Source organism: Urocitellus parryii, chromosome 9 (genome assembly GCF_045843805.1).
Source record: "Urocitellus parryii isolate mUroPar1 chromosome 9, mUroPar1.hap1, whole genome shotgun sequence".
NCBI classification, from domain to species: domain Eukaryota; kingdom Metazoa; phylum Chordata; class Mammalia; order Rodentia; family Sciuridae; genus Urocitellus; species Urocitellus parryii.
Window position 1 is genome coordinate 8,331,932 of NC_135539.1, and position 69,817 is coordinate 8,401,748.

General features: G+C 57.6%; 1 protein-coding gene across 1 annotated transcript; it reads left to right on the plus strand.

Annotated features, from left to right (window-relative positions):
* Positions 1–20,353: 20,353 nt before the first annotated feature.
* Lmf1 (lipase maturation factor 1) lies at positions 20,354–53,165 on the plus strand. The gene is made up of 8 exons (XM_026385635.2): positions 20,354–20,458; positions 39,215–39,280; positions 44,760–44,927; positions 49,289–49,475; positions 49,743–49,896; positions 50,045–50,228; positions 50,572–50,684; positions 52,977–53,165. The coding sequence occupies exons 1-8, from the start codon at positions 20,447–20,449 to the stop codon at positions 53,128–53,130; spliced, it is 1,038 nt and encodes a 345-aa protein (XP_026241420.2). The 5' UTR covers positions 20,354–20,446; the 3' UTR covers positions 53,131–53,165.
* The last annotated feature ends 16,652 nt before the right edge of the window (positions 53,166–69,817 follow it).

Consider the following 69,817-nt stretch of genomic DNA (forward strand, 5'->3'; position numbering starts at 1 on the left):
TGAGGGGAGCTTGCCTTGCCCATCTGCTTTCCCCAGGCAGGATCCCAGGCTGCTGCCCACTAGGTGACTGACCTTTCCTGTCTTCTGGTGGTGACAGTTGACAAGCATATGGTGATTCTGGCTGCATTTTTCTGTGACATCCTGGAGGCTGCTGTGACTGACACATCATGATTTTAATCCAAATCAGAGGAGGGAGAACTTCAGGTAGCTGTGCCTGATTGCAGCAATTGGAGTTAAAAAAACAAAACAGCCAGGAGGCCCTGTGATGTACACATGTTGGCGACTCTCTCGTCCTGTGAGTGCCTAGGGCCTTGGGGAATCCTCAGCCAGGAGAGGATGCTGTTTTGCTTTGAAAGGTGCTTTTTACTGATCTGTGATGTGTTGGTCAGGAAAGATCCACTCGATGTTTAAATGTTTGGAAACCACCTTGAGGACTTATGGCCAAGAGCAGTTTTGTGTTTTTTTTTTATTTGGAAAGAGGTTCTGTCCCCTCCTGTGGATATGTTGAAATGAGAGATGCCCTCCCTGCAGCCTGGACCCTGGCTTCCCCAACAGTGGCAGTTTGGGGTAGCTGTGCTGGGGGAAAGCAGCCCAGGGCTGTGTGAGGGAGGCTGGACCTGCCAGGCAGAGAGGCTGTCCTGAGGGCCAGGACAGTAGTCGGACAGTCAGTTCCTTCATGCCTCACTGATTTTGTTGAAGAAAAGAGCATTCATTTGGGTCTGGGCCACTCAGACAATGTGCACGCTGGTAGCTGTGGCCCTGGCAGGTACACATCATGCTCCCCCAAGAGTGGCTGCTGCCTGGGACCAAGCACGGGTAGTGGAAAGATGTGTCCATTCATCTAGCGTGCTACTGTTAGGAACAACGCCTGACACGGCTGCCTTGACCTGTCTCCCTGCTGTGCTGTGAGCTGCCAGTGCTCCCCTTGGAGTCCTGTCCTGTCCCCTCTCATGGTGATCTGTCAATCCCTGGTTAGACCAGGGCCCGTGACCAAGCCCCGCCTCAGGAGGGAGCATTGGCTGTCAGCCTCTGGAACCTGCTGCAGCTGCTGAGTGCCATCATGGGACGCGTCTCCCTAGTGGCTCCCTGGTGGCTCCCTGGGCGCAGCTTTGCGTTTCCTACAGGGAACAAGAGGCTGTTCGACCCCCTGATGTTGCCAGAGCAGTTTTGGATCCAGAGTTTTGTTAAAGCAGCCCCCTTCCCCCTTACTCGTGTCTTGTATCAGTGTGGACATACTTCTTGGAATTGATGTCCACTTGATTCACATCTCCCTGGTTTTCCTAGCCTGGGACCCCATCCAGGACCCCAGGGAACACATAGGCTCTGGGGTTCCTCTCAGACTTCCCTCGTTTCTGATGCTGGGATGGTTTGGGGAGCCCCTCCACTGGGACTGGCCTGTAGTTCCCCATGGCTGGACAGGAGCTGGGCTTGGGAGGGAGACTCGGGAGGTGCCTGCATGTACCCAGCAGGTGACTTTCCCCTGTCCTCCTGTGCCCAGGGCAGGACCCCACAGCAGGACTCTGCACGGGGTGCTGCCTCTGGTCCCCCTGGATCTGCTCAGCCATTGATTTTATCAGCATGGACTGACACATACTTGCTTTGTACCCTGGGTGTCCAGGTTAGGAAGGTAAACATTTAGGATTGGTGGCATAAGACAGAGAAAAGTTTAATAACTTTGACTACATAAACTTTTAAGTGATTTTAAAGAACAATCCAACCCCGTCAAAACTGGCCTTTCTTGCCAGGTGCCTCGGTACACGCCTGCCATCCCAGAGGTCGCAGAGCCTGAAGCAGGGGCATCACAAGTTCCAGGCCAGCCTGGGAAGCTCAATGAGACCCTGTCTCAAAATATAAAAAGGGCCACGATGTGACGTGACTCCAGGTAGAGCATCTCAGTGCCACCAGGGAAAAAGATTGTGGCTTTCCTAAAGCCATGTGCCCCAGCTCTGGTTGCCTAATTGTAACTGGTTTCTTTGTTGACTCGACTTTTCTTAAATGTGGGGTTTCTGGTTCTTTTATCTGTACTTTGCTTTGGCACTGACCCCAAAGTGTTTCTTTGTTGCTATTCAGGATGACACACAGCTCTTCTGTCCTCCACTTCCCAGCCCCTCGTGAGGAAGGAAAGATCCTCTCAGGAAATGTGGGACAAGCCAAGTGTCTCAGGGGTTCTCTTCCTCTTTGGCACTTTCTTCCCTGCAAAGGGATGGAGAAGCCTCTTCAAAGGGTGTACGGGGTAGGGGCTCCTGGTCATTTCCTGCTTCTGAGCCACCTGGAGGAGTGGGGGGAGTCTCAGTCGGATACGTGGACTCCTGCGTCTGGCTTTGCTTTTGGAAGTCATGGAGAGCCATGGGGGCTGCCTCTAGGGCAGCTCTTCACATCTCTAACTCGAGGACCACCAGGGGACCAAGCTGCCCCACGTCCTGCAGCTTGGCACAGCCAGCTCTAAGCTGCTGGGACCCAGGTTTCTTTGTGACAAGTAGGCTCAAGGATGCTGCCCATGTCCTTTTGTTCTCTCTGCATTTATTTCACTTTGTGTGTGTGTGTATGTATGTGTGTGTGTGTGTGTGTGTGTGTGTGTTTTGTATGTGCTGAGGATTGACTCTAGGGCCTCCTGAATGCTAGGCAAGTGCTCTGTATGGAGCTGCATCACTAGTCATTTTTATTTTGACACAGACCTCGCTGAGATGCTGAGGCTGGCCTTGAACTGGATCCTCCTGCCTCAGCCTCTCCAGTAGCTAGGATCACAGGCATGATTGCCACACCCATCTTAAAACTTCTGTCACCTCAGAAGCAGCCTGTATCTGGCTGCTGTCCCCCCATGCCCTCCCCAGCCTGTGACTACTGGCTGCTGTCTGTGGATCTGGCTGTCTGGACCCTCACACAGACAAGGGCCTAAGCGTGTGGCCTTGTGTCTGCTTTATCTCCACACCTGTCTCAGTTGCAGCATGTGGTGCGTCTTTCCTTCTGCTGGCTGGAGGTACTTGTGTGTTAAAGATGGCAAGGGGATTTCACTCCTGATCCGAGGCAGGTTTTCTGGGTGGGGGCTAGGTGGAGTCTTCTAAGGCAAGCGTGAGGTGTCTGGTCAAGCCCAGGCCCAGTCTGCCTCCAGCATACCGTGGGGACGTCACTATGTGGTTTGGGGTCCTCACATGTGTTGGCTATGCCACCTTGGAACACTAGCCACTGCCTGCCACAGCTCTGCAGGAAAGTGGGCCTTTCTCAGGTCCTGGCAATGGATCAGAGCCCGCCGAGTGCCTGAAGCCCCAGGCTCCGGTGTCCTATGTTTGAGGTGGGTGCCCTCTGAGCTCGCAGGCTCCAGGGTGTGGCATTTTCTGTAGTGCTGTGCTTGTGAAGATCCCAGCCTTCCTCCTGCTCCTGCCCACAGCAGCTTCTGGCCACACTGGCCTGGGGCCCGCCCTGCATGGGCTCTGTGGACAGTGTCTATTTGACCACCCAGTCCTGGACCAGGTCCTCCTGACAGCACCGACCCTCCTGGCCTGGGCTTGTGGGTGGGCTTCCCTAGTGGGAAACACAGAGGTTAATCTTATAAATTTGGGGTCAAAGTGAGCCAATTAAACTGAATACAGTTTTTTTCTTTTGTTTTTCAGGTATTCTTTTGGTAAGTGAGATGATTTAGGGAAGGACTGCGGGGGCTTGTTGGGGTATGTATCTTTACACACTCTCCCTGGCTTTTCTCTTTGCTTGAGCATCTTCCACCAGCTCTTCCGGTGTGCTGGGTGGCTTGGGTGCAGCCTCTGTTGTCCAACATGGAGTCCTAACCAGGCAGCCCTTGCCCCAGACCATGGCTGGTGAGGTATGGGAGCTCGTGGGCTTCCAGGTGCTCCGACCTGGCCAGCACCCCCTTCTCTGGGCCCTTGAGCCTAGCGTCCACCTCTGCGTGTGGCACTGATGCTGGTTTGTGCATTGCGTGGGAAGGGGATCCTGGGTCCCCAGGCCATGCTGGGTGGAGCCCCTGGAGTGGGGCAGAGGGCAGCCCAGGTGGACAGGCAGGCCATGGACAGCAGGTATTTTCTCAGTGGGCTCACAGTGGGTTTCTAAGTCGACCTGCACCCCAGCCTTCAGGGAAAGTGAGAGGCAGGTTTTCATTCCACACCTTGTCATCTGTGAGCCTGCCTGGGCCTCACCCATTTCTTAGCACAAGTAGCACCTGTCCCCCAGGGAATGGGCCAGCCAGAACATGGAGGCTCCAGGATATCAACGTTTGCTCTTGGTTACTGGCATTAGAATCCCCCTCAGAATCCTTCACACGCCCACACTTAGGTTGACAAACCCTTAGTACATTTACTTGCTTAAAATTGTGAGAGTACTGTTTTCCAGCTGTCACGAGGACCGGACTTTAGGGCCTAGAGATCTTTATTAGGGTGGGGATGCCTGCTCCTTGGTGCAGTGAGTTCCAAGTTTGTGAGGCAGAGCAGGCGCACACTGTGGAGACTGATGGCTTGAGTAGACTGGTGCTCCCTGCGTTCTCAGGCCCGTGAGGTGGCCACGCTGCCCCTGCCTTGGATCCCAAGGCGTAGGCCAGCAGTAGTGGGGATTGGCCTCACACCCAGGTTTTCCAGTATAGAACCACCTCACTGAGTCCACGCTTCTGATAAAAGGGGCCTTGTGGGTGGCAGGACCTGAGGCTCTGTGGGCCGGATCCTGGCAGAGCTCGCCAGGGCACTGGGCACTGTGCTCCTTGGTGCTCCACACCAGAACAGCTGCCTGTTCCTGCTGCTGTTGGCATTGTCTGCGTTGGTTACACGTTATCCCCACTTGTCTTCAGCATCTAACGACCTTGGGCTCAGAAGCAATTGACTGTTGTCATGCTGCCTCCGATGGTCCCTGAGGGAGAGGACCTTCATCTCTCTGTGGTCACATTCCAATGACGGCAAACAGACACAGGCATGAGGCTCACTGCAGCCCTTGCACCTCAGCACAGCCCCCCACTTGCCGTTGAGAGCACAGCAGAGGGGTGGGTGGGTCCGAGGCCGGGCACACTGTTCCAGTCTTTCCTCTGGCCTTGCTGGGGTCCCCTGCAAGACTTGTTTTCACAGTGAGCCCCTGGTCACATCAGGCTTATGTGTCATCTTAGTTATTCTGAGCGTGTCTGCCTTGTGTGTCTGTGGTGAGCCTGGAGCTGCCTGCACAGACTGCGCCAGGGCCACACCCCCCCTCAGGAGCTGGTGGCTCGGCAGGAGCCCCACTTCCAGAGCCTCAGGACTGTGGCACCCCTTGGCCACGTGCGTTTCTGAGGTCAGCTTCCCTGACTTCAACGGGGATGCTGGTTCTCAGGTGCACAGTTGCCCTCGGCACGCCAGCAGCTGCACAGGGCCAGTTAGGCCTCCTCAGGCTGCAGAAGGGTCTACCCAGTGCCACTGAGAGCACCCATTCCTCTAGCCAACCTCCAAGGGTTGCAGGTGCCACCTGGGCTCGGGCTCACAGGATGCCAGTGCGCCCAGCCACCCTGCCGTGCCTCCCTGGACAGTGAGGCCTACTGGTGTCCTCCTGTCTCAGATGACCACGTTCCCCAGAACTGTGGCCTCCCTGGACGATGTGGCTGCTGGTGCCCTCCTGTCTCAAATGACCCTGTTCCCCAGAACTTGTGCTCCTGCTGGCATCTTCAGCTGTCCTAGGTGGTCCCTGTCCATCGTGGTAGCCAGGGGTCCTCCTGGTCGGCAGCCGCACTGCCCAGCAGGTCCCTAGGTCTCATTCTCCTATGTGTAGGCAGATGTGGTCACCCAGTGAGTGCAGCTGTGTGAGTGGGGACGTTCCCAAGACACAGGAAAGCCACACTGATTGCCACCGGCTCTACATCCACATCTCTATTGAAAGCTGGCCTTGATGAACTCTGAAGGCCTCTGTGTTGGTAATGTGCCCTTCCAAGGCCGAGTCTGAGGGGTCACTTGGTGCCCCATGGGTGCTGGGTGCATCTTGCCCCTGCAGCAGTGGGCTTCTTGAGGCTCCTGTGTGGGCCAGTTGCACTTTAGGGACTCTTTCTGCCCTGGTGGCCACCAGCTGACTTCTAGGCTTGGCAGGCACCCTCCCCAAGTGCACCAGCCCCTACGGTCCATTCCTCCTGGGCCTCCTGGCCCTGCCTGGCCCTGAGCGGCTCACACATGCAGAGGACTGCAGCTGCTTCCAAGCGAGTCTTTGGTGCCCCCAAGGCTTCTGCAGAGTTACACCCAGGCCTGGGTTGTGGAGGGCAAGGGACAGTAGGCTGGTCCCTCTGGGGATGTGATAGGCAGGGCACACTTGTGACGAGGGCCTGCTACCAACATGCCTCCTGATGGGCCCAGGAGGTCCTGAGGGCAGTGGTGAGGTCAGTGTGCATGCTGACTGGGCAGCCCAGGCCTCGCCAGGTCCTGGGCCTTGACAGACAGTTCCAGGGGGAGAGCAGTGCTTTTCCCGAGGATTTGGAGTGCTTTAGGCTCCAAAACATTTTGTGAGTTCTTTTTGTTTTGGTGGACTTGGGTATGTGTAGGCATAGACCTCCAGGTGTCCTCTCAGGGGTCGTGAGATATGGACTGGCCTTGCAGAGAGCAGACTGTGGCTGGTCACGGGCCGGGGGGGGGGGCGCGAAGGGGTGTCTGGCAGGGCAGTTTTGGAGAGCCAGGCTGGAGATGCCCCTGGGATTGGGGCTGGGTGCCCCTCGCCAGCACCAAGGGCCAGGCATGCTCCAGGATGGAGGCTGTGGCAGCAGAGGTCTGACGGCCAAGTCCTGGGTGGCCTGTGCGCTGTGAGCACTGTTCAGGAGGTGCCTTCTCTTCTCTCCTGCAGACCCGTGATGGGAACTAGACACTGAAGAGTCTGGAGGAACTTGGATAGCAAGCCCTACCATAACCCTGGCTGCCACACACAGCCTCAGAGCAGAAACAGGCAGGCAGTGTCCGTGGCATCTGTCCTGATGGCACTGCAGTGAGCTGTGGACACGTGGGGCCGGGTGGGGCGGCACCGTCCACATAACAGGCACAAGGACTGCATCTTAGCCTAAAATAAGCAACCAGCGTGGCCATAGGCTGGGGGTGGGGACCAGGTGGCACTCCAGGCTGGCATTTCTCTGTGGCTGGCTCATGGTGGGCCCACACTCCCCTGCAGGGCACAGGGCTGGGCTTCCCTCTGCCGTTTGCTGCTTCATTTGGAGCATTTCCGTGTGCACGTGGCCCTTAGTGGTGTGGGGGCGCCTTTCTTGGCTGAGTGAGCAACTCCCCCGCATTGTTAGTCTGCTTTCTGGGCTTTGCTTGGCGGCCCAGGCTGCATGGGATGCTCATGTGACTGGGACCCTGGAACTCGGGTGTTCCCATCACAGCAGCACCTCCCGCCAGCTGTTGTGAGTTAGGAGTTACATGCTCCACATGAACCACCACCCTGGCCACTCCTGGATCCATGCTTTAAAACAGCTTAATGAGGGGTTTACTGCCCACCTCCAGGTTCTCATTAAGACTGTCAGTGCTGCAGCAGAGCTTGTCTGCAGGAAGCCACAGGCCTGATCCAGTGGGTTCCAGGCCTGCCCCAACACTGTGCTCCACGGGGTTCTCGTATACTCTGCTGTGGTCCACGGTTCATCCGATTACCCCAGCCCCATGATCGAGAGACAGTCCCTTTAGTTAAAGAATTCTCGCATCAGAGGAGCCAGAGCTGCCAGTCATGAGCCTGCACAGCTGCCAGACTGCCACGTCCTACTGACCCCACGCTGCCTTCTTGGGCCTTTTGCTGCATCCCTGTGGGTTTAACCATTTGGCATGTTGCGGAGCATAGTGGGAGAGGTTCCCTCACAGAGCCAGCTCCTAGAAGCATCATTATAGATTGACTGGGAACAGATGGCCATCAGCAATGGCTGCATTCTCCCTGGGATCACGGAGGAGCCTTCCTGTCCTCCCTGGGATTGCAGCAGAGCCAGGTGCAGTCCACGGGTTGTGGACTGGCAGCAGCATGGTATGAGGCCAGCATTCACTGCTGCCTAGTGGGGACAATTGCATTTCCCTCGTGTTCTCTCTTTGCTTGGTCATGTCTGGTAAAAGTGGCTCAGTCTAACCTAGAAGAAAAGGGATGGTAGAGCCTTTCCCTTGTCCACAGGGTCATTACCATTTTGCTTGCTCTGGCCGCTACCACGGTGTCAGTTTTCCATATCTGGTTCTAAAGTGTGGTGCTTCCTGTTTTTTTGGTACCAGGGATTAACCCAGGGCCACTTGATCCCCGGGCCATATCCCCAGCCCTTTTTATGTTTTATTTTGAGACAGGGCCTCACTAAGTTGCTTAGGACTTTGCTGAGTTGCTGAGTTGCACACTGTCTGTCTGTGCTTCCGTCTTAAGGATCCTAGAGCACCAAGTGCGTCCTTGTCGTGCTTCCTGCTCTCGGTCGTGGATGCACTTCTGGAGCTCTTCCAGCTTGCTCTTGGTTTCACTTTCTGCCTCTCCTGATCTGCTGGCAAAAGCACACATGGCCACTGCCCTCAGCCATGTCCCTGTTCTACCTGCCAGCTCAGTGCCGGTGCCTCTCTGGACCAGGTGCTATCTCTAGAAGTGCTTGGCAGTGCTGCATGCTGGGGGTCCATTGGTCACCTCTGCCTGTCAATCTGGGTTTCTTTCCACCATCCAGGCAGTGGCCTAAAAACTGTTCTTGTGGTGATTAAAAAACTTAGATGCTTGGGTTAGCCAAATCGTATTGCACGGCTTCTAAAACTCTGCATTACCCTGTTTCACCTCTGCACTCCTAGTCCTGTGCTCCTGACAAACCCCTTTATCCCTGCTAGCACTTACTCTAATGTTCGCATCATTCCTCCACACAGTGTGTTCACAGGGCCACTCTTGGCGTGACCCATTTGATGTTGTCTGTGCACTCCCTGTAAGGGGTGATGGGCGCCATTCTCACACATCCCTCATGGTGTTCTCACCATCTTGAACAGCTCTGTCACAGAAATAGTACTTTAGTAATGCAATGATCGGGCATCATTTGGAACAGGTGCCTTTCAGGCCTCTGCAGTTGGAGACTGTGGGACAGGTGGCCACCAGTGAATGTGTCCTTCTCTGCATCCTAGGGATCCTTGTGATGCACAGGGTGGGTGGGCTGGTTGTGCTGGCGATGTTCTGCGCCACCAGCTGCTTGTCCACTGTCGTCTCCTTCCCTCCTGTGATCTGATGCAGTTTCTTTCTTTTTTTTTTAAAAAAAAAAAGAGAGAGAAGAGAGAGAGAGAGAGAGAGAGAGAGAGAGAGAGAGAATTTTTTTTAATATTTATTATTTTTTAGTTCTCGGCGGACACAACATCTTTGTTGGTATGTGGTGCTGAGGATCGAACCTGGGCCACACACATGCCAGGCGAGCGCGCTACCGCTTGAGCCACATCCCCAGCCCTGGTGCAGTTTCTTAAGCAGGATGACTTCAGTTCACATGTACGGAGAGACCCCTGGAAGTGCAGATGAGCCGGACCTCGTCACTGCTTGTTCACTGTGAGCTGTCACTGTCTGAACAAGAGAAGCCACTGCTCTATTCACATTGCCTGCTTCCTGCCAGGCAAATGCCAAATGCTGGTTGTGATAGCAGCCAGGAGTCCCGAGAAGGGCTTGTGGCCCCTTCAGAGAGTGCCTGGCTGCCAGCTGACTCTGCACCTCCAGACCTGGTGCATGTCACTAGAGCTTCCTGGCTCAAGGGCCTCTTGCTGGATGTGGTCAGATGCAGTGCCAACAAGACCAAGCTTTGCCGTGTGAGTGGCAGGAAGAGGCCCTGTTGACACAGTGTCCATGTGCCAGTTTCTTTCATAAATGCTTTGATATTTGAAGACACAATGTAAAGGGGGAAGCTGCGATCCCTTGTTGCTAGGGCAGTAGCTCTGTTGTACAGGTTTGTTGGAGGGTCAGGCGGGGTGCAGTGTATCCTAAGTCTGTTGCAGCCCCTTCTTGAGAGTGGCCTTTTCCTGTCCAGAACGTGTGCCTCTTCTGAGCAGCCTTCCCCGCCTTCGCTGGAAGCACACTGGCGGCTCTCAGATGGCGTGCTGCTCGGTTTCTGTCTGGTCCCAGCCCTGATGGGTGTCTCTGAGCAGGAGCACACTCCTGTCCCCAGCTGTGTACCTGGAGAAGTGGGTCCAAAGCACCAGAGGAAATCATCTTGTAGGTCCATACTCACAGAGGACTTGGAGAGAGAGTCCAGAGAGCCCCATTGGCCTACCCCGCCCTTTGTCATCATCTGCATCACTGAAACTCCACAACCAACACAGAGACCTGTCTCTGTTCCAGAGAAGCTTCAGACTTGTTGGGGTTCTGCAATTTCCCACCAAAGTCCAGGGGCCTGTGGCCCGTGGAGTGACCCACACAGCTCCACCAGGTGCTCTGGATACATCTGCAATCCCCAGGCCTGGATCAGCTCTGCCCGGGAGCTTGGTCCCTGTGTGGAGGGGCCTGGCCATACTCGCCACTCCTGGGCCTCCAGGTGGACGCAGGTAGAGATCACAAGACTGTTGTACCCGCATAGTGAGCATCGGCTGAGTGGCATCATGCCCTGTGACCTGCCCATTTCTGTCTCCTTCTGGGGAGAAGCTGTAGAGGGGAATCACAGGCTGGGCAGGCTGGCTGTGTCTCTGTCCTGATGGGGTGTGATCTATGCATGCATCAGTGCTCACAGGACTGGCCGAGAGTGCAGTAGCTGTGCACCTCCCAGCGTGCCCTGAGCCTAGCTACCCTGCAGAGTCCGGTCTCTCCCAGACTCCTGGAGCTACACATCCCAGTGCTGGGCTCGAGCATCTGTAGAGTTCTTATACACGTGAAGAGCCCAAGCATAAAGTGTTACAGAGGAACCCCTTTGCAAATCAGTAAGCACACAAAACAGGTAACGTCGCTGCGCTAGATTTGATGACTTTAACACGAAACCCCATGGATGTCGAGGTGGTTATCCTCTGCAGAGACGTCAGAAAGCACAAACTGCAAAGCCGCTGTGGAAACGGAGCAGTTGTGGAGGTGTCAGTGGCCAATGAGTATGTGAAATAATTCAGCAGCCATGAGGCCGCTATATCTTAAACCAGCCACAAGCTGTCTCCTGGGCTACTGTTAGAAGGGCTGTTCTTGGGCATTCTGCAGTGGCAGACTTGGTGGGAGCTCTGAGTAGGGCTTCCTTGGAGGATGCATGGTCAGTGGTCAGGAGCCTTGAACGCACAGGTCTGTGGGTGTGCAGCCCATATCCAGGCTTCCTGATGCAGGATGGAGGACGTGCAGACAGACCCAGGTGAGGATGCCCCTCTCTAAGCCATGACAGGAGAACATGGAGATCTTGGAGCTGAGGGGGATGCAGTAGCCATCCACAGCTCTGCTCAGGAACAGGACGTGATAGAGCCTCTCAGTTACGTGGAGTTGGAGTAGAAGCTTTGCTCCTTCAGGAATGAGGCCAGGATGCACCAGGAGATAGATCTGTGGGAAGCCTGAGCTGTGGTCCAGGTCTGCAGAGCCAACCTTGCTTCTGCTTCTACAGACAGTGGAACTGGGCTGATCACCATCAGTACAGGGTCAATCCCCCCCATGCCTGTCTCCATGGGAAAGGCCTCCTCAGGAAACTGGTGGCTGAAACCTCTCCCATTTCAGTTCAGAAAGACCTACTCCCTGAGCTGTCCTCAGAGTCACCTAACAAAATACAGTCTGTAAGAACTTGCAGGGCTTGTTGTCCATCTGCACCAGACACTCTCCCGGCAGGGAGCTCTCTTAACGCTTGAGCTGAGCAGCAAGCCACTTCCCAGAGGCCATGCAGTTGACACCTCCACAGGGTTTTGCCTCAATGGTCCCAGGAACAGTCACCACGTGTTGTGACACTGGAGAGGCACATCACCTGAAGAGTGAGAGCCGAGCATGCCTTCTCATGCACAACCACAGCTCTGTTCCCATGTGGTGCTGACCCACGGCACTGGTCACAACTTCACCTCCATTCTTGGCTGAAAGAGGGTGGCCTGCAGCCCTGTTCCCATGTGATGCTGACCTATGGCACTGGTCACAGCCTCACCTCCATCTTGGCTAAAAGAGGGTGGCCTGGCATTCAGCAAGTGCCTGCAGCCTGCGGCTGAGAGCAGGAGTTTCCTGAGTGGGAAAGCCACCCGTCTCCCATGTGGCTGTCCACTTTTGCCTCCTGCAGATAACCCTCAGGGTGGCTGTGGGTGATGGCAGCTCCCTCAGAATGTCACTGGCAGGTAAGTGTCACCCTGTGCAGTGGAAGTCCTGTTTCCTGGTAGTCGACTAGGGCTCGCTAGGTTCTTGGATCTTGACTCATACCCTGGCCACATGGGAGCTTTTGCAGCACTCTTCATGGCCTGGCTCTGGCTGTGCCCTCTGGCGCCAGACACAGGAGGCTCGGCCTGTTTTCCCACATCTCTGTCCCTTGCCTCTCTTCCTGTCCACTGCCCTTCTGTTCTGCTGGAGAGCTCACCTGGTAAGATGCTCAGTCCTGTGACCCGGCTCTTTCTCTGCCCAGTTACTGTCTGTATGCCTCTGCATCCTCACACATACTCGCAGGTGCTCGACCCCGCTGGCTGTGGAGTGCAGAGCCAGTTGAGAGAGGAAGCAGGCAAGATGCCAGCAGGTGGCACGCTACCAGGTGCCACGGGGGGGGGGCTGCGGCGGCGGGCAGCACACCATAGGCTGAGGCCTGCTGGCAGGAGCTGTGTCCAGGGATGGTTCCTGGGCAGAGCCACCAGGGTAGGAGGAGACAGGGTGGCTGGCCACAGTCTAGCTGCAGTTTCTGCCTGGGGCCAGCACATGCCTCTCCTTGGATGACCCATCACCCAATAGCTGAAGTGTGATCTTGACCATCCTCTGAAGGACAGCATCCTGGAAGTTTCTCTTGCTGGCACCAGTGTGAGATGCCACCCTTTTGTCCAGTCCCTGCTTGCTACACTCCATGGGGCACACACTCTGGCCTACTTGGCCATGCGGTATCCACAACATGTTGGGGGCAGGCTGCCCCTCAGCAGCCTTCTGAGCCCATTGCTGCAGACCTTGAGACGGCCGAAAGTGGCCACATCCATAGGTTTCGAGGCACTTGGGAAGGGGAGGAGAAGCCGGGCATCTCCCACAGGCTTCCTGCAGAGCTGTGGGGCTGCCCTGATGGTTGCCAGACTGGGGTGCGAGCTCACCTATGCTGACATGCTGGACTCTGTGTGGCAGCCTGGCCCATCAGCTTCAGCAGGGACACCCTGCTTCTGTGGTACAGGGGGACATTGTGCTAAGGACACATGGGACATCGATGTCACCCGGCTGTTCAGGTCCAGGAGCCCCAAGAAGGCAAGGAAGCTGCCTCCTGTACATAGGAAGCACTCGCCTGTGTGGAGTGCAGGCACACGTGCGCTGGCCCAGCTGTGGGGTCCAGACCTGTGTCGTCCACCACAGAGATGCCTGCCCTATGCAGCCACTGAGATTTACATTCAGCTGAACTGAAGTTTAAAATTTAGAATTTCCTCCCCTGGTCACCCAGCTGCATTTAGAGTTCTCAGAGGCCAGGTGGCCAACTGCTTCTTGACTGCCTGGCACCCACAGGGAGCACCTCCGTCCTCACAGACCAAGCAGCCAGCATGGTGAGCTGCACTTGCTCTGGGCTCTGGCATCCCTCCTGATGGGCACACACGTTCGTGTCCCTGCATGGGAGGCAAAGGGCAGAGCATCCAGCCGGTGTGTGCTGACTGTGGAATGCGTTGATAGGAAAAGCTCTGGCCTAAATCTGACTCCGCCCACGGGAAGCGTTTTTTGCATTTGTCCGGAAGCGATAATGCCGGCTAGGTCGTGACCACAGGTCTTGCTCTAGGCTAGCCAGTAACACCTGCACTGGTCCAAGCAGCAGGGGGCACCAAGCTCAAAGTCTGGTCGTCATGGCCACTGGGCACTAACAGGCACCCTTGACAGGCCCAGGTATCCTGTGTTGCTGCCAGGGTCACCGTGAGGGTACGGGAGTTACAGGTCACTCCCTGTTCTCTGCAGTGCCCAAGGACATCCTTAAAATTCCTCCTGATTCTGTTCCAAGCAGGAGGCCCCAACTGGCCCTCAGAAGGGTCTGCCCCCTAGAAGACACGAGGCCTAGCTGAGTCCTTTGTTTCCCCAGTGGCCGGCTCCTCCTCTGAGCAGGTCAGACTGTATCATGCTTTTCGTAGGCCACCCAGTAGCAAGAACAGCAAAGCCCCGTGACATGACCCATGGCCCAGAGGCCAGCAAGGTGGGTGGGGAGATGGCTGGGCAGGGCCTGGCCCAGAGTGTCATGGCCCAGGGCACTGCAGCTAGCTCTGGACCTGGGAAGGAGGGCTGGGCCATAGCAGTGCTCCCTCCTGGGACATTTGTGGGGTCAGTCCTCCTGGCACTGCTGAGGGCAGCCTTGGTGTAACAAAGTGAGACATTGCTAAGGAGGGAACTGCTCTGTGGCCATCCGGCAGGGAGGAGGTCAGCAGCCTGGGTGTGGCCCCTCAGCAGCACACCTGCTCTCAGGGATGACTGGTAGCATTGAGTGGGTACAGTTGCCAGAGCCACTATCAAGTGTGGGGGGTTGGTGGTAACAGCCCACTCCCAGGTGACAGACTGCAGTTGACCAGGTCAGACCACTGTGCACAGCTACTAAGGGCCGTGGCACTGGGATGGCTCTCAGGGTCCAGACCCTGAGGCGAGTCCTCACAGGAGACATGAGACACCAGGCTCAGACACCAGACACACATGGCTCTGCAGAACGCCATGTGACCCAGGCACAGATCCACAGTGAGAGCATTTGAAGGAGCAGCCGTGAGTCCTCCACACTACCTGTGGCTGCCGGGAGCTGGCCTCAGGCGGAGCCTCCACCCGCCCGGTGGAACCTTGTGCTGTGCAGACATGGATGGCCAAGGGCACCTACCCTAAAGTCAGAGGCACGGAGAAATGGGGTCTGGCTCCTCCCCGATGTCATGCGGGGGCTGGCCGCATCCTTCATGGCTGTGCACTGCCTGGAGCAGGAGTCTCTGTGGCTGACGGTAGTGCAGAGCAAGATGTTGGCATGCTATTTCTTAACTTTCCATCCTAAAATACAACCTACAGAAACTCAGGAAACTTTTAAAAGCTGCTGGCTCCCTCCTGGGCCGTCATTAGCAGCCCCTGGGGTGGCAGAGGGCGGGCGGCTCAGAGCTGGAGTGACAGCCAGTCAGGAGGGAGCGCTTTGCCCCTTTCTCCCTGTTTTTAACGGCGAAGCTAATGGATTTCCTGTTCTCACGTGGATGGTGGCTGTCACTTTTGAAGGATCCATCTGTACTATACTTAATTACCTTAAGTAACTGAAATAGTTTTGACAGAGCTCATGAGGCCTGGTTTTTCTTTCTACAGTGGCCATTGTGGGGACTTGTGCCTCTGACTGTTGTTTTAACCACATTTCTTTTGGGTTGGAGGTGGCTCTGTCTTAGGCACGGTCACTAGTCCAAGTGATGCTGTTCGTGTCTCACCTGTGCATGATGTCTGCTGGCCCATCCAGCCCCGACCTGGCAGCTCACCCCGAAGCCTTCACTCCTCACCGTGGCCAAATACATCTGCATCCCAGCTGTCCCCACCCATGGCAGGAGTGACCCAGGACCACACTGTGAATTGGCTGCATCCTGCCCCTGTGGACCTGGAGCATGTCCAAGCACAGGACCTTCTGAAGACCCCCCTTCTCCCACTCTGCAGCCCCTTCCCAGGCTGCTGGACCTCCCTTGTCTCTGCCTTCATAGTCCCCAGGCCCTCCGTCTGGTCTTGGGGTGGCCAGCACCTCACCCACTGAGTGTGCTCCCATCCACTTGTCATCCTGAAGTTCTCGTGTCATTTCCTCCCTGTTCTTTTGCCCAGAGCTCAGCTTGGCCTCTAACCCAGTGCTTGCTTGGCAGGGATGCCCCCCTACCCCTTGCCAGCACTGCTCCCCAGGTCTTGGGGTGTGCCTGTCTGCCCTTTCCATGGGAGCAGCTGTCCAGCATGGGCCCACCTGGCTCCTCCCTTCGCCTCCCCTCCCAGTGTCTGCAGGTTGGCTGTGGTGAGTACTCTGGCCCTCCATTAGTAACACATCTTCCCCGGCTCCTGGGTGTCACAGCAGAAGCAGCACAGACACCCACTTCTGCATTGTCATTGTGTGGGAGCAGGCAGCTTAGAGCTCAGCCAGGGAGTGCCAGCCACCCCCCGAGGGTGAGGGGACTCAGGCTCAGGTGGGTGCCAGTTCCCCCTCCAGAGGCTACCAGCTCCTGTCCCACACTGATCGCTTGGCCTGAAGCACCTCTTGCTGGCCCCCGCTTAGGTTCTGTGCAGTGCACTGAGTCTTGGATCCACTGGCAATGCTTTTCCTTGGTTATTAAAGAGTAAGGATGTTAAGCTGGGCATAACGGCAGATGCCTGTGATCCCAGTGACTCAGAAGGCTGAGGCAGGAGGATTGCAAGTTCTAGGCCAGCCTCTGCAATGTCGCAAGACCCTGTCTCAAAATAAAATAAAAAGGACTGGAGATATAACTCAATGGTAGAGCACCCTGGTTTCTAGCCCAAGTACTGCAAAAAGAAAAGAAAAGCAGACATTAAATGACTTAGGACCTCACCATCCACAAGGTGGGCACTGTGAGCCCTCACAGAGTTGAAAGGAGACCCTTCCTGAGACAGTGCATGAGTCGCCAAGATGCAGTCCCTGGGTCTGGTGGTTTTATGTTAACAGCTGTGGAGGAGCTGCGTGATACGAGTGGCTATGACGTGAGTGATTGCACTTGGAGGCTTAGTGCAGAGAAGCCACATTCTCCACCAGAGTCCATGGCAGCCAGCACCTCCCCACTGGTGTGGAGAAAAGGAACAGGGAGGGGTGCAGTAGTTCTGGGCCTAGACCTGGGTGGGAACAGGAAGTGTGGATTCTTAAGTGAGGGCATGTGGTTGAAGTGAGTTCCATTGGGCCTCCCTTCTCCTGCAGAGGCACTGGCTCTCTGCTGCCCAGGGAAGCCTGTGCTGGTCAAGAGCTAGCAGCAGAACACTCCAGCACTTGGGAGCAGGGCCGGGCAGCGGCCCTGAGCAGCACGCTGGTGGGTTATTTTCCCTGGGGATGCGTCTTCTGCCACACTGAAGGGGAGAACAGTGACTGCCTGGGCACTTAGCACAGCTGCTGAGATTTGACAAGATACAAGCAAAGAAAACAAGCAAATGGGGCTGCAGTGACCTCCCTTTCCTGGTGTGTCCAAAAGCTACAGCCACCAGGCAGCTTCTGCATCCCTTGGGAAGAGTGGGCCCACCTTGCCAAGACCGTTCTGACCTGGGGAGGGCAAGAGCAGAGGGTCCTGACCGTGGGCCATGCTCAGCAGGGCCTGCTGTGTCCATGGAGAAGGCTGCACAAAGCTCCTTGCCAGTGGAGACAGCTGTCTCCCGTCTCTCTGCCTCCTGGCACTCAGGTGTGTCTGTTCTGGCATTGTGTATCAATCACTTTGATCGGTGTCAGTCACACTGCATGTTAGAATTCTGCCACTGACATCTGCAGAATGAGGTGGCAGGCTCCAGGCACTAGGGAGCAAGTCCCCCAGAAGATGTGGCCTACACAGTGATTGTCACCAAACCAGCTGTGCCCTGGCCCAGGGTTGCTGGGAGGTCTCAGCAAGGCCCTGGGTCCAGAGGGTGGCTGTGTGGGGCTCAGGTGTGCTCTGCTGCCCTGGGGCTTGGGGGTTTCTCTCACCTACCAGGGGGAGATAGGGTTAGCACCTGTGGACTTAATGATGCTTCCTCAGAATGTGGCATCTCTGCAGCAGCTCACGGCCTGTTTGTCAGGGGCCTCCCACACACCCCTTGGGCCTAAGATTCACAGGACATGTGTCACAGCCATGTGAAGCACAAGTGGATTCAGCATACTGTTATCGTGGGTACACGGAGCAAGATCTGGCGGGCGGGACTTGAAGTGGGTCCTTAGGCTGAGGCCTCTGGCTGTGTTTTCTGGTGGAGTGTGTAGCTCCAATGAGGGACTCAGGGCTCCCCCATTTCCCTCTAGATAGGGTGGGGGACCAGGGCTCACTGCCGACAAGCAGCTGCCTGCCATGGTTTCTCTCACCTGCATCAGACCTGCTCATTCTAGGACCTTCCTAGGTGGCGCTGCAGCCATGTCACCCTGCAGGAAGCATGGTGGGCCCAGCAGGCCTTGAGTCTGTCAGGAGGACTCAAGTGCTGTGTGATGCCCTGGTGCCGACTCCCTGCACAGAGCCCCAGAGCGCACCGGGCACCCCGAGCCCAGGTAGGGCAGTGCTCAGGAAGTGGAGCTGCCACTGGACCCTTTGGTGACAGCCCCCAGATGCACAGAGCTGGGTGAGGGCCAAGAGTGTTGAGGTGACAGCCCCCAGATGCACAGAGTTGGGTGAGGGCCAAGAGTGTTGAGGCTCGTGGTCCAGGAGGCCTGAGCCCTGACTGCTGCCTTCAGCACCACGTGCCTGTTCTGACACTGCCCTGGAGGGGTGTCCATGCCTCAGTGACTATTGCCCCTGGACAGCTGGGCCCTTCCACCTGCGGGCAGGGCCTGTCAGAGCCATCCAGTGTGGCCCATCCCTGTGTTGCCGGCCCCTTCTGTATCAGGTCCAGGTCTTCTGAGGAGCTAGCCATCAAAACACAGACCAGTGGACACCTGGGTGCTGCGGCCTACTAGGTTGCTACACTCTCCTGGCTGGTGGAAGCGGGTGACCCGCACGAGGGCCTGGCAGCGGGAGTGCCCTTGGAGGGTGTGCTGCAGCTCTTTTTTCCCCTATTCCAATTGGTTACACGTGATAGCAAGCGCATTTCTACTCGTTCACAATGGAGCACAGCCTTTCATTTCTTTGGTTGTACATGATGTGGAGTCACTGTTTATGGATCATGCCCAAACCTAGGGTGATGACGTCCTTCTCCTTTCACATCTTTCCCATTCCTACACCCCCCTTCCTCTTCCTCCTTCCCCTCTGCCAATCCAGAGTTCCTGTAGTGCAGGCTCTTGCTGTCTCACCTTTAGAGCAGTTTTGGATCCAGAGTTTTGTGAAAGCAGCAGCCCCACACACTATTTCCATCACTTGCGTCTCATGTCAGCATGGTATACACTCATGGGAACTGATGTCCACTTGATTCACATCTCCCTGGGTTTCCTGGCCTGGGACCCCAGGGAGTACGTAGTCTCTGGGGCTCCTCTCAGACTTCCCTGTTTCTTTTTTTTTAATATTTATTTTTTAGTTTTTGGTGGACACAATATCTTTATTTTTTTTTATGTGGTGCTGAGGATCGAACCCAGCGCCCCGCGCATGCCAGGCGAGTGCACTACCACTTGAGCCATACCCCCAGCCCCAGACTTCCCTGTTTCTGATGCCAGGGTGGTTTGGGAAGCCCCTCCATTGGGACTGGCCTATGGTTCCCATGGCTGGACAGGAGCTGGACTTGGGAGGGAGAGTCAGGGAGGCACCTGCGTGTACCCAGCAGGACTTTCTCCTGTCCTGTGCCTGGGGCAGGAAGGCCACGCAGCCCATAGCAAGACTCTACTCGGGGCTCTGTTTTTGGTCCCCCTTGATTTGCTCAGCAACTTGTGTCAGTGCAGACTTGTGAATGTCTGTTTATAGCTATGACTTAATATTAATTAGGTCCCATCCTATCAGCTTTTAATCATAAAGTAATCTCTACACACAGCAGCACTCCAGGGTGGATGAGGGGTGCTTCCACACCTGCCAGTACCTGTGCGGCCTTCCCTGTCCCTCCTGGTCCTCTGCAGCCACACATGCATATGTGTGTAAACATGGCGACTCTTGCTGTGAACCACCTGGTTGCGGGTCCTCAAAGCAAATGGCCCTGTCCCCAGCTCCCTGCGGATGGCGTCTCAGGGGGAGTCCCCAGTAGCATTGACTTGGCAGGCCACTTCAGCAAATCCAGGAGCACTTGGGCTACTTGGGCTGTCATCGTCCTGCCCCTGGGGGCTCACAGGTGGCAGTGTGGTAGTGGCCCACCCGTCCCCAGCGTGGGTCCTGCTGGTGCCTTGCTCCACCTGAGGGCAGACTCCTCCTGTGAAGTCTTCTGGCGAGCCTCCATTAGGGAAGGGTGCCCCCAGCCGCGACCTCCCACATCCACTTGAGCAAGAAGCCTTCCACGGACCCCCTTGGCAGCACAGCCTGTGATGGGCTCAGACTCGTGCTCTTAAGGCGTCCTCATGGGGTGCGGGGAGAAGGGCGGTTGAGGGTGCATGCCCACCCAGCCCCAGGCCCTGGTCCTGCTCTCAAGAGCTCCAGGTCTCCTTTCCACAGAGGCATGTCTGTCTTCTGGGTGGTGTCTTGAGTTCTCTTTTGACCTGGGCGCGAGGCATAGTTGGTGTTGGCCCTACTGAGCGCACCCTTTGTGTGTTTTGCTTCCCCAACCAGGCTGGGAGTCGCAGCTGCTGGAAACGGGGTTCCTGGGAATCTTCCTGTGCCCCTGGTGGACTCTGTCCCGACTGCCCCGGCACACCCCCACGCCCTGGACAGTGCTGTGGGCCTTCCGTTGGCTCATCTTCAGGATCATGCTTGGAGCTGTGAGTAGGACTTTTGTTGGAATATTTCAGGAATGATGTGCCCAAGACATGTCTGGTAGCTCTGCTGGACCTCCTGCAGACCCTCCAGCTGCCCTCTGGCCCTAAACAGGACACTTTCTGTGGGAAGCAGTAAGGGCCTGGGGCCTGTTCTCCAGCAGGTGCAGGAGGAGCCAGTGATTGGTTTTTGGTGTCCTCCCACAGGAGTGTCAGGCTTTCCAAGGACAGGAGTGACCTGCCACCGTAATGAGGTGGAGGTGGACCTACGCAGTCCAGCACCTGGGAGCTGCTGGCTCCACCCTACATGTCTGTCTGGTCTCCTTGGGACCCAGTGTAGCTGACCTCGGGGCATCTCAAGACTCCATGGGTGTGTGCAGACTTCCTTCCTGCAGGGCAGTGCACATGTAGCAGGAGTGTGACATCTTGTGTGTCCTTTGCCTGGAGCTGCTGCCTGTGCCCTGCTGTGCCTTTCATAGCTCACTGGAGGCTGGAGGCCAGAGGCTGAGGATAGAGGCCCTGCCACTCTTAATTCCATAGTCACCCTGAGAGTTCCAGAAGTGGGAGGGAGGAGGTTCCCGTGGCTCCTGCCTGTGCCACACAGGGCAGCCGAAGTTTGCTCGCCTTCTCTGCTGATCCTGGTTAGTGAGCTCTTCATGTTCCTACTAGAATAATCACAGAAAATTGCTTTTCCACCTTGGAAACTCGGCTCTGCTTCTGTTTGCCCTAAGTCCTGTGGGGATCTCCCCCTGGCGCAGGAGGCGTGGCACAAAGGACAAGTCTTTTGTGCCACCTGCTGGCAAGCTGCTCCCATGGGGGGGCGTGGCTCTCCACCAGAGCCTCCTTCAGTCTAGAATGTTCCACACTGTTCCCTGCCTGGCCTGACTTTGACTCTTGGGCTGGTCTGGTAGCCTCATGGCTCTCCCTGCAGTGCATCATGGGAGGTGGCCCTGCCCACCCTGTTCTGGGCAGCTGCCGCACATCCCCTCTGAGCAGGCATTGGTGCTGGCTCAGGAGGATACCCTGTTGCGATATAGCATTTGTGAGGAGCCCTCTGGGCCCTGGGGACGTGAACTTGCAGGACCTCCTCCCAGCTCCTTGAGGTGGTAACCAGCTCCTGGCCTGACCAGCTTTGCAAACAGCTCCTCTGTGAGGGAGCAGCAGGCCAGTTCTCAGGTGAGACAGGCTCCCAGGACACAAACGGCCACTCCTTTACCACCAGCTGCAGGTCGCTTATGATGGAGCTCGCTGTATGGCCTCAGTCAGGAGACCCCCATGGAGAGGTCTCCTGGGCCTTCTGGGCAGGGATGCTGGGGTTTGTTGTTTTTAAAATTTTTTCAGTTGTAAATGGACTTAACTTTATTTTTTCCTAGGAGGTGCTGAGGATCGAGCCCAGTGCCTCACACGCGCTGGGCAAGTACTGTACCACCGAGCCCCCACCTCAGCTCAAGGGTGCTATTTCAATCAACTTTTTCATCACTATGACCAAAAGACCCAACAAGAACAATTAGAGGAGGAAAAGTTTATTTGGCTCACAGTTTCAGAGGTCTCAGGCCGTAGACAGCCAACTCCGTAGCTCTGGGCCCAAGGCGAGGCAGAACCTCTTGGCAGAAGACTATGGCGGAAAAAATCAGCTCAGAACATGGTAGTCAGGAAGCAGGGACAGAATATAAACCCAAAGTCATGCCCCCAGTGACCCACCTCCTCCTGCCACACCCCACCTGCCTGCACTCCCGCCCAGGTAATCCCTCAGTGGATTAATGCACTGTCAGGTCACGGCTCTCTTAAGCGAGTCATCTCACCTCCAAGCCTTCTCACACAGCCTCCCACGTGAGCCTGTGGGGACACCTCGCATTTAAACCAGAACAGATGTGCAGGTGGACGTCCCCAGGCTGGCTGCCGTGCCTTTCCCTTCCCCCGACTAGTGCTCCTGTGCAGGGTGTCACTGCAGGTCCAGCAGCACCCGGGTGATGGACATGCTGACCTGTGCCTTGTATGAATGGCAGTCACCAGGGGCACCTGAGAGGCTGTCTCTGGGCAGTGGGGACCCCAGAAGCCCCCCAGATCCTACTGTTTTCATATGTGGATGTGGAAGCCACCTGATTCCCAGTGCCCACTGCACTTCCTTGCCCGATATGAAATCCAGTGTGGGGCTGGGGATGTGGCTCAAGTGGTAGCGCGCTCGCCTGGCATGCGTGCGGCCCGGGTTTGATCCTCAGCACCACATACAGACAAAGATGCTGTGTCCGCCAAATACTGAAAAATAAATATTAAAGTTCTCTCTCTCTCTCCCTCTTTCTCACTCTCTCTCACTCTTTAAAAAAAAAAAAAAAAAAGAAATCCAGTGTGTCAACCCTCTGCAGTAGGGTACCTCTGCATCTCTGTCCTCCTGGACAGGGGCTTCCAGGAGAGCACTGGAGGCAGCAGGGCATAGCCCGCCACATCCACTGCCGTGGACAGCCAGCAGCCCCCTAGATGCCCACACTGTGCTTTGGTTTCTCAGGCTTTGTGTCCTGCCCAAGTCAGGTGTATGTGGGACCATGGCAGCCAGGCGAGAGGGCAGGCAGTGTATGGGGCCCTCGGAGAGCAGGGGACCTGCAGGTACGGGAGGTTGGGGTGCACGTGACGGGCAGCTCAGCAGTGGCCCTGCCTCCAGCCCCACAGGCTGCCCCTCTCTCCCAGCCGCTCTCCAGTGGAGGAGGAGGATGGGGTACTTCCTGAGGCACTCAGCCGTCCCTGGAGACCATACCATTGTCTGGTGGTGGGTACGAGCGCAGATGCCCCTGATCGTCAGTAAGCACAGAAGGAGAAACCTTTCAGACTGTGGTGGAGCTTCTTGGGTGTGGCGGTGCAAGCCGGGGCCTGGAGGAGCAGTGGGGCTGTTTGTGCGTGGCTCTGGTGCCAAGAGTTGAGCAGCCCCCCGGGAGCCTGACAGAGCGTGCAGTCATTAGTACATTCTCAGGAGCCATTTATGGCACTTTGATTGACTGTTAGTGCCAGCTGGATGGAAATTGCCAGGTGACTAAAAGGTATAATCACTGATATCGTCTTAGGTTGGATATTATTAACCTGCAGTGGGAAGCAGAGCGTCAACTTGATGACAGTGACAGCAGCCATGGGCCCTATGTGGGGTGGGCAGGCGTGGGTCCTGTGTGTGGGGTGGGCAGGCGTGGTCCTGCGTGGGCAGGTGTGGGTCCTGTGTGGGGTGGACGGGCGTGGGTTCTGTAGGAGGGCGGGGCATGGGTCCTGTGTGTGAGGTGGGCGGGCGTGGGCCCTGTGTCTGGGGTGGGCGGGCGTGGGTCCACTTTAGGGTTGGTATGCGTGGGGCATAGCCCCCCAGGCCTGTGCTTCCCCAGCCCTCTGCCCCCCAGCCCTCTGCCCACCCCAGCCCTTTATCCCCTCCAGCCCTCTATCCCCCCAGCCCTCTATCCCCCCCAGCCCTCTATCCCCCCCAGGACTCTGCCCCCCCCAGCCTTCTATTCCCCCAGCCTTCTATCCCCCCCAGCCCTCTATCCCCCCAGCACTCTGCCCACCCCAGCCCTTTATCCCCTCCAGCCCTCTATCCCCCCAGCCCTCTATCCCCCCTAGCCCTCTATCCCCCCAGCACTCTGCCCCCCAGCCTTCTATCCCCCCCCAGCCCTCTATCCCCCCCAGGACTCTGCCCCCCCCAGCCTTCTATTCCCCCAGCCTTCTATCCCCCCCAGCCCTCTATCCCCCCAGCACTCTGCCCCCTAGCCCTCTGCTCCCCCAGCCCTTTACCCCCCCAGCCCTCTATCCCCCCAGCACTCTGCCCCCATCCTTCTATCTCCCCCATCCTTCTATCCCCCCAGCCCTCTATCCCCCAGCCCTCTGCCCCCTAGTCCTTTATCCCCCCTCAGCCTTCTATCCCCCCAGCCTTCTATCCCCCCAGCCTTCTATCCCCCCAGCCCTCTGCCCCCCAGCCCTCTGCTCCCCCTCAGGCCTTGTTCCCTCCCAGGCCTCTGCTCCCCCCTCAGGCCTCTGCCCCCCCAGCCCTCTATCCCCCCAGCCCTCTGCTCCCCCAGGCCTCTGCGCTCCCCAGCCCTCTAACCCCCCAGCCCTCTATTCCCCCGAGCCCTCTGCTCCCCCCAGGCCTCTGCTCCCCCTAGCCCTCTGCCCCCCCACCCCTCTGCTTCCCCAGCCTTCTTCCCCCCCACCTCTCTGCCCCCCCAAGCCTCTGCTCCCCCCAGCCCTCTATTCCCCACAGGCCTCTGCCCACTCCAGGCCTCTGCCTGCCCCAGGCCTCTGCTCCCCCAGGCCTCTGCCCCCAGGCCACAGGGGCGCTGAAAGTCCTACTCAAAGCCAGTACTAAGGGACTGTGCTCTGGCGTTTCACATTCCCTGGCAGCTCGCGGGTTCCTGAAGCTGATCCTGATGGAGCCCCAGGGCCCGAGGCAGGGTGCCTGAGTGAGGAGCTTACAGAAGGGCTGCCTCTCCCAGCGCCAGGTGTCCAGGGCCTGACCCCTGGGGTTCTCTGTGCAGGCACAGGCCACCATCTCCCTGTGAGACACAGCTGTTGCTGCTGCATGCTGCAGACCATGTGGAGTGGGGTCTGCAGGGACTCACCTGGGCCTCGTGGCCCTCGTTTCTGTGGTGGCATCTCTTCCACCATGGCCCAGGGGAGGGCATGCAGAGAAGGCAACCGGAAGTGGAGGGGGTGGTCAGCCTTCCTGTGAGTCTGCTGGAGGGCTGTGGGAAAGAATCGGTCAGCAGCCCCCTGAGGGTTTTCCTCGCCATTTGCCCTGCATTCCAGCAGTTCAGTCTTCTGAGCGGCATGGTGAGCTGGTGAGGTCACATGAGTCTTTGTCACAGCCACCTGACAGGCCACAGGGGCTCTGGCTTGGGGAGTCCCTGAGGATGGGTGACGCTGACCACCTTCCACTCACCTGTTAGCCGTGAGGTCTGTTTTGCTCCTTTGCCTGTTTTTTAGCTGGGTTGTTCAATTCTTGGTGTGGAGTTGGAGGTTCATTCTGCACTCTGGATATCAGCCCTTATCCCATGTGAGGGCAGCAAACACCCTGTCACCCCTGAGGCTACCTCTTCACTGCCAGCGCCTCTGGTGCTGGCTGTTGTGCTCACGCGGTCCCCGACGTGGCTCCTGTGCAGGCTGTTGGGCTCACGTGGTCCCACTGTCCTCCATGGCTCCTGCACAAGCAGGGCAGAGCTGTTGGGCTCATACAGTCCCACTGTCTAACTCTGCTTTTGTTGCCTGTGCTGTTGATGTTGAACTCGCGACTCATTGCCCAGATCAGTATCAAGGTGTCTTGCACCTTCTCTTCTGGGAGTTTTCTGACTTCAGCTCCTAAAGTCTTTAGTCCCTTGGAGCTGATTTCTCATACAGTGCAAGGGTCCTGCTTCGTTCTTTGCCTTGTTCCCACCTGGGTTTCCCAGCACCCTTGTGGAAGAGACCGTCCATTTCCTGCCGTGTGTTCCTGGCACCCTCGTGGAGGACCCGTTGACATGCCTTATTTCTGGGCTCTCCCCGTCTTAGTCCTCAAGTCTGTTTTTATGCCACCATCCTGTTCTGACTGATGTGCCTTTCTAGTGGAGTCTGAAAGCAGGAAGTGTGAGGCAGTCAACTTGCTTGCTTTCTCAAGAATGCTTTAGCTGTAGTCTCCCAGGTTTACATGTGTGTCTCCATGCAGATTTTAGCAGTGCTCTCCCATCCTGTGGGAAGAAGTGCCACTGGGATTTGGTAGGAACTGCAGTGCACCTGTGCAGATCACTTTGAGCAGTACCGCCAAGAGGCAGCAAGTGCTGGTGAGGATGTGGAGATGAGGGACCTCTGGCACTGGCGGGAATGTCAGCACAGCCGTCGTGGGAGACAGCATGCAGACTCCTTAGAGTCAGGATAGACCCCACCTGGTGCGGCATTTCACGTTCGGCACCTCTGTAGGAGCCTGTCATCATGTTGAGAGACATCTGCTTCCTGTTTCTTCACAGCTGTGCACAGGAGCCAGACAGGAAGCACCTAGCGTCCACACACAGCTGGATGGGTGAGGGAGCTGTGGTGGAGAAGCAGCAAGCCCTGCCCTTGTGGCAGCTGGTGAGCCTAGGATGTAAGCCAGGCTCAGGGAGAGTGCCTCAGCTGGGCAGAGCAGAGGGTGCTGGGGAGCGCAGAGGACGTCCAGAGGACACAGACCCATCAGAAGGCGGCAGGTCCTGGGCTCTGAGGAGCAGCATGGGGGCTCTAGTTGACAGCCCCCCATCCCTCCCCCCCACATAGACGTGGACGTACCAGGAAGGTGGCTCTCATGAGTTGTGGCTGCACACACACAACCACAATCAATGGGCTTGCTTGATGGTGTCTGGGAATCAGGCCGTCGTGTTCTAAGCCTGTGTGCACAGTGCTGTCACTTTTGCCTCAGCAAAGATGGGGAAATGAAGCTAAAGAACAAAACAAATGATACATTTAAATAAGGTTGGTAGCTGAACTAGTAATATTGGATTAATAGGGACAGGAACATTATTGTATTCTTACAAGTTTTCTGCAAATCTCAGGTTTTTCAAAAATAACTCATTAAGGCTGGGTGTGGTAGTGTACTGTAACCCCATGACCCAGGAGGATAGCAATTTCCAGGCCAGCATCGGAAATTTAGTGAGGCCCTTCGCAACCTGGCCGGGGGTGGACCCCAGTGTTAAGTGTCCCTGGGTTCCATCCCCAGTACCAAAAAAACAGAAATAAATAAAAGTAAATTGTTGGGGCTGGGGATATGGCTCAAGCGGTAGTGCGCTCGCCTCACATGCGTGTGGCCCGGGTTCAATACTCAGCACCACATACCAACAAAGATGTTGTGTCCGCCGAGAAATAAATAAATATTAAAAATTCTCTCTCTCTCCCTTCTCTCCTCTCTCACTCTCTCTTTAAAAAAAAAAGTAAATTGTTAAAGGAAAATATACACAACTTTATGTGCATAAATTAAGCAACTTAGATGAAATGGTTACTAGATGAAATGGCTAGAAGAAGAAATAAAAATTCTACATATTTCTGTAAATTGAGATGATGCAAATGAACAAAAAGCACTTCCCAGTAGGAAAGCTCAGACCAGGAGGCTTGAGTGATGTGTCCTATGAAGTGTCTCAGGAGGAGGACCCCAGCCTCTGACGCAGCAGAGGGAGGGACAGACAGTTCCTCCAGGAATCAGGTGAACACAGCAGCATGTGAAAAGTATAAGGCTCGACGGCCTGTGGGTTTCCCCCAGAGCACTCAGTTGGCTCAGTAGTCAAGGCTAATGCCATTCACCCTATTCACGGATTAAAGAAGCAAGGGGTAAAGTAACTGCGATCATCTCAGTAGAGGTAGAGGAGGCATTGGACACAATTAAACATTTACGATTAACAAAAACAAATTCTTGGCAAGCTAGAAATGGAAAGCAACTTCCTCAACCTGATAAGAGATTAACCTTACAAATAGCCTACTGCTGGTGCCATGTTTAGTGGTGAGGCTGGGCAACTCCATAAACTGGGAACCAGGCTGGGTGTCTGCTCCTGACGGCTACCAGCAGGGATTGAAGATCTTAGCTTGTAAATAAAGCAGGAAAAAAGAAGTAAAGCTCCCAAAGACTGGAACAGAGGAAGTAAAGTGGCCTGTATTCTCAGAGAGGCTGGTGTGCAGATGGTGCTGAGGACCAGTGTGGGGACCCACCCAATTCACAGGGTCCCGGATCACTGCATAAGTCACTGTGTCCTGCACGCTGGCAAAAACTGACAGGAAACTGAATTCTTAAATGTAACTTTTATAACAATATCCAAAACTACAATATAGGAATGTTTAATAAAAGAAGTGCTGCTTACATCCTGAACACCACCAAATGTTGCTGAGAGGAACTAAAGGGGACTTAAGTAGATAGGGAGATAGACTCTGCTCACGGTCCTGAGTTATGAATTGTTCCCAAGTTGATCTGCAAATTTCATGAAATCCCAAAGACAATCAGCACCGCGCACCACCCCAAGCAGGCACGTTTGCAAATCATGCATCCAGGGCCATCCACTGGGAACACAGGCCAGGCCCTTCCCTGGGAACAGGGAGGAGGGCAGACACTGGGCCCTGCTCCACCTCTGCCCCCGCAGCATCAGGGGACTCCTTGCTGGCCCAGCCCATCCCTGTGATGCTGGGGAGCCTGTGAATGACCTGAAGACTAGAGCCAACAGGTTGCTGGAGTTGGGGAGAGGAGCGCAGGCACTGGAGTCCTGGGCGAGGCCACAGCCAGGGCTGTCCCAGGCTGCTTGCTGAGGCCCTTCTCCTGTCCTGGAGGCCTGCAGCCTGCCCTGTCCCATGCAGGGCAGGTGTGAGGAGGAGGTGGGTGGCCACTGACTTTCATAAATTGATAGAAGAATTTCTTTTCATAAATTGATAAACCAACACTTAGATGTGTGTGGAAATGCCAAGACCTTTTGTAATCAAAACAGTTTGGAGAAGAATGAAGTTATAGGAGTTACTCCAAGTGTCAAGGGGGCCATGAGGCGGGCTGAGGCACCACAGGGTGGCCTCAGAGTCACACTGAGGGAAGCTGGACACGAAGGCGCATGTGTCCACCAGCCCCTGTCATGAGGGCTGTGGCACAGGCAGAGCCCACACAGCCTGGGAAGCTGCTGGGGAGGGGATGCAGGGTGCTTCCTGGGCAGTGGGAGTGTGTGGGCCATGAAGAGGGTGCATTTACTAATTTCCAGCTGTGGCTTCAGGCCACTCGCATGTTACTGTGACCTGATGAGGGTGGGCCTCAGCTGGGGAGCCCCAGGGGGGATGGGCCAGAGGGCAGTAATCCCACCAAGCAGCTCATCTGTTGCCTTGGTTGAGCATCAAAACCATGTGTCTTGAGTGCTGGAAAGAGGGTGGGCTCGGCCACACCCTCCACCCAGATGGATGCCCCAGGGTGCCCCCCACCTGCAGCTGTGGCCCCAGGCATGCTGCTTCCTGTTCTGCTCTGTGTGTCATTGATACAGAGGTGGCATGTGGGCGTGGTTCCTCCTTCATGGGCCAGGCAGGGACCTGAATTGTCAGGAAGAACACAGATGTGTCCCTGGGTATGCCTGCAGGGGCTGCCATGGCACCTGGTGCTTAGGCCTGGTTCCTGCTTGACCATCTGCTGCCCTGGTCACAGCTGCTTGCCCTTGGCATGCAGCCGAGGGAGCTGCATTGCCATGGAGCAGCGTGAGTGGCCATCCACCTCCTCCTCACACCTGCTCTGCATGGGACAGGGCAGGCCACTGGCCTCCAGGACAGGAGGAGGGCCTCAGCAAGGAGCCTGGGACAGCCCTGGCTGTGGCCCCGCCCAGGACTCCAGTGCCTGCGCTCCTCTCCCCAACTCCAGCAACCTGTTGGCTCTAGTCTTCAGGTCATTCACAGGCTCCCCAGCATCACAGGGATGGGCTGGGCCAGCAAGGAGTCCCCTGATGCTGCGGGGGCAGAGGTGGAGCAGGGCCCAGTGTCTGCCCTCCTCCCTGTTCCCAGGGAAGGGCCTGGCCTGTGTTCCCAGTGGATGGCCCTGGATGCATGATGTGCAAACGTGCCTGCTCGGGGTGGTGTGCAGTGTTGAGGGGCTCAATCACCTTAGTTCTGCCCTTTAGAGATGGGTGCTTGTACACCTGGTTCTGCCTCGCTTCCTGCAGGGGTAATTGTGGCGGGTTCATGCTTTCCTCGTCCAGTGGTGCCTGGGCTCCTGTCGCCAGGGCCGGGCTTCCTGTCATGGGCTTTCCACGAGGCCCTCAGCAGTCAGAGCTGCCCTGAGTACTCTGTCCTGTGAACCTTCCTGAACCGGCAGGTGAGTACTCAGTCCCTGCAGCCCTGGGAATCAAGCCAGCATCCATGTTGCCAGGAATCCTCAGGCCTGGACAGTACCCAAGGAGACGCTTATCTTCCACTTTGACCCCTAGATGATTGGGAAGCTGAAAGCCTGCATCTCCCCGCACCCCCTCCCAGACCCCCGCTGCCTCCTGCCTGGAGGGTGTGCACACATCCGTCCACTAGAAGCAGCCGTGTGCGGAAGTGGTGCACATCTTCCTCCGCCCAGTGGGACCTGCTGTGGGTGAGCCTTAGCTAAAGAGGGTGCAGGCGGATCACGAGAAGCTGGAGAACGTGATTCTGGAGAAGAGCAGGTGAGACGCAGAGTCGTCAGCTGTGGGCGCTGTGTCCCCTCCCCCCTGCTGCTGCGTGCTTCTTCACTGGTCTTTGTTTTTGCAGGTTCCCGCTCCTGTTCTGACAGCATGTGCTGCGTCTCTCTTGGGGTTAAATTGTGTTAATTATTGCTTCATACTTTAAAAGCTAAGAGGCTGATACCTTCAATCTTTATGGAGCAAGATACGAGCTTAGCAGGTGGTTCCGTGAGACGCATGTATTGCTACAGCTGAGGCGCTGTGTTTTGGTGTTGGCGAGGTGCAGCTTGGAAGGAGGACAGGCCCGTGTGGCCTGCGGAGTCAGTGGAGACATGGGGTCCAGCCTCCCATGTGGAGGTGACCCTCCAGATGCGGGCTGCAGAAAGCAGTGGCAGGAGTCTCCAGGTTCCTCCTGGCCAACACGCAGGGCTTGACTTCCACACACCCGAGGCCCACCCATCTTGGCAGCCACTCCTGGCCACAGCACCTAATAGGTGGGGCCCTCTGTGCTGCTCATGCATGGGCTGTCTGGTCCTTGTTGATGCAGAACGACATCTAAAGTGGAAGAACACGCCCAGATGGTCAGCAGCTCTCAGGTCAGAGTTGGCAGGGCCGTGGCCGGGGCCAGGGACACAGTGGACCATGTGCCTGGAGGAGCCGTGAGAAATATCCCCTGGTGGCTGTAGTTGTGTCTGAGATGCTGCCGCAAGTTCGGAGGATGTTAGGGAAGCTTTGGGCCAGCAGATTTGACTATACAGATGAGATAGGCAGATTCCTTGAAAAACATAGCCACCAAAACTGATACAAGAAAAACAGGAAATCTGGGTTGCTCCACGTCTGCTAAAGAAATTGAATTTGAAATGAAAAACCATTCTAAAAAGAAAGCCTCAGCCCCAATGGCTTCTCTGGGGAACTCTGTCAAACACGGATGGAGGAAGGAACAGCATTCCCACGCAGACCCTAGCAGGTGGTGGAGGAGGGACGCTTCCTGAGTGGTTTCATGTGGCCGGCGTAACAGTGATGGGAACCCCGATGAGGACGTTACCAAAGGAGGTCAGAGCCTGCGCCCTGGTCAGCAGAGGCCCCTCAGGTCTGATGATAGAAGGTGTGCGTTAGCACTTGAACATCACTTACGGCTGGTGGAGCACTGGCCGAGCCTGCATGAGGCTCTGGGTTCTAACCCCAGCACCACAAAAATTTTAAAATAAATATATTAACAAATACATTTTAAAATGTTTTAATAAATTTATTTTTTATTCATTTATTTTTTTATGTGGTGCTGAGGATTTAACCCAGTGCCTCGCACATGCTAGGTAAGCACTCTACCACTGAGCTACAATCCCAGCACTGAGAACAAATACTTTTAAAAATCAATTCATGTCAGGGGACGGGGTTGTGGCTTAGTGGTAGAGCACGCATCTAGCATGTGTGAGGCCCTCGGTTTGATCCTGAGCACCACATAAAATAAAATAAAGGTATTGTGTCCAACTACTTCTAAAAAATAAATATTTTTTTAAAAAATCAATTCATGTCATTCGCTGTAGTAACAATGAAGAACCATTTTATCAGATCAGCGAAAGATGATGACCCTGACACCCATTCATGATGAAGACTCGGCAGAGTAGTGTGAGGCATGATAAAGGGCATCTGAAAGACCCCCTAATGAACGCTGTCACGTAAACCTGGAAACAGGAAGCACCTATGCCCATGACCACGCTGCCACATCATGTCAGGTTTCTCTACAGTGAAATAAGAAGCGCGAGGCAGGGCACTGGAAGAGAGTGAAGTGGTCAGTCACAGACCTGAGCATGTGTGGGGAACCCAGCATGTGTGTGAAACCACTGCCGAGATGGAGCTGGGAGTTAGGGAGGTCACAGGCTGCAGGTCATTGTGACAAATGGCATCTCCTATACTGTCAGACTTTCGAGGGTAAAATTGTGAACATGCTATCAATACTTGCATCAAAAATCCCTCAGGTACCTCATAATAAATCTGACTAAGAAGGTTTGAGATGTGTGCATTAAAAACTGTGGATCTGGGGCTGGGGATGTGGCTCAAGCGGTAGCACGCTCGCCTGGTATGCGTGCGGCCCAGGTTCGATCCTCAGCACCACATACAAAGAAGATGTTGTGTCCGCCGATAATTAAAAAATAAAATACTAAAATTCTCTCTCTCTCTCTCTCTCTCTCTCTCTCTCTCTCTCTCTCTCTCTCTCTCTCTTCCCCTCTCTCTTTGAAAAAAAAAAAAAAAACTGTGGATCTTTGCTGATGTGCATTTCAAAAGCCCTGAGGTATTGTGTCCACAGAGCAAGAGACTCAGCACTGTGAAAATATCTGTCTCACCCAACTTTATCTATAGAGTTAAGAAAATGCCTACCAGACCCTTATGAGCTGCTTTTTCTTTTTGAGAAATTGGAAAACTGATTATAGAAATTTTATGCAATCGGGATCTTGAAAATAGACAGAGTTGGAGGGTTATGCTACGTGATTTTACAGCTTATTTTAAAGCTGAAGTACAGTCTTCCTCTAAGCTAGAAACAGATCAGTGTAACAGTCCAGAAACAGACCCATACCTCCCCCACTCACGGATATTCAACCCTGAGGCAACACCGTGCCCTAGTAACTGGGTTACCTGTGTCTCTGGAAGAATAAAAGGAGCTCAAGCCACTGTTTCAGGAGCTCTCTCAGCACAGAGCTGTTCCTGGGAGGAGTGGTAGGGCATGGGGTGGGCAGTGGCCACGCCTGTGCAGTCCGTGGCAGTCCTAGGATACCCAGGAGCACTCAGCCCTCCCCCAGGAAGATGGGGGACTGGGGCACGGGTTTGGGAGTCAGGTGTGCCTCTGCATCCAGACCTGCATTCCCGGGGGCTGAAACCAGGAGCTGGGCGCAACAGCACAAGGGAAGCTTGCTGGCATGGCTCCCACGCAGGGCCTTTCCTGTACAAGGACACAGATTCCGTCCACCTCTGCCTCAGAACAGGACTGCTTGTGGCTTCAGGGTCCACACTGCCCAACCCGAGCCCCTGGCCTGCAGTCCAGGAAGTGTGCTACTGGGATGGAGCCTATTGCTGTGGGCCCCGCAGCTGTTCTGAACAGGACGAACCGGAATTATTTTAAAAGCTGTTTCCATGTTAGAGTGTTCCGCCCCCGAGCACTCTGGGGGATGTTCGGCCCGGGGGACGTGTTGGGGATCGTGGGCGAGAAAGGTTAGTGAACAGGGTGGAGACACCATTAGCAGAGAAGAGCAAGGAGTTGGCTATGAAACTGAGATGGAAAGAGGCTATGGCTGCCGGCCTCGCTGAGCCAGGGCACCTCTGGGAGGACTGCATGCGTATAAGGAACAGGGGTCAGAGTGCAGCACGACCCCGTGAACGCCACCACAACAGCCATGTCCTCTGCATTCCTTGCCTAGCTGTCCTAACTCTGAGATGAGAACCGTTATCCTGATTTGTCTCATGGCATCAGTGTGGGCAGAACTAAAGAAAAGTTCTTTCTTCTTCACTGTCATTCCGCACAGAGAGCATGGAACAGGCGGACCCCGACTCGGGACCCAGCTGCAGGCCTCCCTCCCCGCAGCCTCTTTGTGCCTCTGACCTCTGGCTGTTGGTCCGCGCCCAGCCCATGGCAGCAGGACTGCTAACCCTCAGCCTTGAGCCCCTACATGCCCAAGCTTTCGGAGCTGTCTGGCCGCTCCTCACAGCGCCTCATCAAAGGCTCCCGTGTGTGGGTGTCAGGTGATTCCTAGAGGGTCTCCAGGATTCAGGGGTGGTGCAGAAAACCCATTTAGAACAGTCTTAGGGATTTCTCTTAGTGCACGCTCCCACCCGAGGGGTTCTCTGGCTGGCCTCATGCTGCCCTTGCACACGAGCATGCTGCTTAGGGGCACAGGTGTAGGCCTCTGTCACTCACACCTGTTTCCCAAAAGGGAGAGAAGGACAGTGAACGTGAAACCTCTGATGTCTTGTGAAGTTGAAATCACCAGGTGAAGCAGGTGAATTCCCTGGTGGTGGCCTGCTGAGATGCGCAGCTTCCAGGAGAGAAGCCGTGTCCAAGGCAGCAGAAGCTCTGCATGGTCTTGCAGATCCTCACTGTGGTGAGAATCCTTCTCGTTTCCCACCGGTCAGGCCAGCAGGCTGACGACGGCTGGGGATCATGTGGAGGCCTTGGTGCAGCCCAGCGTACGGCTCAAGGCCCGGGGCATCCAGGACGTGCATGGCCCTCCCTCTGCCCCTGAACTTTCACCAGGGGCAGGTCTTGGCTCCATCTGTGGTGCCTCTGGCTCTGGCAAAGCCAGGCGGCCTTCAAGGGGCTGGTATGGTGCAGCCTGGCCGGGCAGTAGACTCGCCCTGATGCTCATGAGAACGCACGTCCAGGCCTCAGGTCCCTTAGAACACAGAGTGCAGGAGCAGCTATCTCAGATGGAGGCACTGTGCTGATTTCCCACGGAAGGCTTTGTGCTCACCTATGGCCTGTGGGTGGCCTAATCCACTGCAATCAGAGTGCCAGCGGTGCCATCCTGTGCCAGCGCTTTGGTGCCAGGGAGCTCTGAGGGCCTGGGATTTGCCCTAGTGAGCTGGACCTGGGGAGTCTGTCTGAGCCAGCGCACCCATGGGTCGCTTCTGCTTAGCAGCAGTGCCCTCATCCACGGAAGGATGGGACAGGCTATGGGACACAGGACACCAGGCAGTTGGTAGAAGGCAGAGGTCCCGGTAGCCTGAGCCGGGGTGCCTGCCCCATCCTGCTAGAGGCAGTGTCCGTGTCAGCCCCCACGCCTGCTTGCAGGGTTACAGGGAAGCAAAGCCCCCTGGGCAGAGGGGCCATCACCCTGGCGAGGGCTGAGCCAGAGGAACGAGGTGTCGAGAGCCACACTTGAGTCACAGCTTTCCTTCCCGTTCATGAGGCTGGGGCATCCCACATGCAGCGGGATATTTGAAGCAGGTCTGAGACACATGGACCTCTGAGAGGAGTGCCTGGGTGCCCTCCCTGCTCACAGTGAGGCCATAGCATCTTCTGTGAGCCCTGCACACTTCCCAAGCCAAGAGCAGGAGGGTGGAAGGACAACTGTGGGCCACTTGGCTCCCTTTGGGTTGGCCCTCCTGTTGGCTGCCTGGGGCTCAAAGCGGGCTTTGTGCCTTTGACACTCACTCTGGAAGGAAGACCCCTGGGGCCCTGGTGTCTGCAGTGCAGGAGGAGGGGATGGGAGGAGCACCATTATCCTCTGCTCCAGCAGGAAGAGTTCAGATTTTTAAGTGTCTCATATCTGCTTAGCATTTGAATGACATTTTAATTATTTTGTTTTTTTCTCCTTTTCCTGGTTTGAATCTCCAAAGAGTCCTGCTCCTAGGTTCTGAAGGGATGGGGGGGGCTCCCCAGGCTCATGGTGTCAAAGGTAGTGGCTGAGCCTCCCTGCCGGTGGACACGTTCACCAGAAGCCAGTGGAGCCACCCCCGTGGGTGCAGGTAGGGCCTCCTACAGCAGGCTGGCCCAAGTCCTGGTCATCCAGACACACCTGACGAGGCAGAGGTGCCCTGTGAACGTGACCCTGGGCATGCCAGGCAGGAGTTCCTTCTGGACACCATCCGCGTCCCCGGTGCTTTGTGGTCCAAGCACACCAATTTCCAAAGACTCCGCTTGACCAGGCAACTCCTCCTATGTGTACGGCAGTGCCCCAGGACACGGCAGGCCGACTTCCGCACTGCACGTGGCTCCCCTGCAGTGTCAAGAGCCGGCCAGGGTCTCTAAGACCTTGGAGACTCTCGGTGCTGACCCAGGAGGTGGCTCCTTCAGCTTCACAGCTGAGAGATCCTACAGGTGCCAGGGGGTCTGTCCTGCCCAGCTCCCTCCAATCGCTTGTCTGTCCCCTAGGTGTTGGGGTTACCCACACACTCCTCCAGCGGCCAGACCACAGCTCCACGTGGCCACAGCCCTTCCTGGCACTCCCACTCAGCTGTCCACTGCACTCCACCTTCCATGCATTCCCCCCTGTGCATGGCCCTGCTCCTGGCCAGTCTCCCTCCTGGATGACTGCAGAAGCTGTGGTCTTTGCCAACCAGAGTAGCTAGGGAACCACTGACTGTGCACTACCCCTGCTGTCCCCATGTTCTTCCCATGTGAGAATTGGTTGTGTTGACTGGGACCCACCCCACAAATGCTGACCCATGTAGCTGGGATAATGTTCTTTAGGGGTCATTACAGTGTGTCATTGGCTGGTTTGGTAAGAAAGCTTGTCAGCTGAAGGCCTTGGATGGTGGTCCCAGCCCCTTCCCCGAGGTCTGACTGCCCTTCCTTATGGTTAGCCAGCCCCCTGTGCCTTCAGTGACAATCTGGTTGTCTCTCGTCTCCCTGCCTGCACACCAGGTCTGGGTTCCCTGGGCACCTCCTGCCTTCCCATCTTGGCCTTTCCCTATCCTCTCTGCTACAGACACACTAGCCCTTGCCAAACCTCCTGCCCGCTGCCTGGTCAGCTGTACTGCATTCTCTTTCCTTGCATGGCAGCCCCCAGCTCTCAGGGCTGCCTCTCTCCTCAGGCCATTCCTATCAATCCATCCACTTGCAGGCTCGCCTCCTGTGTGAACTGAATGTTAGTATGTCCCCAAATTCATGTGTCCAGTTCTGACCCCTTGTGTGTGGTAATGTTAATACCTTCCAACACCTCTGCAAGGGGAGCCCTCATGAAGGGGATTAGTGTCCTAACAAAAGGGTAACCACAGAGACCCTTCACCTTCTTTCCTCCACATGGGGCATAGCAAGATGTTGTTGACCATCTGCAAGCCAGAAGTGAGCCCTTATCAGAACAAACCATGCTAGTTGACTTCCAGCCTCCAGATTGTGAGAAATAAATCTCTTGTTGATAAGCCACCCATCTGTAGCACTTTGTCATAGAAGGCAGAGGCACCTGCTCCAGGCCTTTCTTCTCTGCACCTTTGATGTGCCTGCCCATTCTACCTCTGCTAGGATATGATCATCTTTGTGCCCAGCTAGACCTCACAAGAACTCTAAATGAATGATGGATGGATTGTGGATGGATGATGGTTGGATGGAATGATGATGGATGAGTTAATGGATGATGGGAAGATGGATGTGTAATAAGATGACAGATATGTGAGTGAGTGAGTAATGGATGGGCAAATATGTGAAATGATGGATGAGTAGATGGACAATGGGTGGGGGGGTGATGGGTAGATAGACAGATGAATGACCTATAGATGAAAGAATGGGTTTATGGGTCAGGGATGAAAGATAGGTAAATGGATACTGGATGAGTGGGTGATGGCAGATGGGTAGATGGATGAAGGATAGGTGGATGAGTAGGTGTTGGATGATGGGATTGACAGATGATAGATAAATGATACTTGGATTATGAGTGGATGTTCAATGGGTGAATGGATGGTGGACAGATGATGGATTCACCGACAATAGGTAGATAGATGATGGATGGGTGGATAAATGGGTATTGAATGTTGATAGATGATGGATGCATGGTTTATATAGATGATGGCTGGATATGAATGCATGCACAAAGGGTGAATAGATGATGGGTGGGTGGTTGAGTGGATGTTGGATGGGTGGTGGATAGATTATTGGTGGATGAATGATAGATGAACAATGGATGTGTGGATGATGGGTGAGTGGGTGTTAAATGGGTGAATGGAAGGTGGATAGACAATGGATAGGTGAGTGATGTATTATGAAGCATGGACATTTGGTATATGGATGATGGACAAGTTGATGAGAAGATGCTGGCTATGTGGATGGATGTGCAAGGGATGGATGCATGAATGATGGTTGATGTATTGATGGATGCATGAATGAAGGGTGGATGGATGAGTGATGAGTGGTTGATAAATGATGGATGGAAAATGGGTAGGTAGATGGTAGATGATGGGTGGGTGGATGGTGGGAAAATGATGGACAAATGGTGGGTGGATGAGTGGATATTGGATTGCTGGTGGCTAGATAATGGATCATGGATGCATGAGTGATAGTAGATAGATGATGGATAAGTGGGTGAGTAGGTGTTAGATGGGTGATTAGATGGTAGGTGAATGATGTTTGATGGATAAATAATGGATGTGTGGATGATGGATGGTAGTTACATGATCAATGGATGATAGATGCATGCATGATGGGTGGATGGGTAGATGGATGGTGGATCAATAATGGATTCCTCATTTACAGATGAATGATGGGCTGATTATGAGTGAGTGGATGTTGGAATGGTAGATGAGGGAATGGGTGAATGAGTTAGTGTTGGATGATGGAGAAACGATGGAGGAGTAATAGATGAGGAGTGGATGATTGATGGATTGATGGGTGCATGGATGATGAGTGGATGGATGTGTGGATAAATGGATGGTGGATAGATGATGGATGTGTGCATGAATGAATGGTGGATGTGGGGATAACGGATGATGGGTGAGTGGGTGTTGCTTGGGTGGTACTATGGTTTGGATATTAGGTGTCTCCCAAAAGCTCATGTATGAGACAATGCAAGAAGGTTTAGAGGGGAAATGACTGGGTTATGAGAGCCTTAACCCAATCAGTGAATTAATCCCCTGACAGGTAGTAACTGGGTGGTGACTACAGACTAGTAGGGTATGGCTGGAGGAGGTGTGTCCTTGGGGACTGACGCTGCTTGCTGTCTTGCCTCTGCAGGGCCTGATCAAGATTCGCGGTGACCAGTGCTGGCGAGACCTCACCTGCCTGGACTTCCACTACGAGGTGAGCAGCTGGGCCCATCCTCGAGGGGTTCCAGTCCCCATTCACTGAGGACATCCCTGCTCCCAGCTCTCTCTGGGGTGGATCACGAGGCGGTGTGCAGAGTGTCACGTGCCTGCCAGGTGGTAGACAGATGTTTGACCCACCCTGGCTGCAGGTCCAGCTGTCTGGCTTTCCTCACCCTCTGGGGTGGCAGCTCCCCCCACTGTGCCTTCCCTGGGTGCACCTCCATCACCCAAGCAGGTGACTGCCACTCTGTTCGGGTCCCTGGAGGCTGTCCCAGACCTCGGCCCAGGGCTCCGACTCACCCAGCAGTCCCATCCTGCCAGGTCTGGTGCTTGTATGTGGGTGGGCACGGGGCTGATCAAGGTGCCACAGGAGACCGCGGTGTGTCCCATCCTGCAGGGCTGTCCTCCATGCCTCTGTCCTGCTGCCACAGCTCTGAGGCTCACTGCTGGAGCTTCCAGTCAAGCTTGAGCCTGGCCTCCTGAGTACAGGGTGCTGCTGCTCCGGTACGCCATGCGTCAATCCTGGGGTCCCGGGGTCTGCTGGCTGGGTGCATGGACATCAGCATTCGTGCTGGGTTTGACCAGCATGCCTTGAGTTTATTTTTTAAGGCCTCAACCCCGGTCAGGTCCTCCAGAAGTCCTGTCCTGCCTTGGGTCCCGTGAGCACCTCCATCCCAGAGTGGGATGCCAGAGAGGAAATGTCTCGGCCTCGCCCGTGATGGGGAGCAGGCTGCCTGTGAATGGCCACAGTTGGCACCCCTGCCCTGAGGACAAGGCCCAGAGACCTCAACCTGGGCAGTGAAGCCCAGGCTGGCCTGTCCGTCAAGGTCCAGAACCAGCATGGCAGCCTCTCAGCAAGGCTTTCCTACACTCAAGCATGGGCCAGTGGCAGCAGGTGCTGTGGACATGGGGCATCTGCAGGTTAGGGTTGGCAAACCTGGGAACTGTTGGGATGCCACTGCAGTAGAAGCAGGTACACCAGCCAGGCCCTGCCAGGGCATGCATCCTGCACCCAGGGCATGCACTCCAAATAACACCTGCATTCTGCAGCCCAGGCCTCTTGTCCACTTTCCTGGTTGTGCACTCCACTGTACGTGTGGGACTCATCTCTGAAACAGCGAGGATCCCCGCCCTTCCCCAGGACCCAATTGGCTGGGTTGTGTGCATGGGGGCAGGCTCTCTGTGGGACAGGGTCACATCCGTGTAAGCCCTGTGGTCACTGTTGCACTTGGTGCAGGAGGGTTGGGAGAGAAGACTGAAAATCTGTCAGGGCTGCTTTGAACCTGCCAGAAGCCTGGGGTGAAGGGATCCCCTTCCCCCTGCGGGTCAGCCATGCTGCTCTGGGGTCCTGCCATGCCAGCCACCAGCTCTCCTGGCCCAGGCTAGGCCCTGTGATGATGGCTGGCCTAGGGGCTCCAGAAGGACAGCCATGGATCAGTCCCCTGGGTGAGGACTGCTGAGGGCCAGTGCTTATGCCCGCTGTATGGCTGTTGGCCTGGGGTGCAGGCTGGGTTCTGACCTATGCTGTCTGCAGAGGGCATGCCATTGGCCCAGCCCTGGCTAGGGACTAGACTTGGCACAGAAGCATGCCCTGAGGGCTGGCAGAGGGTGCTTGTCCTGACTAAGACTGGGGAAGGGGTCAGCTGGGCAGCTCAGGTTGGCCCTGGATGTTAACTGGCCAGGGCTGGAGTGAGGGTGTCAGAAGGGAGGACCAAGAGGCTGGGGCGGGCTCTGGGCACGGACTGCGTCTCAGAGCTCCTTTCCCTCTGGTGGGACCTTGGCTTCCACCTCTTGTCAGTCCAGGTCTCCGCACCCATGGCCCACTCTTTCACAGTGTCTAGTTGTAGAGTGGACAGAGCCTCCGTCTCACCTGCGCCCACCACTTCTGGGGCTCATCCTTTGCAGGGTGCGGCCCCGCTTGCTCTGCCTTCCCACGCGGACTTGCTGCCTGTACTAGTTGGGTGCGGGCTGGTGCTGAGCTCAGGGTGTGCTTCTGGGTGTTCCGGTCAGCACTCTGTAACATGCCGTCCTGCTGGCTATGGCCTCCTGGACCGCAGAGTGTTGTGCGTGGAGAGCACCTTGGGTCTGTGGCTGCAGCCTGTGGCGTCTGCTCTCCCCAGGAATCGGCCATGCGTGAACGGGGCTGCCAAGGCTGTTGCACGGGACGTGGGTGCTTTTTCCTTTCTAAGCATTTTGGGGAGTGTTTGGTTCTGTTCTCTGACTCCGCCGCAGCATCTTCAGACCCTCCAGTCCCCTCCTGTTGGGCCTCTTTGCCGAGGACCCTGTCGCATCCGTGTTTCACGGTGGAGGGTCTAGTCACTCTGTTCCCTCTTGTGTTTCCCATGGTGCTCTCTCCGCGGCTATCCTGGGGACTATATCTGCCACGTGCAGTGGGCCCTCTGCATGGCCTGACACCTGCATGGCCTCAGAGGTGCAGCACTACACACTCGCCGTCGGTGTTGGGTGTCACACGATTGCAGCTTCATGTGTGGCGAGTTCAGACTTGTGACCACAGTCCCTGAAGCTCGTCTGTCTCTTGTGTGACGTGGAAAACGGACGGTGGAGTCGTGAGGAAAGCTGCAGGGAGGCTGCCCTTAGACTGGCGACTGCTCCAAGTGGCTCTGTGTACAGCATGGAGACGCAGGTGCACACCCCTCCTCCACCCTGCAGAAACCAGGGGCTGGCGAGCGGCTTTTACACCTGCCAGCATGTTGGCTGCTCGCGGTCTGTCTTCCCATGGGGTCAGGTCATGGGGTGCGGGCCAAGGTCCTGCGTCCACGTCTCACTGCCAGTGTCTGCTGCACCGTGCACTGCAGTCTTGAGGGCAGGGGCCACAGCCTGTGATCCTGGGGACTCCGGGGTTTGCTGGACCTGGCCAGGAGGCTCCGCTCCATGCTGTGTCAAGTGGGACTGCTCTTTGGGAAGTGGTGGCTCAGTGGAGCCCCATGCCCTTACTGCCCCGCCTCACGCTGACTGGCCTCCTCCAGACCTCCTGGTGGGCCTTGTTCTGGGAAGTCCCAGAGTGCCCCTCGCCCTGCGGTCTTCCATAGAGGTGAATCCTGCAGGCAGTCAGAGCTCTAGTGGAGGGGACAGACGCTTGCTCCCCTTAGTGGATCCCTCGAGCTGGTGGGGCTTGGTGGCTGCCGTGTAGGAAGCAGCACCGAGAGCAGCTTGTGTCAAGGCGCCTGTGCTTCCCTGGCGTTTCTGCATCCAGGCACCGTCTGCATGGCTCCGTTCTCCTTCCCTGCGTCTCTATTGCAGTGGCCGGGCAGCTCCAGCTCAGGCGAGCACTGTGGAGGCACCCCCAGAGTGGCCTCCCTGGCTGCCCACCCCTCCAGGGCTGGGTTCTGACTCTCAGTAGTATCACCATGTTGGACCTCAAGTGGTGCCCCTGATCTGCTCCTGGAACACAGCCAACCCTGCGGTTTGTCCCAAGGTCTCACATTTTAGTCAGCATGAGCCACCTCCACCCGTCAGAGCTCAGTGGTCACCTCCACTGCCCACAACACGTTGGCACCACGGTGCCAGGGAAGAGGTCAGTCACCCCAAAGCAGGCGAGAGCTTGGGCTTCGGGCATGGCCCTGCCTTCAACACACAGATGCCGACTTCCTGCAAAGGCCTCATACCAGGCCCTGGGCTGGCATGGGGACCAGCTTCCCGGGATTGGTGGTGGTGCCCGGCAAGCAGTACTCACCACGTCAGTGTGTGCGCCTGAGATGAGGCATGGCATTGCCATCACACTAAATCCCCAAGCGCACTCCGTGGTGGCTGAAGTAGGAAAATGGGGACCAACCATCTGTTCTTTGAGCTCCCTGCGGAGATGGGCCCTCCAGCTCCCTGGGCTCATGGTTTTCTCCTTAAGATTGTCTCCTTGAGGGCAGATCTACAAAGCAGGACATGAAGCCTGGGCTGTGCTGTGCACGTCCTGCACCTGGGGATGGCGCGATGCCTCGCCCGGTCGCAGGTGGGTGGCTCTGGCTCCCGGCGCCGCTCCCACCACCTGCCTGGGTGCCACCTCAAGGCTGCCAGCTCCTCCACAGCTCACAACCAAGCTTCAGTGCAGACAGGCTTCTGCCCCACGAGGGGTCAGCCATTGGGGCACTGAGCAGGCCCTCTGTCCAGAGGACCAGAGGCCATTCTCCATGGAGCCAGCCAGGCTGGGAGGGACGCATCCTGGAAAACAGGCTTCCTTGCCAGGATCATCATGGCCAACATTGGTGACATCTCCCTCCCAGATGCAGCCAGGCCAGGGCCACTGGCCATGGTCAACCTGTACCTGGTGTTTTACTCCATCTCCATTCCCCTCTGAACCTGCAGGGGCCTGGCCTTCCCCAGTCCAGAGCCCCTGCCCCAGACCCCTGTAGAGTAGCTGTTCTGCCCCTCTTGTCCTCCCCACCCCATCTCGCTGGGATTTCCAGGGGTCTGTGGAGTCCAGAGTCTGTGTCACTGTCCCCATGCTCAGGCAGGTGCTGTCCCATTCCACCCTCATGTCACTCCTTAAAGGTTCTGTCTACTTGGGACACAACCCCTCAAATCCCCTTCGCCCGTGTGGTGGGGTCAGACGCCATAATCCCTGGTCTCTACCACAGCTGCAGAGTGAGCATGTGGGTCCGGGTGGAGCCCTGGTTTGGACGCCCAGTGCTGGTGCAGGAACCCGCGGCAAGAGTTCTGTCCCCAGCATAGGGCCGTGGGTCACACTGCACAGACCAGGTTGCTTATTTCTGTGGGAAGCATCTTGGAGATGGGCGCCCACCCTCTGGGTGCACCTGTAGAGGGCTGGAGGGCACCCATCTCTCCCCATGGCATGGTTAGAGGAAGACTCCGCTCTTCTCCCATCTAGCCAGCTGTGGACTTCAACTCGGATTGGGCAAATAGCAGGTGCTGCCCACTGGGAGGGCAAACACAGAGCCCAGGAAGTGGGGACAGCCGTGGAGGCACTGTGGCCCAAACTGGCAGGGGCTCCTCACACTGAGGCTGGGGTGGCAGGAGCCAGGCCTGATGGGTGTCACTGTTTTGATGTTCTGTGGCCAAGGCCACACCCAGGGGAATGGCACCCAAGAAGACATGGGCATGCTCTTCAGGTCAGTTTTGTTCCTTCTCTGTGTGGATGGCACCCATTGTCTCGTGCTTGCTCAGAGTCACCTGATGTGTGTCGAGGGGCCCCACACTCTGCACTCCAGCTGCTCCTTGTGCAGCCCCCAGAGGCCACCTGCCGTCTGCCTGTGGCAGGCAGTGAGCCTCCCCAGGCACCCTTGTGTCCTTCATTTGGGCATACTGGTTCAAAGGAGCTCTTGCAACTAAGGAGTGCATTTTTTGTATTTAGATGACAGTTTTAAAGCAGAGAAGAAGTGTGCTCTGCCTCTCAGGCTGACCAGGTCAGCTCTGTGTGCAGGGCTGGGGGCGTGCCATCCTAGAGCCCCACCACCTGGGTCCACTCGCAGCTCAGTGGCTCACAGGCCTCCTTGTCCCTGCAGACCCAGCCAGTGCCCAGCCCCCTGGCCTACTTCCTACACAGGACGCCCTGGTGGGTGCACCGCTTTGAGGCCCTCAGCAACCACTTCCTAGAGCTCCTGGTACCCTTCTTCCTGTTCCTCGGGCGACGGATGTGCATCCTCCATGGCGTGCTTCAGATCCTGTTCCAGGTGAGTGGCCCCCTGTCCCCTGCACTGGTGCCCCACACAGCTCCTCCCAAGGGGGGACAGAGAGGGACAGGCACACTGGCCTGGCACAGGCATTCTCCATGTTGTCAGGTTCAGCCCTAAAGTTTTTCCTTAAGTTCTAGAAGTTTCCTTTCACATGTACTGTCTGCACCAGGACTGGGATTCCTGGAGCTGGTCCCCTGACATCAGGTGGGTGCCCAGCCCACCCTCTGCCCTCCCAGGCTCCCCCACAAGGTGCATGACTCCTTCAACCTCCTGGCACCCACACCACCTCTGGACAGGTCTCCTGCAGACGTGTCCACAGAGATTCCACAGAGAGCTGCGCGGCCGTGGGCACAGTGGGTCTCCCTCTGTGTTGGTGTGCGTGGGGGTCCAGGCCCCTCCCACCTCTGCCCGCAGGCTGCGGTGGACCTTGGTGCCTCATCTCCCATAAGACGAGCTCTGGAGGATGCTGCAGTGTGAGGGGCAGTGTGTTTGGCTCTCAGAGAACTGCCCCTGGCCAGAGCAGCATCCCCTCCCACCACTGGCCAGCAGGAGCCCAGGTGGCACATGCTTCGTGGGTCCTTGTGTCACCATGCTGGGGCAAGAGCAGCTCCTTGTATGGGTTGAGTTCCTTGAGGGCCAGCAGTGTCCAGGGAGCCAACTGGGGAGGGCTGTCCCAGCCAACAGTACACATCTGCCTGCAGAGCCTGGGGTGACCTTGTGGTCAGTGCGTCCTTGGGCTTAGTAGCTCACCTTAGATTTCAGGTGGCTTCCACCCAGGTTCTTCCTCCATCGCTCGGGCTTGGGACTTACTGTCGGCCCTGGGCAGCCTCTCCTTGGGCAGCCACGGCTGCCCCAGGACCCTGCCCTGGGCCTGGCCTGCTTCCCTCCTGGTGTGTGGGGCCACATGTCGTCTGTGGGTTGTGAGGCTGCCTGCATCGCCGGCCGTGCTCTGCTCAGCCTGGAGACTGGTTTGGCTGACGACGAGGGGCTGGCTTGTCCCTGAGTCTGCCCAGGTGCTGAGGTGCAGCCCGAGTCACACATGCTTGAGCACGTTCCTGGGTCTGTGGACTTGGTGTGGCTTCCATCCCAGCCTGGCCACGTGTGTCTGCTGTCCACTCAACTGCCCGTGGTCCCCCCAGCCTGGTGGGCAGTGCCACAGGGTGCTTTACACACACTGGACATGCAGGGACGTTCCCTCTTTGAGGCAGCTTCAGGGTTGGTATTGTCCTGGGAATAAGGCTGTTTTCAAACTTACTGCCCCCAAAGAAGGCTGTAACGCTCTCAGCTCCCGAGTCTGGACCTGCGGCCTCTTTTCCCCTCATCCCCTATTCTTTGGGGAGCGGGTCATGTTTAACCAGAGCTGGCCAGAGGCCCTGCACAGTGCCTAGCTCGAACACTCACCCTGTCCCTGGAGTCGCCTGCTCTCAGTGTCCCTCAGCCGCTTCACGTTGCTCTTAAGACCTCTCTTGGAGCAGTTTTGGGTTCATGGAAAGCCGCAGAGACTGCAGAGGCTCCCTGTGCACCCCCAGCCCCCACATTAGCTCAGACTCAGCACCCACTCAGGGCCGCCCTTGCTGTGCTCTGTGGGCTTAAACAAACACAAGGGGACGTGCCTCTCAGAGGGCACAGTGCCCTGAGACCTGCACTGTCCGTTGTCTTCCACCACTCCAACCTGCATCTTTTCCTGTCCCCATATTTGCCTTTTCCAAAAGTTCGTGGGGCTGGGTCACATAGGGTGCTGCCCTGCCAGGCTGCCAATCTGGTGGGCCCTAAGGTCCCTGAGTGGGGAGAGGCCCCTCCACAAGGGCTCTGGTGGTACTTTAGAAGTCCTGGTCCAAGCGCTCGCCTCCTTTCCAGGCCTGCAGGTCCAGGTGCATCCCTGGCAGATGCAGACAGGAAACTGCTGGGCCAGTCCTGAGTGCCTCTGTGGCCTCTGCTCCCTCCCATGGCTCACCGTGCACCTCTAAAGCAGCCAGAGTGCACTGCGGCCCAGGCAGTGTGCAAGTGGCCTTCCCATGTCTCTAGAGCCACAGTGAGGTCACAAGGCAGGCTCCTCCCAGGTGTAAGCAAGTGGGCATAGGCAGGCTGGACACCAGCCTTCTGGGATTCCCCCGAGCGAGGGCTGGGACCCCTGGCCTGAGGGATCTGCTGTACAGTCGGAGCAGGAGGAGAAGTTGAAACTGGGCAAGTTCCGCCACCCGCCCTCAAGGAGGCAGAGACTCAGAGGAAGCCAGGGCTCTCAAGTGCCATCCTAGCTGGAGGAAATGGCCTCCTGTAGCCGCGGACAAGCAGAGGAGGCTGCTTCCTCCCAGCTACCATCCCAGACCAGGCCAACCCCAGAAGGCACAAGGTGGAGTGGGTGCTTCCCAGGGCATCCCTCCCACGACACCCCAAAGGGCTCAGCTTGAAGTCAGGCCCACCACCAGCCCTGGACCCTCCCCATGTAGGAGGGGGCTCGGGACTCTGAACAGCCCTCCAGTCACAACCACAGTCCCTGCGTCCCTGGCCCTACCTGTCCATGGGAGGGCGCCCAACACCTCTGGGACCCTGGTCAGCCCAGGAAGCTGGTAGAGAAACTGCAGATTGGGCAAGTGTGGGGCTGGGCTGCTTGAGCCCAGGGGTTTGGTGACATCATAAACAGAGAAGAATAAGAATTATTTTTGAATTAAAAAACTAGGAAGGGCTGGGGATGTGGCTCAAGCGGTAGTGCGCTCGCCTGGCATGCGTGCGGCCCCGGGTTCGATCCTCAGCACCACATACAAACGAAGATGTTGTGTCCGCCGAGAACTAAGAAAAAATAAATAAATGTTAAAATTCTCTCTCTCTGTCCCCCTCTCTCTCTTACTCTCTCTTTAAAAAAAAAATTTAAAAATAAATAAATAAATAAATAAAAATAAAAACTAGGAAAATTAGTTCTCCCAATGGATCCAGAGAGAGCCTTGAATCCACAGTTCCTAAGCTGTGGTCATAGCCACAAAGCCAATGAAACCCCGCTCCCCTGCACGAAGCCCTCGTCACACCCGCATATATGGCCTCAGAGCTCCCACTCCTCACTAGGACTAGGCCGAGACCAAAGTCCAGGAGCGTGGGGCAGGGCCATGGGGAGCTGCCCTGGTCCACTCCCACCAACACAGCACAACTATCGGCCATTGGGGTGGCACCAGAGCTATCCTGAAGAGGACATGCCTTGGCCCCAGCAGCCTGGATGCCACACCCGTGGGCTGGTGGTCACTAGCACTGTCCTCATGAGCTTGTCGTCCTCCTGCTGGACCTACCAGAGTGGCATTGGCAGCTCTCCACATTTTCCTCTGGTCAGTCCTGGTCACCTCCTATTACTCTAGCAGGGCCTCAGCCCTACACCACTTCCTCCGAGCCACCTTGTCCTGGGCAGGGTACCAGCTGTTCTCCCCTTCTCAGGCTTGGTCAGTGCTGAGCTGTGTTCATCCACAGCTGGACTTCCATGGGGAGGGCTTTGGAAGTGCAGCACGTGAAGGAACCTACAAGCAGAGCAGGGACAGGCCCCGGGAGCTGGGTGATGGAGACCCCAGCCGTGGGCTGGGCAGACTGCTGGCAGGACCCAGGAAGCCCTGAGCACACCTCAGCAGCCACTGCCCCAGGCTCCAGGCTGGATGCTGGCAACATTGCACCTCAGGGTTGGCACATGGCCCTTGGGCCTGATCCAGGCCAGCTCTTCTGGCATCAGCAGAAGCTGCCTCTGCTGTGTCCACTGGGGGATGAGGACCCGGGGCTTGCCCCCTCTGCTGGGGCAGATGCCGTCCCAGAGGGTGGCCCTTGGCTACATTCCTCTGGGCCAAGGAAGCTGCCTTCTTTTGAAGCCCAAGGAAAGGCCAGAGGCTCCAGGGAGCTCTGAGGGGATGGCCGTCCTGAGCAGGGGTCAGGTGATCAGCACTGCCAGCATGAGGGCTGGGCTGGCTTTCCACGATTCCCACCCAGCTGCCACCACCCTCGCTGGGCTGGCTGCCCCCTGTGTGGGCTCCACACCCACCTGTAGGCAGTTCTGCACCACAGGGTGGCCTAGTACAGGGCACGATGGCATACTCCTATACCAGGGTTAAGCAGGAGGGTCACAGGTTCTAGGCCAGCCTGGGCAACTTAGCAAGTCCGCGTCTCAAAAAGGTTGGGGACCTAGCTCAGTGGCAGCATGCCCCTGGGCTCAACCCCAACACCAAAGGACAAGAAGGGCCTGGAGCTGACAGCCAGGGTGCACTCTAGCTCTGTTCCTTGGGGCATCCTTCTTGCTGAGCAAGGAAGATGTGGGCAGCTGCAGGGGATGGGCACAGAGGGCAGCGGCGAGTCCTGGAGGCCCTGCCTGACGCTGGCCCAGCCCTTCCCCACAGGTGGTCCTCATCCTCAGTGGGAACCTGAGCTTCCTGAACTGGCTGACTATCGTGCCCAGCCTCAGCTGCTTTGACGACGCCTCTCTGGGATTCCTGTTTCCCTCTGGACCAGCTGGCCTGAAGGACAGAGCCCTGAAACTGCAGGACGAAGAAGCCCAAGGAGCCCAGTCCCGGCCAAGACACGTAGGTAGGACGCAACAAGGACAGCTGTATGCTGGCCGGCCACACCTCAGAAGGGCAGGGGAGGGCAGTTGGGAAGGCCCCTGCTGAATCCCAGGAGCTGGGACAGCCAGACCTCTACAAGGGATTGTGGATAGGAGGCTAGCTGAGGTGTCCCCGGGTCTCCTTGAGCCTGGAGGGCAGCAGCCAGATCTCAGGGGCACAAGCCAAGGGGACACTGCTGCTCCTTGCTAGGCTTGGGAGCCAGCTGACAAGACCTGCCTTCCCTCTGCAGGCTGTGCTGTGCGCCGCGTGGTCAACCTCTCTCTGGGCATCCTCCTGGCCTGGCTCAGTGTGCCTGTGGTCCTCAACCTGCTGAGCGCCAAGCAGGTCATGAACACCACCTTCGGCTCACTCAGGATCGTCAACAGCTATGGGGCCTTTGGCAGGTACCACTGGCCCCATACTGGCCCCTCCACTCTGGGCCCAGGCTGGTGGGAGTTGGAGTCCCCAGCACCTCAGGCGGATGGAGAGCCCACACCCCACATGGCACAGAAGTGCCGCAGACTCACGGGCCCTGCCTCTGCCTTCCCACAGCATCACCAAGGAGCGGACAGAGGTGATCCTGCAGGGCACAACAAGTCCCAACGCCAGTGCCCCTGATGCTGTGTGGGAGGACTATGAGTTCAAGTGCAAGCCCGGTGACCCCTGGAGGCGGCCATGCCTGATCACTCCCTACCACTACCGCCTGGACTGGCTAATGTGGTTTGCGGCCTTCCAGGTGAGGGAGCACTGCCCCACCTCTCCCTCCCTCCCAGGCACGCCCTGGGTGCTTGCAACAGACCACCATTCTGGCTTTTACCAGTGTTGACAGTGACACAGGCCCTGGGCCCTTGGCCCTCCTCCTGCTGAGCCTTCCCAGTGCCATCCTAACTGGAGGAAATGGCCTCAGCAGGGTAAGGCTAGGGGGCAGGTGGCCGGGAGGGGGCAGAACTATATACAGACAAGTGACCCTCAGGCCAGCAGGCAGTCCACATGCAATAGACCCTTAGTGACCGTGCTAAGAATGGCTGGAGAGGTGGGGCACAGCCTGCACCCCAGACTCACGAGCACCATCCCTGCAGACCTACGAGCACAATGAGTGGATCCTGCAGCTGGCCGGCAAGCTGCTGGTCAACGACGCCCAGGCCCTGTCCTTGCTCGCCTCCAACCCCTTTGAGGGCAGGCCACCGCCCAGGTAAGCCCCTCCTGGCCTTGCCTGGGCTTGACCTCACGGGCCACAGGCCATCTGGGCAAAAGACCTGCCCGCAGGGCCTCTGGCCCACACCAGCCCTTGGCCCAAAGGGACCTGTCTGGCTTCTGCTCCAGCAGAGGTCTGCGCAGTGACACGGTGGCAGCCCAGGAGCTGTCCTCTTGGGGTAAGAGATTCACTGGAGCCATGGACGGCTGCCAAGCCCAGCTTTCCAGAGACCCCGCAGCCTCCCACGCTGGGGTCTGAGTGGGAGCTGTGATGTGTGTGGAGCCAGGGAGCAGCCAGGGACGAGGGACAGCGCAGTCCCAGCTGGCCGTCCATTCTGACAGAAGATGCTCCTGTTTCCCCTCAAGAAGCCTCGGGGCAGCTGCACCGTCGAGCTGCCCACAGCTGGCCAGGCAGCAGGAGGGCCTACAGAGGCAGCAGCAGCTGCACCGTCTGGCAGCCCAAGCAGGGGGCCCCTGGCCAACTGAGGCTTCTGGAAGCCCTCCCCGCACTGCCCAGCACCCCTCAGGCAGGCCACCAGCAGACCTGGACCAGCACAAGCCCCCAAGGCCATTGGTCCCCAGGTTTGCCTGTGGCCAGGCCTCTCTGGTCCAGGAGCTGTGTCCCTCCAGACTTGAGGCAGGTTTCTTTGACCCTCTGGCCAGGCTCCCACCTGGGTTTGTGCCATCCCAGCAAGGCTGTGCAGGGCCGCTGAGCTGCCATAGCCCAAGTGCCGAAGGCCTGAAAACCAGAGGCGGTGGTGGTCTCCATTGGAGGCTGGGCACCTGGAGGTGCCAGACCCAGCCCGTCCCTGCTGTGTGTTAGCAGCAGGCTCACTTCTAGGGGAACACTGAACATGGCTACAGAGCATGCGCCCCACTGCCTGATCCTCCTGACGAGGGAGTGGACACTTCCCTGTTCCCAAGGACAGCTGGAAGCTCTGGATGCTGCAGACACAAACGGTGGCCCTGAAGCAGGGAGGGCAGCAGGCCCCCAGCCACAGTCCTGAGGCAGAGGCTCCTGGGTTTTCTTTCTGCCTCGATAAAGACGGGCAACTCAGAGCTCCCTGCCAGCCAACAGCCAGAAGGTGCAAGGAAAGCTTCCTCTGTCCCCAGGGCAAGGAGCAGCCACCAGGCAAGACAATCACAGAATGACACCACTGCAGAGCAGTTGCCCTGCCCCAGGACCATGTGGGCCTGGCTGCATTCTGCCCACAAGCTGTCAGAGGCTGCCCAGCAATGGGGGACACACCCCAGTGGGCAGTGAGACCATGTGGGCCCCACCCAGAAAGTAGGAGGTGACTCCTAGTAGAGCCAAGGGCCTGGTGCCAGGCACATGACCACTGCCTCCCAGTGTGACCTGAGGCTTGGCCCCTCCAGCAGATCTAGTGCAGGAGGTAAGGGAGATCAGGGACCTCGTGGCACCCATAGGAGAAGCCACCCATACCAAGAGCCAGCAAGATGTCGACTGGAGATGTGCCCTTCTGCAGACAAGAGGCCTAGGCAGCTGCCGTGCAGGTCCTTCAACCACTCACAACACACATAGTCCAGCGGTCTCTGGGGAGGAGAGCCAGGACCACTGTGCAGGCTCCACTGCGGGTCTCAATGCCTCCCACTGCAGAGACAGGCCTGCCATGCCTGGAGAGCACGTTGCTTCCACATGGTGGAGTCCAGTGTGGGGAAGGGTGTCAAGGAGCCGAAGTTGCAGTCCAGAGCACCAACAGCCTGGAGGACAGTGCAGACCAGGAGGACCATCGCCTGCACAGAGCACGCACACCAGAGCCGAGGGACCAGAGCCACAGCAGGGCTGACCTCAGTAGACAGCACGCCAAGGAGGGGGGTCACCACAGCCACCAGCGTTGCCGGTAGCCGGCTGGGTCAGGGTACGGCACCCACAGGGCTCGCCAGGCACGGGGCTCACCAGGTCTTGGCCCCATGCTGGCTCATGCCTTTCCACACGGCCCCGGCAAAGCTCCTACGGCTCCAGGGCCAAACGCCAAGAGGAAGACAGAGAGCACACGGCTGCCAGCCTGCCCCACCTTCCTAGAGCCACACCCCTTCTCAGGGACACTGAGACCCTTGTCGTTGTGCAGGCCAGAGCACAGAGGAGCCCCCTTCCCTGGGACATAGCGTGTCCGCCATCCTGTGGCCCAGGGCACACACGGGCTGGAAGGACACAGCCACTAGAGGTTCAGGGTGGGGCCTCCCTCTATGGAGGCTCTGTGCATGGGCGGCCTGGGTGGGCAGGCATAGGGGCCACTGGGGGACTGACCTGCTGTTCCTGTCCCCACAGGTGGATCCGAGCAGAGCACTGGCGGTACAAGTTCAGCCTTCCTGGGGGCAAGCACGCCGCAGAGGGCAAGTGGTGGGTGCGCAGGAGGCTCGGCCCCTACTTCCCCGCAGTCCGCCTCGAGGACCTGGAGGGCTACTTCAGGGAGCAGGACTGACCTCTCTAGGCAAAGCCACAATAAAGGCCCACAGACAGGCGCTGCTGTGTGATTCCCTGGTGCCCATCGCCCCTTCCCAGGAGGGCGACCCCTGGTCTCCCACAGGGCAGCCTGGCACCAGGCCTCCAAGTGCTGCACCTGCCCGTCCTCTTGCCCTCACAGGGGACAGCTGCCCAAGCTCAGGAGCAGCCCCGCCCAGGGCTTGGTTTATTCACCAGGGCCAGGCTGAGCGTGCCCATACAGCAGGGGACCGTGCCCACACAGGAGGGGACCAGGCCTGCAACCCACCTAGATGGGGCAGCTCTACTATCTGAAGCTCATCATAGTCTACACCTGTACCCCACATCCTCCCCACGTGGTCAGCCTTTGAGGTGTGGACAGAGCCACCATCCTCCACATGTGGCCGTGTCCCCAGCCTCGTATTAGTGACCTGCAGAGGCCACAGGGATGGCGGCACCATGCCTGGGGGTGTGCTGGGACGCCATGCTTCCTACTGGCTGAGTGGGGTGGGTCACAAGGCGCCTGGAAGAGCCTGTCCCACCCCACCTTCTACCCACAGTGCCACGGCCAGCCATTCTGCAAAGCCTTACAGGGACAAGGTGGCTCCACAACAGGCCAGCCAAGCTGGGCATAGTCGGGGAGCCCCCTGTGTGGAGCCTCTCAGCCTGTCTGGTCAGCCTAGGAGGGAACAGAGGGTCAGTGCTCTGGCTCCTGGGGAAATAGGCGCCTTGTGTCTATGGGGACAGATGGGCCTCGGAGCAGGGAGCCTGGAGCCAGCCAGTCTGCCCTCAGCAACCTCAGGGCTGACTGGCTGCCCCAACCCCGGGGCCCTTCCTGGGGCCCTGTAAGGGGTCTCCGCAGGCACAGCAGTGGCTAGAACTGTAGGGACTCTCCTCTGGAGAGGCAAGCCCTGGGGGGAAGCCTGCGGCCACCGCCCCACAGTCCTGGCAGGAAGGCAGGGTCCAAGACAACCTGCAAGAGCCACAGCAGGCCTGGGGGAGGCACCCTCCAGCCTGACAGCACCCCCAGGGAAGGCCAGGGGAGGGCCAGGCAGGAGCAGCTCACCACCCCAGGCAGCCGCCCGCTCGTGATTGTCTGTCAGCTGTCTGTGTGTCTGCCAGCCACGTGGAGCCGCAGGACGAGGACACCAGCCAGGCCTCCTGGGGTGCAGCAGGGCTCAGGGTCAGCTGGCAGTGTCCCCCTGGGCTCTGACTCCAGGTGCCCAGCCCTGTTCAGGGACACCCCCACCTCAGGGTGTGGTCACTCTGGACATCTGCTCACCTGGGGACACTCCAGGGTCCTGAGGTCCTGATGGTGACCACAGCCGCCTCTCCCTCACCAGCCCTACTCCCTGAGGAGCCGGCACATTTGTGTCTGCCCTCAGCTCCCCATGGCACTGTCCATGCAGGGCAGAGTGCCTGGCTGTACTCAATCTGCAGTGGTCAGTGTGGTTTTTGGGGCGCTGACAACAGGAGCCAGTGTGGGGTGGGTGGTGCTTGTGAGTGGGAGCCGGAGACCTGGGACTGTCACCCGCTGAACTGAGGAACCAGCTAGAGGAGCTGGGTGCCCGGGAACTAGCCCAGCCAGGATGAGCAGTAAAGACTGGGCCTCCCGAGAGGCACACAGATGGGAGAGTGGCCTGAGGCTCCATCAGGCCTGTCCAGGGTCCGGTGGCCTCGTCTACGGCAATGGAGCCCCAATTCTCAGGCTCTTGTGACTGCAAATAACGAGGAATAAAGCTAGAGCCCTCACAGTCTGATTTCAAACTCTGCAACAAAGCTGCAGCAGCCAAAACTGGCACTGGCACAGGTCAGCAGCTTAGAAAAACTCTTACAGACAGCTGTTGACAAGGGTGCTGAGATCCCAGTTTGAAGAATGTGTGGGCCCTTCACACCATGTGCAGAAGTTAAACAGGAGAAATCCCAAAGGAGAACCAACTGCAGACACAAATGGTAAAGCCCAGGGACACCCTAGGACATGGGACAGGTCACCAAACTCACCAGGACTGCATCTCAGAGTGGTGTCCAGAGCATGTAGACACCACCACAGGAGACAAAAGCCCAGCAAGGACCAGGAGGAGGACACGCATGGAGCCTTCTGTGAAGCAGATGCAAATCCCAGTGTGCACCTGGAGAGCACTGGCCATCTATGGCCACAAGGGGAGCGCAGATGGAGCCTTGAGGACAGAGGGTGGACCTGCTGCCTCTACAGTCCCCTGGGACAAAGCTGGGCCCTGCTGTCACACTTCCAGCCATGGGCCCCGGAAGACTGAGGACAACATTCCCAGCATCATTCATGACAGCCAGAGGCCTATCAGTATACTGATGGGCAGGTCTCTGCCACAGGAGGACCCTGGAAACGAGGTTCTGGAAGGGACCAGGTGCAGAAGTGCCCATGTGACTGCCTGTGGCCACGTCCTAGGAGCAGTTCAGCAGCAGGTTGGGTGGCCCGGAAGAGGCAGAGGCCACAGGAGAACAGACTGAATGCAGTGTCAAGTTCAAGATGACTGACTTTGCAGTTATGTCTGTTTTACATCCGGATTCCAGAACACAGTCCCTGAGTGTCCTGAGAGCCTGGACCTGGCCAGGGACTGGAGACACTGTACAGCACATCAGCTGCAATCGCCAATGCAGGACCACTGGCCCCCTTCTGCGTCTGGGGAAGACATAGGAGCCAATGGGGCTAGAGACTTACCTTCGCCGCCTGCCACCCAGTGGCTGGGCTGTCCGCATGTATCAGGCATTGGGGGGAGTCGCTGGGCCTTACAGGGGTGGGGTGCCACGTCCAGCTCAGGTAAGGCAGCAGGGGCCACCTGGTAGCCTACAAACATGTACCTCACTGATGCCCACCCCACAGCACCTGCTGCTGCCCGCTCAACCCTCACCCTGCCAGTCATCTCCAGGCCTGGGTAAAGCAGGCTGCTTCCTCCCTGCAGGCATGCAGCCCGGCCCCGCCTAGGCTGGCACCGGGTCTGGACCAGGCGGCTCGCTACTCTAGGGCTCTGCCCCAACCCCGGTGCAGACGGTGGCCAGACCACGCCAGATGAGGTCAGTCCTGGAACCTAGTGGTCTCAGCCCACAACCTGCCTTGACTTGCTGGGCACTGCTGGGCCCTCACTTGCCAAGGGTTTCCTAGTGTCAATATGCAACTGAGGGACAGCAGAGCCCTTCTCCCAGCACCTGCCATGCCTCAACTTCTCACTGACCTGGAGGCCTGCAGGCCTCAAGTAGTGAGCTGCACAGCCTTATCTGCAACCACGCAGCAGAGCTGAACACGGCCCAAGTGGAGAAGGGGAACACTGTGGGCAACTTGCCCCCCATATGAGCCCACGTCCTAGGTCAGGGGAAGACCCAGGGAAGATGTGGCTGTCATGGCGACCCTGGACACACCATCTCAGAAGTCCCAGGAGGAGGAAGAGGGGAGACTCTTCCAGGGGAGCTCTGGACAGCTCAGAGTATCGGGCACCACCCACCTGCAGAAGCTAGGTGGTGACTCCCACAGCCACACAGGCACTGCCCAGGGCCTCCCCAGGAGTGAGCACAGCCTGGGGGCATCCACCAGGGAGAGCAGGAGCCAGGGGTTCTCCCACACGTGGCTGGCGGCACACCATGGCAACATCTAATGTCAACACTGGTTCAGCACAGTCCTTCCATTAGAAGGGGTCCCCAGGAAGGATGGGGCCGGGGGACACACCAGAAAGGGTGTATGTTTGTCAGAAGCCACTGTGGTATAAAATAGGTGGGTTTCATTTATGTCAGTTACACTCAGCTCTGGACAGGCCCAAGGTGCCATGTCCTGATCCCCTCTGTGCAGGCTCTGGCCTCCTCGGTACCTGTGCGCACAGCCACTCCTGGGTAAAGTCACTGGAAAGGAGCGACACTGCCACACCCCAGGAGGACCAACAAAACTGCCAGCCCAGTCAGAGGCCCGGTGTGCAGGCAGCAAGTTAAGGCCACACTGCTCACAGGATCAGGCGCAGAGACAGCTCCCCTGCACTCTTCCAGGGCAGCTGCACCAGCCTTACACTGCCACAGAGCACCCACACAGAAAACTCGGCCTCCTTCCTGTATGGCTGCAAGCCAGGGCCATGCCTGGGGGCCACCGGGCTCTGGCCATGCTGATGTCTGCTGTGGACATCGTCTGGGCTCAGACTTTGCATGTGTTCCCATCACAGTAACCCATGTCACTCAGAGCCTGCTGTGTTGGGCACAGGGAGCCTTGCACTGGACATGTGGGAAGGGAGAGGGGCCCTGGGAGAACGTACCCTCCACACTGCCCTGCCACCCAGCCTGTACCATGCCCTGGTAACTCTGCTGTCCTTGGCTGCAGTTTCCTAAAGTCAGCTCTGAGCTCAAGTGGCACAGGCAAGGCCCAAGGCAGACTGCAGCCTTGTGCCTTGAGCACAGCCTCACCTGCCAGGCCAGCCAGGGAGGCTGCCACCACGTGGACGGGCCAAGTGGGACCACACTATACCCCCCAGGTGGCAGGCAACACCCACTTGTCCTCAGGGAAGGTCAGGCCCCTCGCCTGGCTCCAGCAGGCTGCACCTGGGCCCCAGCACTGGTGCCAGCCCTTCAGCTGTGCCCTCCATGGTAGGCACATTAGCATCTCAATGGCCTGGATTGATAGCCAGGGAGCAGCTGCCTGGGCATAGAAGAAGGGGACAGCCTTGCTCCTTGGGGTGGGCTGGGCTCCGTCAAGTGGCTTCCTCTCCCCACATGGCCCCACTCACAACTGGATGGAAGAACACCAAGCACTACCAGCAGTAGCCAGGGCCTCTGTGTCCCTCAATGTCCGCCCTGGGGCAGCCATGCAGCTGCAGGGCTGGGCAGCCAGGCTCCATTCCTGCCTTTGCTGTGAGCAGAGGTGGGGCCAGGCCCAGGCTCATCAGTACCCGCCTGCCCAGGAGGCACAGGCTCTCCACCAGCCCCTGGGGAAGCCCCTGGTCCCCACAGCTTGGCCCTTCCTGCAACTATCTGTCCCCTCACTGGAGCATCAGCTCCACCTGAGGATCGGTCGTATCCCCAGATGATGCCACTGCAGTGGGCTGGGTAGTGTCCCCAAATTCAGATCTACCCTGGACCTCAGGATGTGAGATTTGGGAAGAGGGTCCTTGAGAAGAATTGAGGATTGGGAGGTCTGAAAATCAGTGACAGGTGCTCAGAGAGGAGACAGGAGGAGGGATGAGACCAGGGCAGGAAGGACAGTCCTCCCACCAACCTTAACGGAGGGTGGCCCTGCCCATACCTGAATTCTGACCCGGGGCCTCCAACCAGTGGGAGGATAAACTCTCCTGCTTGAAGCCCCAGGTGAGGCCCTTTATTGTAGTCCCCAGAGATCACACACTGCCAGCCTGGGAGCAGGTGGCAGAATGTGGCCCCAAGTGCCCTCAGTCGCCCTTGCAACCAGGGCCAGGCCCCCCACTCCTGCTGGCCCCACAGAGGGCTGTGGATACTGCTTCCCTCACAGCCCAGTGCTGGGGCAACACAGGACAGGACACCAGGGACTGATGGTACCCACTGGCGGGCAGCATCACAGACACATGAGCTCCCTGGCACCTCTCTGCAGACACTTGGCTGACAGCTTTCCTGAGTGTGGTTGGCAAGACCTTCCAGAACAGGAGTGCTCTGCCCACAGCCCTGCCTGCTGGGATGTGGCCACGCCTTGTGCAGGAGCACCCCTACCCTACCCCGCCATCCCCCACCTCAAGTCTATCCCACCTGGGGCTGCACAGCCCACAGCGGGCAGCCTGTCCGTCCTCCCCATAAACACCGAGGGCACAGAGCCAGGTTTTCCAGACATAGGCTCTGGGCTGGCCTGGTGCAGCCTGGAGCCCTGGGGAAGCAGTGGAGGCTGCCAAGCCCAGAGCGCCCCCTGGTGGCAGTGGCCACTGGACGGCCTCAAGGCAGCTCTGCACTGACCCACCACACATCACTGCAGAGTTCTCCTGCCACATCCCCAGGGCCAGTGGAGGGTGCCTAAGGTCTCAGGCCAAGCCAGGGCTGATATCACAGTGAGGGGGAAGCTCTGCGCCTGCTGGGGACAGGGACATAGACAGCCGGGCGTCACCTGTCAGGGCTGGGCACCACAGTTGTGCTGTAGCACAAGTCCAGGACACTGAACTGGTTGGACACACTCCCTGTGCCTCAGTCTGCTGGCAGGAGTCAGGGACAGGCCTGCCAGCAGGGCAGATGGTGTCCACCTAGACCCCGGCCTAGATGCCATGATGCTCACAAGGCCCCTCTGGACCCAGGGATTCCAGTGCTGAGCCCAGTCCCTGCAGGCAGTGCCCAGGGAGCATCCCCGGGGACAGGCAGCAGCTGTCTGGCTTGGCAGTGGGTCCAGACCTAGTACATCCCACAATATACCTGTCATATGTACCTGGTACATCCCAGGTTCTGCCCTGGTACATCCTCCCCTGTGAACATCCCAAGCACAGCCTGCCCAGGCCCTTCCCTTGGTACCAGTACAGGACCCACTGCCAAACCAGCAGCAGCCTCCTCCAATCCAGTGACAGTGAGGAAACAGCCTTGGTGACAGCAGCAGATTGTCATGCTGAGCTCAGACCTTGTGCCCCTAAGGCAGGGACCCTGGAGGAAGCCAGCAGCTAGGCTGATCCCCACAACCTCACCTCTGAACCAAGAACCAGCAAGGGCCTCCGCTGGAGGCTATTCCCTCCCATCCTCATGGGTCTGTGGGTCCAGCTGGGGCAGGATGGGGACACCAGGAGACTGACCTGGGTGGCTATAGAACCACCATCATAGAATGGTGGACCTCAAGACATAAATGCACATCCTGATCCCAAAACCTGCAAATAGGGCCCAATTTGGAAAATAGTGTTTTGCAAGTATAATAAAGTTAAGAGATCATCCTGGCTGTGGTGGCCCTAAATCAATGAGACTGGCAGAGAGTAGCCACATGGCCATCAGCCACAGTCACAGTCACCAGGGGGGGAAGGACCCCCTTGATCCCTGAGGGCACACAGCCTGCCCAGGCCTCAACTGCTGGCTTCCATGGCTGGGAAGGTAAGTCCCTGTTTGGAGACATGGGGGTGGTGGCCTGGCAGAGTAGCCCCGGAGATGCCTGCTTTGTGGTGGCAGCTCCCTGGTGGCCATCTCCCGTCAGCCTTGGGGGCTTAACACGCAGGGTTGAGACTCCCTGGACACAGTGGTCTCAAGTTCCTCTACACACACTTGCTCAGCACCAGGTAAGAAAGAGACCAGGTACGGCAGGTACTGGAGGACCCCTGACTACTGAGGAAAATAAACATCCAGGTCCAAGTGGCCTCAAGATGAATCCCACAACAAACTCAGAGTCTCTTCCAGAAACTAGGGCACGAGGAAGACTCCCCAGTCCTTGGGTCAGGAAAGAACAGTCCATGAAACCACAGACCATGTCCACGTCCCAGGAGCGTGGAGGCCCAGGCTCAGCGGGGAGGGAGTTGGCTAAGGCACCCGCCCTGTTTAGACTCCAGCTTGTAACCGAGGCTCTGTGTTCCCGACCTTCAGTCACCTCTTCCCAGGGCCCACTGTCCCCTTCAGGGTGGTGCCCAGGAGGCCTATGCTCGAACTGACCGCTTGGCTCCCAGCAGCCCCAACACAGTTCTGTCTCCTGCTGCCTCTAAAGAAGGGACCCCAAACTGGGTTAGAGCAGCAGTCACCCTCTGTCTGGAGCTCAGGGCCCGAGATCACCCCTCCAGGGCTGGTACAGCAGGAGGACACACAGAGAGGTGCTCTCTTCCCCACCCCATGCCACCTCCTTGGCAGGGCCCACCATCCCAGCCACTCTGACTTTGGGCTCCTGCCACCAAATTAGGTGAGGGCTTGGAGGGTGGGATTTTGTCCTGATAGATGAGTGTGACAATAAGGCCACAAAAGCTCTAGAACAAGGATCATCTGGGATCAAGCCCTTTGGCAAACCATGGCAGGAATCAGGACCACACGGCCAGCAACCCCAGCACCTCACTGGAGGAGTGTAGCCGTGCTGTGGAGGGTCCCAGTGGCCCCCTGACCAAGCATCTCCTGGCATCACAGGGAAGTGTGGGGTGGCCCAAGATGTCCACAGGGATGCACAGGAGCGTGGGGCTCTGATGGGCAATAGCACGTCCCCAGTGCAGCCAGGTCCATGTGGCCCCTGCTCCCCTGAGCACTCTGCACTCCCTGCCACCTCCCACTCTCCTCTCTGGGCCCCTCAGCACATCCTAGAGGCAGCCACCTGCCCGGAGATCTGGCCCCCTGTGACCCTAGCCCAGCTCTTAATGCAGCTTTACTGAGAGACACTTCACCTGCCAGAGCGTCCATCCATTTAAGTGCATTTTCAAAAGGCTCAAGCGTGTCCATGAAACAGTGCCCGCCCTGCCGCCCACCCCCAAGTGTTTTCCTCACCCTGACAAAAGCCCAGGGCCACACAGCCACCCTCCTCCTGTGCGCAGCACAGCTGGTCTGAGCCTCCTACAGGAGGTTATCAGCTGGAAGCCCTGGGCACCCGTCGGCCTGGCTCAGGCGAGCTGCTGAGGTGGAGCCACGTGGCCAGGGACAGAGCCATCAGGAGAGGGCACGTGCGACCTCATCACTCCTTCAGCACAGTGCTGATGAGCGCACAGAACCCCACGCTTCGCCGTGGCTCTGGGCTCAGCCTGTAGCCCTGGGGCATGAGAAGAGGAAGACCCCACAGTCATGGCCCTCAGCATGTCCAACTGCCCAGCGACCCTCTGGGGAGCAGTAGGTGGATATGTGCTGCCCAGGTGCTCCTCACCCCCCACTGCCCCACCCCATCCATGCCCCTGTGTCTCCTGGAGGAGTCAGTGGTCTGTCCACCCCCTCCTATCTACCCCCAGGAGGGCCTGAAAGCACAGTCAGCTCCAGTGGTCCTGCCCAGTGCCCTGGGGGCTTGAGGGGACATCTGTGCTCTCTGCCCTGTGAGGCTGGCATGGACCTGTCATGGGGTACTCCTCGCTTGCTGTCTGCCCTTCAAGGAGCAGCCAGGTGTGGGCAGTCCACCAGCCTCACCTGAGCTTCGGCCTGCACAGGGCTCACCCTCTAGTGGCTCACTTGCAGACACTGGCCTTTTCCTGAGGAGCCGCATCTGCCTCCTATGCAGGCAGAGACCCAGGCTGCCCACATGGGTCTGCAGGATGCCGACTCAGGACAGGCATCGGAGCCCCTTGGACCATCCAGTGTGTTGAGACCAAACAGCTATGGGACCAGGTACCACCTCCTTCAGGGGACCTGGACAGGGCTATCACCCCCAGAGGCCTCCCTGAGAGGTGGGCCAGGCGTTCTGGACTGTCCGGCTCAGGGCAGGAGCCTCCTGGCCTGAGGGCTGCTCTCCCCACCCCACGCCCAGACCCCTCCTTGAGCCCAGGCTGTCACCCAAAGGGGTTTGTCAGAGATGACCAGTGTGACAGGCATCCCGTTCCCACCCCACAGCCTTCTTCCCCCTTCTGGCCACAGTGGCCCCGTCCTCAGCCTCACAGTCTGGCCCACGGGGTCACTGCTGCTGTGGGAACCAACCAAGGGATCCCAGTTGTAAAGAGCGTGAGACACAGGAAGCCTGGTGGTCCCTTCAGAACACAGTATCCAGCCTTAATTCCATCCAACTGTAGCCATTTTAATTATAGCCCTTCCCTTTGCCCATCCCAATGTTAAAATTAGCTATCTGCACAGATTGTACCCCAAGTCCTCCAGTCAGGACGCAGGCCGCTGCCTGGCTCAGAGACAGAAGCAGGTGGACTGCGTGGCCAGGTTCTGCAGCGCCTCTGGTGCAGCACAGCTTGCCCGGCCTCCCACTTCCCATTGGGCATCTGAGCTCCTGCGGCTCCTCTTGCGGCTCCTGGGTGTTTCTAACAAGGGTGTGCTCTTCAAACACCCAAGGAGCCCATCCCCACACTGCCCTGCTGTGGCACAGGGTGGCCCACAATGGCACCTGCCTGCTGCCGCTGCAGAGCACATGGTAACAGACTGCCCACAGCCTGGCCGTGAAGCCTCCACACTCGCTCTCTGGGATTGGTGAGCAGCCGCGCAGCCTGGGGCTGAACAACGTGAGAAGAACAGAGACCCAGGAGCAGCTGCCCAGCACCAAGCCCCAAGCCCCAAGAGGCCAGAGGGGCCCCGGCCCTGCCACTCTCTGGATCTGGAGCTGCAGAGGGAACATTTCTGTTGTTTCCTGTCCCCACCACGGGGACAGGCACTCTGGGCTACGGCTGCCCCAAGGTGCAGACCGGGAGTGGGGTAGATCGAGGCTGAGGCTAGAACCACCTCTGCTGGTCAAATGCCAGTGTGACTCTTTCAAATGATGGACACAGGAGGCCTCCAGGAACTAGCAACAGGACACCACAGAGACTGCCGGAAGAAGGGGAAACAGGAGCAGCCGGGGGGGTGGGGGGGTACGGTCCTGTCTGTGTGGGACCCCAGACCAGAGGAGGCAGGGTTCAGGGCTCCACTGACTAGAGGCAGGGGACAGCCACAAAGTGCCACCGTTGATCACCACGTTGGCAGATTCATATGACTACCAGTGCCGAGCAGAGAGGGACCTGCTGGGTGGCCTCCCAGGACACAGTGCGGCTGGGCAGACAACCTGGCAGATGACCTGAGAAGTACCTGCATCCCCTCAGGGACCAAGGGAGGCTACTGAATGATCCTGCCCCTGAGGGCTAGGGAGCTGCTTCATCCTGGCAGGTGCTAGGACCATGTCCCAAAGGGCATTGGCCACCTCCATCCACCATAGCAGCCACAACCTGTTCCCAGAAGGCAGGCAACATTGGTACAGCAGTTCCCGGGGGAAGAGACAGAGGCAGGTGCAGATGGCCCTACAGACATGGGGTGAAGCCAGGTTCCCACCCGACGCCTCTAGGAGAGACATTCCCCCTCCCTCTTCTTGCTCCCTTTCTGGAACGTAGAAGACATCTTTAAATCTTTAAAGATAGGGAGTTAGTGTAGCCAGGTAAATCAGGTCTGATGGAGAAAATAGACTCTGATTATAGTCCAGGACATTGGAAACAGCCCCTGGGAGAATGAAATGTTCGTGTCTCCAAAGCCCTTTGATACTCCCCCGCCCAAAAAGCAACTCCTGAGCAGACAGGGGCTGCTTATTGAAGCCCCCTGGGCTGCAGCTCCCTTCCTGCCTATCACCCCACCTAGACCCTTCCAGCCCACCTGCTCACCCCGGCCATTCCACCAATTCCCCAGCCACTGTGCAGGATGAGGGGGATGAACAAGACCAGGATTCTTCTCCCTAAGAAGAATGCAAGAGAACAGGGGAACTTTAGATGTCTAAAAGGGACAGGACTTTCTCATCCCACAGATTCCACCTTTGGGTCCCCTTCTCCACCCGGGAGAAGTCTGTTCTACCATCCTATAAATAAAGCTTACTCTCTGTTCTACATTTGCCTCAGCGGGCTTCCTGGTGTTACACTTCAACATCTGAGGAAGCAAGACTCGTCAAGGTAACCAGCGGTATCAACCTTCCATCCCTTGGCCATGATAGGAGCCACAGAGTCTTTTGGTCAGTGGGGACGACGCCCAGCAGACCAGAGAAGGTGGGAGGCAGTCACATGATTCTTCATTAATTTTGCTTTTTCTGTAAGAATTTAGTGAAGGCCCGACCCATCTGGCTGAAGCCAGGGGCCAACTCCTCTTGGGGCAGACCTTGTGTCCAAGGCACAGAAAACTCTCTGCATCATCCCTGGGTTTCTCTAAAGATAACCGTGGCCTGTTGCCCAGAAGATAAGACTCTCCCAAGAGAAGGAAGCCCAGGACAGGCAGGGATCATGTGAGCCAGCCGGGCAAGTTTGCAGTCCAGACCTCAGCTGACCAAAGTCTCCCTGCTGGGCAGTTCTCAGGCATCCACCAGGACAGGGCCGATCCCTGGCCCTTCAGAGAGAGGGGCACACAGTAGGATGGCAGGGTCCCAGGGAGGGGTCTGACTTGTCCCAGGACCCCCAGAGGCCCCATGCTGGCCTGCAAGTGCTGGATCTGGCTCCCAGTGGCGCTGGGCTCCCAGGCCCCATACCCAGGTCTGCCTGCCCGCAGCACAGGGCCAGCATGGTCCAAGCCCGGCTGCTCTGTTTGTCCTGGAGCCCAACCCTCAGCTTGTCTGCATCCTCTTTGAGATAAAAATCAAAAGCGGATCTTAGAAACCATCTCAAAACCATAGAATGGCTGCAATTGAGTAAGAAGGAAGGCTGTGGCTTCCTCTGGGCACTTCCTGCTCGGCCTGGAGCCCTGAGTCAGCAGCACAGCCCACCTGGGGCCCAAGCCCAGGCCCCGAAGGAGCCCTGCTCTGGGCAGCAGGCCAGGATGGGACCATGGCCAGAGCCTGTGGCCTAAGCCCTGCTCAGGTGCTTATGAGGCCTCTCGTTCAGTGGCACCCCCAAAACACACAACTGCCCATGACCTCGTGGAATAGAGTTCTTGCCAGTGTGACTAAGATGAAACTGAGGCATTGGGGCAGGGGGGACAGGAGCAGAGCTACTGCCTGGTTCTTTGCCTAACCGAAGGCAAATCTCTGCCTCTGTGAGACTTGGTGACACAGCCTAGGGCACATGTGTCTCTCCAAGGTGAACCCCCTGCTGCTGTCTCAATAGAGACACCCTGAAGCCTGGACACCCACATTCTCTGGAGCCCCCACTCTGGCAGCATCTGCATGTGGCAGGGAGCTTTTTAACTTATTTATGTGGATGTGGTTTTTAAAATTTATTTTTGGTAGTACTGGAGATTGAACTCAGGGTCTTGCACCTGCTAGGCAAGTGCCCTACCACTGAGCCACACCCCCAGCCCTTTTTATGCTTTATTTTGAGACAGGGCCTCACAAAGTTGCTGAGACTGGCCTGAAACTTATGGTCCTCCAGCCTCAGCCTCCAGAGTTGCTGGAGTCACAGCATGGCCCATCTGCAGGGTGGAATAACATCCAGCCCAGCCAGGGAAGGCACAGACACCACAGAGCAGAGAAGCCGGAAGCACAGTGCTGGGGAGAGCCAGACACAGGCCACATACCCCCAGCTCCACACGTCCCACACCACGTCCACAGGAGCATCCTTGGGGGGACAGGTCTCCCTCTAGGGTGACAGGCAAGATGGGGCTGATGGGTGGCTGCACAGGGCTGCATACCACCTGCTTTGACATGGGGAATGTCATGGGAATGTCACCGCAATGGCAGTGAAGGGCACAGCCCAGGGCTGGCCAGGAAGTCTCTGGCCTGCTCTGAGAGGTGTCCCGCTGAGATCAGAAGGCCACCAGCCTTTCATCTGGCTCCCCGCAGCCACACCCCTGGCCTGAGCACTGCTGCACGCAGCCTTTGATTTCTCTAGTCCTCAGAGATCCCCACAGGACTGGGACAGACACCACCATTTAAGCAGCCAAGGAAGTGACCCCTCAGTACATAAGCTGGACAAACCCTGTGTCCCCCACTGCCACAGAGCCCCTGTGCCTACTTGTTCCCACATGCCTGGGGCTGTCTCGAGGTGGTGGCCAGCATATGGGTGAGAAGCTGTGTCCCTGCGCCCCCTCGGCCTGCAGGCAGTCCAGCTGTGATGATGTGGACAGCAGGTGCCAGGGACGTTCAGCTCATAGCACGATGTGTGCCTGTCACCCCTGGGGTCTGAGGCCAGCCTCACACCACGTGTGATGGCGCCCAGACGGCCCAGACCTGGAGCCCCACGCTGTGTGGCCGCCCAGGAAGCCACATCCCTCATTTCAACAGGGGTGGAAGAGGTCTTGTTGATCCCACCTTCCCACATCAACCTCTTGGAGCCTGGTGCCTGTGGCCAAGAGGTGGCTGGTGTCATCTGGGGAGCTGGCCTCCTCACTCAGTTCTTGAGCCAGCACTGGACACAGTGCCCACTTAGAACCTTTCCTGGCCAGTGGGGACAGAGGACTCTGCCCTCCAGGGGTGTGCTGGTGACACAGGCCTCAGGATAGGGCCACCACTGCACATATCCCAGTCTTGCAGTTCAGGGCCTTTGGCTCTACACCCAGGGGCTCCCACCCACCCACCTAGTAAGTGGGTCCCCTGCCAGCCCCATCTTCCCAAGCAGGCCCCTCCCTGGCACTGTCGTTGGGGTGGACGCTGCATTTGTTGAAATCGCACATTCCCTACCCTCTCATTCTGAAGCCCAGCGGGTGGGCAGCAGACCCCAGGTGGCCCAGTGTTGGAGGCCATCAGTAATGTGTCAACCTGGGAGACCCCACCCTGTGCCCAAGTGCATGCACCACAAGAGCTGCTGGAGTCGCTGCTCTAGTGCCCGTGTCCCAAACCCATCACCTCACAGGACGTTCACACTAAGTTGCTGGCTTGCTGTTTGCCCCCTTGCAGGTGTGTCCCACGCCTGGGGCTCCTGGGTTCTGGCCACCCAATTCCAGAGCTCAGCACTGTTTGTGGCAGCAGTGTCAGGTGAGCAGCGGCTCCAGGCCCTGGCAGGAGCACATCGTGGTCACAGCAGACCCCTTCCTGCCCATGATTCCACCCTTGGCTCCCTGAGGTGGGGACCCTGTCTGCTCATTGTGCCATACCAGGGAGCTGCTGGACAAACGGGGAATGAAGGACGAGTGAGTGAATGGTCAGTAGGTGGCCCTGCAGGCAAGGACAAGCTGGAGTGTGGCAGATGCTGGCCGAAGTCCCTTAGCCCAGGCCAATACCTGCTGCAGCTTCAAACCACATCCCTCAATCCACAGTCCCCAAAATAGTCCAAAGGATCTTGGCAATGTCATTTTTGGAGGGGGAGCAGTACTGGGAATTGAACTCAGGGACACTCGACCATTGAGCCACACCCCAGTCCTATTTTATATTTTATTCAAGATCTCACTGAGTTGCTTAGTGCCTTGCTTTTGATGAGGCTGGCTTTAAACTCATGATCCTCCTGCCTCAGCCTCCCAACCTGCTGGGATGACAGGCATGCACACTGCACCCAGCTTGGCAATATCAATATATATTTATTTTAATTGTAAATGTACCTTTATTTTATTTATTTATATGTGGTGCTGAAACTCAAACCCAGAGCCTTACACATGCCAGGCAAGTGCTCTACCACTGAGCCATAACCCCAGCCTGGCAATGTCATTTTAAAATGCGCTCTGAGGCCATCCATGGTGCCAGCCATGGGATCTAAGCTGGAGGCCAAGACTACACAATGGCAGGAAAACAGGCTCTGGGAGAGGGAGGTGCACGGCCGTCCTGGGAGGGTCAGCTGATCCACACCAGGTCCTCCCACCATGGGACAACTGCAGCCACAGTGCCTGGCCAGGTCCCACCACCCACAGCAGTGAGCCCTGAGCTCTGCAGGACCCTCCACTGTGCATAGCTGAGCTGGGGGGCTCCTGGCAGCCTCCTGGCCCCTTCACCTCAGGTGGCCTGAGGCCACTCAGAAGTCTGCTCATGGCCCCCCTGGGCAATTACGCGTGGGACTCAGCTTACAGGAGTCAGTGCTTCTTCACCTTCGACGCCCCCACGAGCAGACCTGCTGCCCCCACCACAGCTAAGTACAGACTGCCGGGCCATGCAGGTGCAGAGCTCCCCCCAGGAACAACGGAGCCTCATCTACTTGAGAATTCTCCACAGCAGCGGCACAGCAGCCTCTGGCTCTGGGTGTCCTTGGTGGCAGAGACTTCACAGGGTGAGGGAGCAAGTTGGCCACATCAGGAAGAGAGATTGGGCAGGGGGACGGGGCAGGTCAGGAGTCCACCCCATTCCTCCTCCCAGCAGCCTATGTCACCAGACTATGACCTGCTTTACCAGAGCCACCCTCACCCCGCAGAGGGCTGCAGGAGCCGGCAGACCCCTCTGGCTCCAAGGGCAGGGGCCCAGGAGGGAAGTCACAGAGCATGGCTGGGCAAGTTCAGCTGCTCCCAACCCTGAACTCCAACTGCTGCTCTCAGGGGAAGCCCCTCCTGGAAACCCAGCCTGGCCACCCGTGGGGAGGGGGCAGCCAAGATTTCGGAGAGCACCGCCCGCCCCAGGCCCCGAGACCCTGGCCCTGTTGGGAAACCATCCCCAAAAGCAAGACCAAGGTTGGGAGCTTGACTACCCTGCTGGCCCTGCAGGTCCAGGGACCCGCCAATCTCCTGGAGCTACCCACAAGTGCCTGCAGTTTCAGAGGCGGGGCACAATGACTGCCCAGCTTAACTGGGGGAAACCAAGCGGCTCTTCCAGGGAACGCTGCTGGACATGAGGACCAGGAGGACACAGCTCGGCCCTATCTTGACACAGGAAACAAGTGACAGCCACAGCCCAGGAGTCATCTTTGTGGCAGATCCTCTGTGGGGGCAGGGCCAATCTAGGGACAGGGACCACGCAGGGCCAGCCACCTCTGAGAGACTGGGGCAGCTGGAAGACAAGTCTGCCTGGTCCCAGAGGACGCAAGGAGCCCACTGCCACCCACACTTCGTGCCTATGTCCAGTGCTTCCCTTCTTCTGGTAAAGCCGGCAGGAAGCTGGTCACTGAGCACTGGCTCCTGCAGCCTCCTGACCCTGGCAACCACCACCCACCTGCTCTGCGGGCTGCTGGCCTGTGGCTCTGGCATTTCCTAAACCAGGTGGGCACAACAAAGTAACACCCAACACAGACTCACCATGCTGCAGGCAGCGGCCAGGACACCCATCGAGGCCGGGCACAGGTGCATCTCCCGAAGACGCCCAGACTCCACGGGCTCACGGAGGAGGTGTGTCCTGCTCCTCCTCTTGCAATGCTCATGGG

Excerpts from the sequence above, each read along its gene's own strand:
- Lmf1 (XM_026385635.2), top strand. Across the intron at positions 44,928-49,288 it reads TGCTTCAGATCCTGTTCCAG|GTGGTCCTCATCCTCAGTGG; the intron begins GTGAGTGGCCCC and ends CCTTCCCCACAG. Across the intron at positions 49,476-49,742 it reads GTCCCGGCCAAGACACGTAG|GCTGTGCTGTGCGCCGCGTG; the intron begins GTAGGACGCAAC and ends TTCCCTCTGCAG.